This window comes from Python bivittatus, unplaced genomic scaffold, assembly GCF_059951505.1.
Source record: "Python bivittatus isolate LINGU-HERP-01145 unplaced genomic scaffold, Pbiv_v1 ctg000410_np1212, whole genome shotgun sequence".
Lineage (NCBI taxonomy): Eukaryota > Metazoa > Chordata > Lepidosauria > Squamata > Pythonidae > Python > Python bivittatus.
The window spans coordinates 1-64,241 of NW_028277067.1; the positions used below are offsets into that span (position 1 = coordinate 1).

The 64,241-nt window shown below is 39.2% G+C and overlaps 3 protein-coding genes across 5 annotated transcripts; 1 reads left to right on the top strand and 2 right to left on the bottom strand.

Annotated features, from left to right (window-relative positions):
* Window positions 1-576: 576 nt before the first annotated feature.
* Window positions 577-13,783, bottom strand: RETREG3 (reticulophagy regulator family member 3). Its single transcript, XM_007431986.4, has 9 exons — window positions 13,356-13,783; window positions 9,013-9,119; window positions 7,292-7,322; window positions 6,301-6,427; window positions 5,694-5,778; window positions 5,308-5,445; window positions 4,903-4,985; window positions 2,122-2,254; window positions 577-1,493 (listed from the first exon to the last, which is right to left on the bottom strand). The coding sequence occupies exons 1-9, from the start codon at window positions 13,640-13,642 to the stop codon at window positions 1,042-1,044; spliced, it is 1,443 nt and encodes a 480-aa protein (XP_007432048.3). The 5' UTR covers window positions 13,643-13,783; the 3' UTR covers window positions 577-1,041.
* Window positions 13,784-13,913: 130 nt separating this feature from the next.
* TUBG1 (tubulin gamma 1) lies at window positions 13,914-41,851 on the top strand. Its single transcript, XM_007431987.4, has 11 exons — window positions 13,914-14,110; window positions 14,529-14,641; window positions 18,667-18,834; window positions 18,973-19,041; window positions 23,240-23,319; window positions 31,956-32,082; window positions 33,934-34,020; window positions 34,811-34,960; window positions 36,288-36,440; window positions 36,771-36,932; window positions 40,042-41,851. The coding sequence occupies exons 1-11, from the start codon at window positions 14,062-14,064 to the stop codon at window positions 40,237-40,239; spliced, it is 1,356 nt and encodes a 451-aa protein (XP_007432049.1). The 5' UTR covers window positions 13,914-14,061; the 3' UTR covers window positions 40,240-41,851.
* A 470-nt stretch (window positions 41,852-42,321) lies between these two features.
* PLEKHH3 (pleckstrin homology, MyTH4 and FERM domain containing H3) lies at window positions 42,322-60,177 on the bottom strand. 3 transcript variants are annotated; one of them, XM_007431989.4, is made up of 10 exons: window positions 59,546-60,176; window positions 51,531-51,589; window positions 49,324-49,412; window positions 48,712-48,906; window positions 48,197-48,354; window positions 47,319-47,427; window positions 46,593-46,890; window positions 45,805-46,012; window positions 43,848-44,085; window positions 42,322-42,610 (listed from the first exon to the last, which is right to left on the bottom strand). In XM_007431989.4, the coding sequence occupies exons 1-10, from the start codon at window positions 59,693-59,695 to the stop codon at window positions 42,543-42,545; spliced, it is 1,572 nt and encodes a 523-aa protein (XP_007432051.1). In that variant the 5' UTR covers window positions 59,696-60,176; the 3' UTR covers window positions 42,322-42,542. The 3 variants fall into 3 exon arrangements, with proteins under 3 accessions (XP_007432051.1, XP_025024795.1, XP_087999438.1); XM_025169027.2 differs by having other exon boundaries at window positions 42,322-44,085; window positions 59,546-60,177; XM_088143312.1 differs by lacking the exons at window positions 42,322-42,610; window positions 43,848-44,085 and adding an exon at window positions 45,488-45,513 and having other exon boundaries at window positions 59,546-60,173.
* Between the last annotated feature and the right edge of the window lie 4,064 nt (window positions 60,178-64,241).

The following is a 64,241-nucleotide window of genomic DNA, read 5'->3' on the forward strand; positions in this document are numbered from 1 at the left end:
GGGTACCCCACTTTTATGTTTTAAAAACTGCACACAAAGCTTGGAGCAGTTGTCCTTGGGATTCTAGCCTTATCATCTTTCAGTGGAAATCAATTAGCTTCCTTAACAGCAGTATATTTTTCTTCAGAACAGGTGATTCATCTGGGAGCTAAACAGTTACAGATAACATGAATCAGGGGCATGTCAACAATAGAGGGACAGGTCAGAATGACAGGTTGCTTGCTAGGTATCTATAAGTAATACAGATCCCATATTCCAATTTGGAAATCAATATACTCAGATCAGAGAGACTTGATGACTTCTAGAGTGAAACAGGTTAATTCTTTCATGGAACTGTGATGGAGAGAAGGTATTCTTTCAATATAGAAATCTTCATTCAAAAGGTTATAGAGGTGTGTGTGTCTGTATTATTGCCATTACTTTGTGCAAGAACAGCCCAACAAGAGTTCAAGGGTTTAAAAAATTATGGATTTGGAATCATTACATGCAAATACTTACTAGAGGTAGAAGTAGTTTCTAATACCTCTGGGGTGTCAGGGACTTATATATATGTATATGTGTGTGTATGTGTGTGTGTATACACAGATGCAAACACATACCCAGTATATATATTTCTAGTAGTTCTGAAAATTTAAATTCTAAATCAGAAGCTGGGAAAAAAAAATCACCTGCGTTGCTCAAGAACTTGGTTTGTGTCTTAAATGCAAGACAATTTCTGATGCTTGACTTCTTTGTTTCTCAAGATCTGAAGCCTGTCACTGGGGCCCATTTAATAAAACAGAAACAGCAAGATTTTTTCATTTTGAACTAAGAGCACAACACATGGCAAACTAGGAAGGTGTAGGTCATAGCAAATCCAACAGTCAAATTGTTCTGATTCTGCCATAGCAGTCTTTTGTTCTAAAATTTATACAATTTTCCAAATTTGCCAAGCCAGATTATACACCAAAAATTGTAGGATACTATCTTATTCCTGCACTGGGCTCTTCTAACTCTGCTCCATGAGAAAAAGGAGCCAGAAAACAAACGACAGACAACTGTTTATTGACCACGGGAATTGGAAGGATCCATCTGATTCAGCTCTGATTGATCCAACAGTTCAAAATCATCCCCTTCAGCGTCTGTATCCAGCTCTGAGCTGGAGGTCCGAAGGAAGGCCTTGGCACTTTGCTGCTGTCTGTTGCTATGCATAGAACCTGACTGGGAAGTTCCTGACAAGGCCAGCTGGATCATTCCCCTGGTCACAAAGCCAGCTAAGTCATCTGTCAGGTTGTGCATTAATGGCAGCTCACTCAGGAGGAACTCTGAAGTCACTGCTTCCTGGTTATAAGACAGTTGGCTCTCTTCCTGGGCCTGGTTACGGGAGGCAAGGCTTGGAATGCCAATGCTGGTGTCATCCTCATCATCTATGCCTGTCATCTCAGGGTTGATAGAAGGGAAATCTGGAAGATCTCGAGCAAAAGATTCCTCTGGATCACTGTGGCCATCAAAGTCTAAAGAGAAATTTGACAGGCAGTTAAAATTCATATCTCTGAGAGTGTCTGAACAAATTTTCATGTCTTTTAAGCTGTATCGTCTTTTCCAGGCAACTGTGTTTTGGGCTACAAATACTGGTATTATGAAAATGAGTTTTATGAAACCTAACTTATAATAGAAGTAAGTTCCCTACATGAGGAACAGAAAAATCAAACACAGCTGAACTACAGCATACAGTCAATATCAGAGGGACCAAATACTCATCTATCTGAGCTCTGGCAACCTTAGCTGACAAATGGATCTTAAACCCATCCTGATGCAGATACCTTTCCCAGTCTTATCCCAGAAAGCTCTCAACAGGAGATACTGAGCTCTGAAAGGTTCAATAAGTAAAAAGGTCATATAATTCAGCTGACCTCAGCATTCATCTTCGCACACCAGAGCTACTTCTCAACATACAATGTAAATGCAAACATTTTAGAGCAAATCTATCTCACTTTCATACTGGACAGTAGCCAGCTAATTTTTTTTTTTTTTGCACTTTTATCCCAATGGACCTCCAAAACGACAAACCAATAAAATGATGATTTAAGTGATATTTAGTGTCAAATGCATTTTGTCTTCTTTCTCAACTATTCTACTTACCTTCAGAACCTTCTGTCAATGGTGTTTGGCCCCGTGATAAATTGAAAGTCCCATTTTCAGTATAAGATACTTCTGCATCAGAGTGCTCAGAGTCAGAGATAGTCAGCTGCTTGGCAACCACTGCATCATCCAACTTGGAAAAGAAAAGGTGTTAATACTCTTGGCAAAGTATGCAAATGCACATCTGGTCTGTCATTCTGAAATGTTGTAATAGTAAGCCGGGCGCCAAGCGCCTGGATCACAATCACATGACTGCGAGGATGCTGCAATGGCCATAAGTATGAGCACCAGTCATAAGTATCACTTGTTCAGTGCCATTGTAAGTTCAAACGGTTGCTGAATGAGTGGTTGTTAAACGAGAACCATCTGTATAAAAAGAAATCCCAATGCACACATTCAAAATCTGCCAGAATCAAAGTGGTCAGCAGCTACCGTAATTCTCTTTGGTTACATGAAGTTAGAAAACTGCTTATAACTGGAATCCAGTTAATTTGATTCACTTAAAATTAATAATGGACCAAATATTTCTGATTTACTTAAAACTGAATGGGCTAGATATGGTTCCTCTTTGCAAACAGGGAAGATTCTCAATTGCTTTGAAGAGCAGTAATAATTTCAGTTACATTTCTAGAGTGAGAGTTGGTTATGCTTAATGATTTGTAGAGGTGGCAGAAACATTTTGTTTTCCAGAAATATTTGTCTTTGTCCCAAAGAACACAGCTTTGCTTGTGGCGCTATAAATAGTTGTTAAATGAAGAGGAACCCTAAGCAACCATGCATAGCTGAGCAATGTAAACCCAGCCAAGCTGACCTTCAGCTATTTACCTTAATCATCCTCCATCCTAGGAGCTTTCTTCGTTTCACGTTTACCCCAATAAATGGGCAATGTTGGGTGTGTTGCGGTACATGCATATGTCACCACTGCTTTGCAAGCTGTACTGGCTGAAAGCTTACAGGTGCAATTCAAGATGCTGGTTATCACCTATAAAGCCCTTCATGATATAGGGCCTGGCTTCTTGAGGGACCTCCAGTCTCTGTATGTTTCTGCCCATCTGGTGAGGTCAGCTAGACAGGGCATGCTCCAGATTCTATTGATTAAGCAATATTATCTTGTGAAACCAAAGAAGTGTGCTGTCAGTCCTACCAGGTAGACCAAACCACAAATCAACTCCACAGGAAGGCTAAAGCTACTTTTATTAACATTAGCTATAGTAATAGAATCTTGCAAATCTGATTGTACTGTACAGTACGTTCTCCTCTTCTTATACTCATGTGAATTAGGGAGGTATCTGCCTGAACTACTTCCACACACTTTCTACTTGTTTTAGATATGTTTTTCTTCTTGTCACTTTGGCAATGGATCTCACCTATCTCCATCAAAGTTATCTTTCTTACTCTCTACACAAGCCTTCTTGGTGATAGCTCCTGCCCTCTTGAATGATATCTCCCTGGAGATTCATATAGATCCCACCTTTTTTCAAACTGTTAAAAACCTGGTTGTTCTCCCAGGCCTTGGGTTAGGATGGTGATGGAGGCCCTGCCCCTTTTTTTGTATTCTTTTGGTCTGTCTGTGTTATGAGGTCAGTCTTCCAATAGGTTTCTTTGATATATGTTGTTTTCTTTTTAATTATTTTTCATTGTAAACCACCCAGAGTCATTGTGAAGATGGGTGGCCTCAAAATTGAAATATCAAATTAAATTAAACTGGAATAGAATCTATATCATCAACTGCATGAAGTATTATATTTAGTTAGCAGGTATACCATGGTCTTTTCTCTATGCATATTTGCTACCCAAAATATTATCTCAAATAATATTTCAATTTAAAATGCACCAAAATAGTAAAGAACCCATCATAAAATGATTTCTAAGTTATTTTTTTCAGTGTTACAGCTAAACTGTCTCTTTGGCATAATTAAATATTACTGCAAAAAAGTACACTAGTGTTTTGCTATACTCTGAAGTATTAATCTACAAGAGTAAATCTTGGTTTTGTTTGTACTAATTCCAACACTGGTCAAGTTATCAAAAATAACATACTTAACAAATAGTACAGGTGGCTAAAATACAACAATGGTTCCATTATATTGATTTTTATGTGCATTTTCAAATAAAAATTCTATTTTTAGACTTTTACAGAACTTTAAATAATTCTATTTCTCTCCAATAGTTCACTTGAAGAATATAGAGTATCAAAAATAATTATATTGTTTAAAAATACATTACTCACAATGAGATTTAAATATAATGTACTAACAGTTGGGTTTATATACATTAATCATCGATACAAATATGGTCAAGAAGTGTTTAGTTGCTTTTATTATATTAAGGGAATCATACCACAGAATCCAGTTATGTGCAAGTTTTAAAAAATCTTGAAAGCAAGCAACAACTATAGTGGCCATTGCACACTTTGATTTTTGTTGATTTGGGGTATGTTTATTGAACCACTTCAGTAAGTATAAAAGGTCATACATGTTTAGTCTGATTTCTTTGTATTCTGTTGAAATGTGGCCTTCCAGATATAAGAACAGAAGTGTTGGCAATGGTGAAAATCTAACTACTCTAAGGAGGAAGAGTCTGCCTCTGAGACATAATTTTTACAAAGTAAATCCAATAGCATCATTGAAAAAAATCACCTGTGTAATAAAGAATAACTTACAGATACGTCATTCTTCAAATCATGAAAACACAAGCTAAAATTCATACCTCTCCCCATTGTACTTTCCCCCCAAATTCCAACAGTATGCTAATCTTTACCAAAGTTTGTGCTACATTTACCTTAGGACAAAAAGCAGCAAGCTCTTCTTCACTGTCACTCTCATCAGCACCAGCAGGATGCTCCCTCCGCATATGGTGACGTGCTACGATGAAATTAAAGTCCAGAATAGCCATTATAAGAAATCTATCTACACAGAACTAAGCAGAAGAAAGAAGGACCAAGACAAGATTATTTACAGTTAAGATTCTAGAATTTGAACATCTGCAAGAAATGGTCATTTGCCCAATAAATGTGTTTAGGATAGGAAAAGATTTGTGAATATTCCATAAGTATATTTAATAATTTCATCCAAGCCACAAAGATGCCAAGTCTTTCATGTCACCAAAAAGAAGGTACAGTGGACAAAATGTAAAAAAAGTGAGTCTTGCACTCAAAGAATTGGTACAAGTTAGTATCAGACTCACACTGTCTCTCCTTATGTTTGGACATCATATAGCCACGAACACTGAAGTCCAACCGTTGCAGAGCTGGCTGTAGTCTGGTGTACAGACGTTGACCCAGGTGGTGGTATACAGCAAGTGGCCACAATAAGAGAGAAAGCACTGGAGAAAGAGAGTGATTAGAAGACTACTATTCCATAAATACCTCCAAGAAGCATTCTGAAACAGTTGGTTAAAACCTGATGTTGCTATAATGAGCATTTTACAATGCACCACAGGAAATTCAAACTGGGTTTGGTTAACTCACCTTTTGGCCCTACCATTTAAATGTTTATAAATAGTTTCCCTTTTACAAGAAGAGTGTTCTAATGTCCAATGTTCTAGTGTCCAATCCTCCCCTTGATACTCACTTGTAAGATAGGCAAGACAGACGCCCGGAATGTACTGTCCTAACACAGCCAAAAATGTAAGGACACCACAGGCTAGAAGGCAGAACTACAAAAACAAAACAAAACCCCGAAATCAGTTTCTGTTAGGCAAACTGGTTATGATTCAAGACAATTGTAGGTGGTATTTTGACTGCTGTCAACAAGTTGCTTTCTTGAGAAGTGAGATCAAACTGAAATTATGCATGGAGTCTTGTGTAACTGGGGTAGGAGCATGGCAGGAGTTGTACCAATTTCAGTTGCCTTTAAGTTATGGGCAGTGGTGGCAGAACCAGGGCAATTCTAGAATGTTGGTTGAAAGTTCCATCAAGTGGAAAGGGTCTTATACCCCATTATTTTTTCAATTTCCCTTTTGTTATAAAAGTTCTGTACTTGCTTCTCAATCCCTCAATGCTTACTTCTGCAAGGAAATTCACCTGTATATAAATTATATAAACACAGAAGCAGATATATTATGCACTCTCCTCTTGTACAGAAAACATCTGCGTTTCTCAGGTTTTTGCTTTGGTGCAGCTTTCTCCCCACCCATAAAATTATCAGATGGTTGCTACCACTTGGGATTGTTTTTCACCTTGCCAGGATTTTGCTTTTTGAAACTCAGCAGGCTCCTCATGAAGCTGTCTCCTGTGATCCATCCTTCTGCCAAATAGTGGCATAGTTCAGGCACACTCAGAAGTCGAGGATGGACATAGCCCCAACTGGAGGAATAAGTAAATTATGTTTTACCTCATTAATCAAATATCAATACATTGATCACTTTTTCAAATAGCTGCATTCTCATTTGTTCCCATTTTACTTTCAGAGGTCATTAATTTGTCATGTACATTTTACAGATGAAAGCTGAAGTGCTATTTGTCCTGGTCAAATCCATAGCAAAAATGGAACTCAAAACCAGGCTCTTTACTATAGTATATTAACTGCTAGTTATTATGGATGAAATGCCATCTCCCTTTTCATTAAAATGCATAGATGCTCAAACTGAGAAAATCTTCTTTGTGTTAGAATCTGTTACAGCACTAATAGATTTTAACAAACAGCACTTTTGCAAACAAATCCACAGAAGTTAATTAGATTTCTCTTAATTCATTTAAATTGGACATGAGCCAAATAATTCATCTTTTGGTTCTAGTTCAGACAAAGTACCCTTATGCATTTGAAGGAGGTAATTCATTTCCATTAAACCATCTTGACTATGTACTCAGAGCAATTAAAAAGCAGCAAAAAAGCAGACTTTTTTCAGACCTTCAATACTTCATTTTGGAAGCTTTACTTGCATGCTCATACAGATTTATAAGATTTTATATTTACTGTATATGGCTTACAATCCAATCCAACTGATATTTTACTTTGGGACTTGGAGTAGTTTTTCTGTGCAAGCACAGGACTGCAGTCTTAATACAAATGAGAAGAGGCAATGAATGATGATTTTTAGAAATAAGATGTCTATCCTTAAACCAGTCTTTGAATGGCTTTTGCTGCTAATTAATTACAGAAACTATTACAGCTACGCAAATCATAAAGACAACAAGAAATATGCAATTAAGTGACTTAATTTTTCATACCTTTCATTGTCTAGTTCATCAGGTCTTATTGCTAAAATATTAAAAATACAATCAGGATTAGTTGTGAAGATAATGCCTGGAAATATACTAAGCTGAATAATTAAAACATGCAGTTGACATGGCATTTTACTACTGACAGCCATGAATAGAAAACAGAATGGACATTGTGCTTTGTAAAATGTTTTAGAAACTCAGTTACAATCTGATATTCCTTCCTTCCTTCATATAGGTTCCAGTAATTTGGAAAAATAATGCAAATTCTTTTACTGTCATTATATTGGACTGATATAGAAAAGACAATACCGCCTTACAGAAATGCAGCCAATTAGCATGAGAAAAATGAGCCCTTTCTTCCTAGAGGTTTCAGTAAAGTTCCATGCCCACCTGCTATCTTTCAGTCAACATAGTACCATGCTGACTGAGTATTCTGGTCTTTATCAGTTGACAATACTGGGAAGAAACAAAGGCCTTTTATAGTTGGGGGGAAAATCTCTCTCTCTCTCTCTCTCTCTCTCTCTGTCTCCTTTGAAGCATATCCTAGGCCTACAATAAATGTAAACAACTGTTGTAGGAAGAAGCTATCTAATCATCTGTTAGATTTCTATCCTTCTAAGGAACCTAGAGAAGCTGTTTATCCTTAGAAAAACCTTGTGGGAGATTAGGTTGAAAGTGTATGGCTGGGTTTATACAACACACTGACTAAATCATAATGCAATGTTTTGGCTTTGACTTAGCATATTCTGTGAACCTGGCTACTGTGGTTTGTAGCCAATGGCTTATGAACATTCAACTAAGTATGGTTTATTGAATAAATGGTTAAAAAACCATGAGTTAGTATGATGCAAGAACCCAGGCAGGGACCTCAACAAATTCTCTTATTGGGTTCCCTGGAGGGCAAGAATTCCGATCTTGATTTCCTAAATCCAGATTAATCTATATCTTTTTCTCCAACTGGTGCCCTTCAGATGTATTATAATATATATATATCTAGCATGCTCTATCAGGGGTGTATAACTTTTTCTGGGCTGAAGGTTGCACATGGCCTTTGAATGGCATGTTAGGGTTGCCATTTGACTTGATTAACAATGTTTATTTTAATTAAATCTAAATCTGATAACTCTCCACTCGTGATTACAACATTCTTTTTCTTTTTGTCACACTAAAATTACAACCGTATAACAAGTTTTGGATCCAGGTTTTTGGGGGAAGTGTATGCATAAAAGCCTCTTCTATATCATGTCACTTGGATATTTTTTTAAATTTACAGTTCCATAATGCAAGAGAAAAACCCATTTGATCCCTGGCTGGCCTACACTATGTATTTTCTTCAACTTTGAACTCCATATGGCAAACTATCTTCTATGTACTCAGACATTTAAAAATCAATGCTACTATTTCTTGCATCCAACATTAGTATATTTTTTGGATACTATAACCATTTTCTACTAACAGTTGGTTTACTGCAGCTGTAAACATTATACTATTATTTTTCTCATTTGACTTTGTTGTGTACAGACTAGACTACAATCACTTAAGTAATTCTCTCTTGAACACCTAACAGAGACATACAAATATAATTTCTGGAATCAGAGAACCTTGAGGAATTCTAAAGTTCTCATTTACCTTCAATCACAAATGTAGTACCTTTGGTTGACCCCAGTAATCATAGCAGATGAAAAACTATAAATGAGATGTAGCTATCAAAAGGAAAATGTACATACCTTTTATTTCAGGCCAGATTCTATTCTTCCACTGATCTAAACATATTATTAGTATTAGGGTGAATGCAACTAAGAATATCAGATGAAGAGACGTCAGGGCAAAAAACCTAAAGGAAAATACATCCAATTAGTGCAACATTTTTTTTTTTGCAACTGTCATATGAAAAGCAGAAGACAACTTACTTGGGCCGCAAACAGAAATCAGGATAAACAATGCTGCATTATCACTCCAGATTGCCAGAGTGCAAAGGATATTGAATAGAAATTACCCAAAGAGCTTTTAAAATTTCCCCTGCCCTTTCCATAATTTTCACTAAATCAAAACTCCAAACAAAGGTTTAATCCAGTTTAAGAGCTTTGAATGTTATGACATGAAACTCCATTCCTTGCTAAAATATCTCCTTTAGAATAAATTAGTTAAGAGTACACATTTGCTAAATTGGGAGGAGGTTGGTTTGCATTATTTTTGTTCAGTATCTTTTTTGACTTCCTTAAGATATTTTTCATCCTGTGTTTTGGCTTATCAGAGACCCTGGTAATGATTTCAGATGAACCTGAAAGCACATTCACTTTTTAATGATTTTTATATGGTCTATAATGATTTTTTTTCTTTTGATCAACATGGATACATTCACTTTTGGCTTAAATAGATAAGCAGTATCTCCCATTGTCCAAGGGGCCACTAATAAAGCCACACTTCCTAAACCAAATTGAAATATAGTTCAATAGGCATTCATTTCTGAATTCTGTGGAAAAAAAAATAAAACTACTTGCAAAATGTGTATATGAAGGGAAAAATCGCAACAAACATTAGCATAAATAACAAATAATTAGGAAAACTAGTTGTAAAATATATAAACAGGGTGCACCAAAAATCAGGCCCCATAGACAATTTATTATATAAATTACATTAAAATTTTGAATTGGTTGCCATTTTCATCTAAAAATTTCCTTACTTATTTGATGCATGAATCCTAAATACAGTTAATAAATACAATTAATAAAACATATTGTGATTGGCCTATGGGGCCTGACTTTTGGTATGTGCTCTATATTAGGCAGAATTGCATACAAAATAAATTATGAAAATAAGCATGAAAATACGTATCAATATTATTGTGGCTTGAAACAAAATACTAATGTAAATATAACACAAGAATTTGACAGGAAAAAATGAGACACTAAGAAAAATGAGAAGTGACAAGATTTGCCTATATCTACACAATCAGGTCTTCCATGCTCTTTACATTTATTTACTGTTCTTTTCTATATTCACTGGAACACAGATAATTAAAACACAATATTTTGTTTAATTTTTGGTTTCTCCTACCCTTTACAGAAATTGTAAGTACAATTAGGAAAAGTGAAAGATGAGATTTCATTGTGCAAGCAGTAGATCCCAGGAGACAATTTATTTTGAGGAATATACTTTCATATTACACTTCCTAGACGATCACTTTGGATTTTCATTCTGCTAGTTAATTAGAAAACCTGTATTTGTAGAGGTTTGTAGCTTATTTATAACCATGACATCTAACTCAAACCTCTTTCTCATTTGATCTCAGGAACCTGGACTGCAACACCAATTTACACACAGCCATTTGCACGGCAGCATTTAAGAAGCAAAGGTCAAGGAGAGTACTTAGTACTTCAGTGTCAACAGCTTGTAGTAAAGGTAGAGAAACAGAGTTTCTGTATGTTTATAAAAACAGATTCTAGCCTGCTCTTGATCATATTTGATCAATATACTTTACTACCATATTCAAAGAGTCATAGAGTAGGAAGGGGGCATTTATACCTCTGAGTGCAACCCCCTGCTCAGTACAGGAATATAATTGATGAGGAACCATCAATAACTAATCTTTGAGTATGATTTTTCAGTGAACTATGTATCCATTTAATTATCATTCTATCTAGCCACACTTAATTAGCTTGGTAATTGGGATGTCATGGGGTAATTTGTCAACTGCTTTGCTAAAGCCAAAATATATATTATGCCTACAATTCAAGGAATTTATCTAATTAAAAACATAGGTAAGATTAGTCTGGCAAGATTTAACAAATCCATGTTGATTTATGGTAATTACTGAAAAGGTTTCAAAATGTTTTCAGATAACTGTCTTTATGATCTGTTTTAAAATCAGTTTACCTCAAAAAAAAAAAAACACCAAAAAACTGACAGGTCTGTAATTTGCTGGACTTTACTATTTATAATATAAGTGTTAAAACTCATTATAAAGTAATGGTTATCCAGACTTTTATTAGTGGTTTCCATACTGTTTAAGTCAGTGGTTGCATTCTATTCTTTTATAGCCAAAAACTTTGCAGTGGATAAACCATGTCTTTCTTTCTTTCTTTCTTTCTTTCTTTCTTTCTTTCTTTCTTTCTTTCTTTCTTTCTTTCTTTCTTTCTTTCTTTCTTATCCTTCACTTTTTCTTTTACCCTTTTGCAATTTATTTCTTTTTTATTTCTTCTATGTTTCGGTAATTTTTTAAAGAAGATCTTTGTAAAATCTTTTTTTAATAACTATTTTTTAAAATGTAAATTAAGAGTACTTAGAGTTATCAATTGTTTTATATTATATTTCATTATGAAAGAACATTGTATAATCAATGTACAATGTTGCATTAAGGATGATTACATAATAAAAACAAGAAATTAACAGAAGCTCATTGTTGGAATCAGTATTACTGACAATGGATTTTAAAGCATTAATTATTTTAAAGCCAAATCTAAACTGAGCATTACTATTAAATCCATGAGAGGCAGTATCATTCAACAGTGGCCATCAAATAACACATCAGCACATGTTTTATGAAAAAAAAATTAAAACATGCTTGTTCCTCAGTTAATAGGAACTAAATCTTCAATTACTAGCCAAATATAATTAGTATTGTTGTGATTACTACTAAAGCCATTAACTGCATTCATCTTACAATTATTTAACAACAACAACAAAAAATTCACACAAAGAAGACCTCAGATTCCTATCTGTAACAATGGCAATTTGTCTTCTATCCTATTTGCAGAATGAACACACTCTGGGCTGTTTTCTTTCTCAATAAATACAGAAGATAACACAATGTCACAAATAAAATACAATCCAATTACACATTTTTAGAAAAGCAATCTTTCTGCTGCACAGTGACAAGATTGAACATCAAAAACTTCCTAAAGCCCTCAGCCTCAACCATATGATAAATATTCCCCTATTTGGAGCAAGAGCTTTCCTGACCTCATCCTCTATTCCATTTATATCAGCTGATATTTTTGTTTCACAACTCAATTGTTCAGGAGGTAAAAGGGGCAGCTCATTTGAGGGCAGCAGGTGGGTTGAAGAAGAACATATGACTTTCTAGGAAGTGGGAAAGAAGCCAGCAAGCTGACTCCTCTAGAATAATTCATCTGGAAGCACAGACAGTGACAGCATGGAATCAGATCTGCCTGGGCAAGTACATGGGTTTGTCATGGGTGGTGATGAGAATCAGCCTAAGAAACTGAAGGGGAATCTATAAAAGTACCTGAACTTCAAAGGATACTGCTAAAAAGAATTGAAAACCCCTGCATTGCCCTAGGTTACTGACCTTGGTGCACTGGGAACCTTATGACAAGCTCTTCCTAAAACAGCATCCTAACAGCTCCATTAAGTCCATATAGAATTCATAATTTAAGTTTAGCCAACACTCCCTTCATCCTGTACACATTTTCAGCAAACAACAAAACTTGACAAACTCAATATGGTCCTACTTGCCTAGCAGGCCATCTAACTAGGCAATGGCTTTTACAGGCTTCTCTTGGTAACAGTGCACTAAAACAGTGACCATTACACAAATGCTTTTATTCACTTGTGATAAGGATTCCCCGCACCCCCACCATCTCCAAATAATAGGCATAAACAAGATAGCGAGAGCTTTTTACACAATCAGGACAAGTTTTTCTGTGGTGGTGATTTTCCCCTTCCCTTTCAATCATATACAACAATGGCAATCAGAGGATTAATCTTTTGCACTCCTAATTGTGTGGGGATCTTGAATCAGAGCTGTTGCGAACAAAAGAACCCATGTGCACGAAATCCAACGTCCTCTCTACAACATCAACATTGCTTGGCCTGCTTTTCTAGAACGGATAAGAATCGCCATTATCTTTTTTCCACATTTCCCATCTCTTCCGTTGGTACTAAGCTTAGCGCAAGATAGATAAATAGACGATAGACCGATATTCCACTCCGGCAAACCCTTATCCAGAGATCTTCACCCTCAGCCCCCAAGCTGTTGTTCCCCTTCCTCCACGTCTAGAGACCCCTGCATCTTCATCCCCGAACCCTTCTTTGTAAGGCTGCGCACCCGAAAACTGCATGCGCGCCAACCCAGCCAAGAGCGCCCCTTGCCGGCCTCTCCCAGGTGAGCGTGGCCTGCAGAGCTGTCAGCGCCGGTTCGTAAGGCCCGAGGTGGCTCCTCAGGAAGGCGCTCAAGGCGCGCACTCGCCGCTCCCGCTCCGAGGACGGGGCCTGAGCATCACTACGGAGGCCACTGCCGCCGCCGCCGCCGCCGCCGCCGTGGTTAGCGCCGCTACTACTGCCGGCGGCCCATCCTGCTACTTCCGCCGCTGCCATTCTTCCTTCGCCCAGCATCACCGGGAGACCGGTGGAGTAAAGGGTAGGATCACCATTCTTCGTCACCAACGGCCGCTGCCGCCACCTCAGTAGCTTGAACGCGGCCGCTACCCTACCACTTCACGCACAGTCCCATGGCCGCCCCCGTGCCGACTGAAACCACAGGAAGTGACAGTGTTGGAGGCGCCATCTTGTTGTACGGAAAAATTAAATGCGCACGTACCCGCCCCCATGCTTTTGTTTTAATTACTTCAGCGCATGCGCGCTGCCAAAATAAAGCTAGCGTATAGGTGAAAAGGCGGCGGGAAGAGGCAAAGACGCATAATACGGTTAGCAACGGCTTTTATTTCTAGGAGGACTGGAACAGCTGAGGGAAGGAACCGTGTTCGAGCTACGGAGGAAGAGGATTCGGATTTGGATTTTGACCCACGCTCACTATGCCACGAGAGATCATCACTCTGCAGCTGGGGCAGTGTGGTAACCAAAGTAAGGCCAAGAGAAGGGGCCTATGGGACACGCGTGTGTGCGCGCGCGCGCGCGTGGGAAGCAGTGGGACCAAAACTTGTGTTGTGGGTAGAAATGTTTGAAAAGAGAGGGGTTGTCCTTCGAAGGAGAAGAAGAAGAAAGTCGCTTGCTCTCTGCGCCGTGCAATATTTTTTTAAAAATAGAATCATATTAAATTCTGTTTTGCCTGGGCTGCTAATCCATAGGTAATTGAGGCAATTCCAGGTTTGTAAAGCCTAGGGGATGGCATAAGAACCGTATCAAAGATAATACTGTCGTATCAAAATACTGTGATGTGGAATTCATAATAAAACCCATCTCTCCCCATTGCCTCTTGAAGACCATTTCTCTCTGGTGGGGTACAGGAAAATATCTATTTTTGTGCTTCCTGTTTTTACAGTTGGGTTTGAATTTTGGAAACAGCTCTGTGCCGAACATGGTATTAGCCCTGAGGGTATCGTAGAGGAGTTTGCCACTGAAGGCACTGACCGTAAGGATGTCTTTTTCTATCAGGTAGAATATTTTTCTTTCTTCTGTTCCTATCATGGGGTCTTTCGATTGTGTGCAAGGGATTGAGTGAGCATTGATTGTCAAAACATAATCCACAACTGATTTCAATTTATGCACTTTTAATGCTCATCTACTTGGGCTTTGCTTTCAATAGTTTTAGGAAAGTTGTCCACGTTTTGTGAAAATAAACCTTTAGATGAAAAAGCGTTCAGATTTAAAAAGACCAGTTACAACTGATAAATTCATTTATGCACCAGAAAGTTTGGAAACTATTGTTTCTGCACCATGTAAACAATGTTTATCTTTTATATATCCTGCTGCAATGTCATTTAAAATATTTGAGGGTGATTGCACAAGCCAGAGGCTCACAACACTGCGCCTGTGGGTACTAGAGTACATGTGAGTTCCTCCTATTAAATAAAATAATTTAAAAAATGGCCTAATTTCAGGAGGCTATCAAGTTTCATAAAATTCTGGTGTTTGTTCCTGAAAACCTGTGAGATTTGGGACAAAAATAACAAAATTAGGCAAGATACAGAGTGGTGATATCAAAATCTCAGAAGATTTGATGGCCTTATGAAGTTTTAGTCATTTAATATATATGTGCATATGCTTTAGCCCTAGTACCAGGGACGAGAACATCATTGGATTTTTTGCTGTTCATATGTTCCTGTTTTTCTTTGGGTATTCAGCCCCACTTCTCCTCTAGGGTGATGGCAATACTGACACTGGTGTTAGTATAATAGAAGTACTTAGCAATAACTTTGGGGCATGTTAAAATTAATGGCATAAATGCAGAGTATTTTGGAATTGCACGTTATCATCGTCAGCTGTAAGGGAGTCCAATAGCCCAACATTTTTAGGAAGAGGAAGATCAAGTGTAGTAAGGAAGGTAGGTAAAGGAAGAAAAGTAAAAGGATTGGATATAATAGCAAAAGGAAGGAAGGAGTAAATGGTGACTGGCAGATGAAGTGGATTAGAAGAGGTATCAGCAATCTTTTTTGATGTTGGATATTCTAGCATTTTTAAAAATCTGGGATTGTGTTTATCTTCTCAAGATCTTGCAATATCTTAATGGGAGAATGCTAAAACATTTTTTGACTTTTACTTTTGGGGCTTTATGGGCTTAATTGACTTTAGGAGTGTTATGGACTTTATATTATTAGCCCCTGGGCTTAATTGAGTGGAGAATTAGGACATTATAAATTATCATTTCCATAGCTGGTTTCCTATTGCTCATACCCTGATAGATCTTTGTTCCAAAGCTACATCTCTGAAAATTCTTTGCTGTTTGAGACTGAAGAATAGATTGAAAAATCTCTTAATCAGAAAAAAAAATTAATTCATTTATCTTTTTTGTTGTTGTTTTTCATTGGTGAGATTTAGGACACAGTACTCTTGAACATTTCTATTAATAACTTGAGATGAGCTGTTTATCAGTTCTGCAGGTTACAAAAAAAGTATATGCTTTAGGATAATTGTACTCAGACTGATGCCCTGCAAGAGTACTGGGATTATATTTCCCAGATAGTGTTGCCTATAAGCACACTGACTGGAAATTCTGAAAGTTGTAGTTCCGACATATCTGGAGGCAGCAGATTAGGAAGGCCTAAACCCTAGAAGGTAGGGGCAGGAACAGAAATCAAGGCTTAAGGTGAGCAAAACCAGTCAGTTTCAAGTACAAAATTATAAGAACAAGCTATTGTTCCCAGTGTTTTACTGGCTTCTGAGAAGGTTTCATATCAGAAATGGCTGGAACCCAGCAAGCATATCTGATGGCTGTTAGTAATGGAGGACTGGTTTTTTTGGGAGGAATCACTAACTTCTGTGGAGGTTGTTACTCCTGAGAGGCATGGTTGGAAGCTTCTGTTTCATTCCATAAGCTGGTCTCAGTACAACAGTGGAATCTATTTCTAGACTTTGAGGTTGCTAGTTTAATTCAGGCTTAGAGACCTGAATTTAAAGGTCTGAAGTGTTAGAATACTGACACCATTTCTGACTTCATGCTGTGAATGATCATCTTAAACTAAGGTAAACAGATTTCTGTTGAATGTTAGGAAAACATATCTAATACTTTGGAGGTAGAATCAGATTTCTAGTAAAATGGGGAATCCTTCTAAATACAGTAATATTTTTTCTGGAAAAAAAAAACATGTAATGATCGGCCTATGGGGCCTGACTTTTGGTACACCCTGTATATTAAGTGCTTAGGGAAAATTATAATTTAAAAATGAAATTAAAATTAGGAAAAAAAAGGAGTGCAGTGTTGGAATCTGGTGGCAACATCCTGGGATTTCAGCTAGCAGAGATAGCATTCAGCAGCTTATTCTCTGCATATGCAGATTCCAATTTCATGCTTCCAGAAATCTTTTTGTAAGACACTTACAGATTATTTAATGTTTCTTTTGTATACATTCCCTGGGTATTGAATCTGTGGAATACAGTGGAAAGCATATATAAACCCAAAGGTTGGTGGTATTATGCCTTAAATATTGTGTATGAGAAAACATAATGTTATAGTACCACACTAAATAACTTGAACATTTTGTAAATACAAATCCATTATGGTTTGTGGAACCTTGATCACCAAAGTATACAACCGTACTTCTTCAGTGCCATAAAACAATGCTTTCTATCCCTGCTTGTCCCTCACCCCTGCTCCCAGCATTACCCCCATACACACTTTATCCAGATTTTTTTTTTTTTGTGGAAAATCTCTAAGCACTAATCTTCATGATCCCGCTGTCTCTTCCTCCAGTGCTTAGCCACCCCTAGTCTAATTTCCCTTTTCATGTCCTCCATCTGTCAACTTTATATGACAGCTCCTTCATACCAAAAAGAAGCATTTAAGGAAAGTAGGAAATTTCACAGATGCGTGTCCACTAAATACTGCATTCCTCAGTTTCACTGTTATATTAAACATGAAGAAGAAGAGGCCAAAAGCTGAAAGGTCAAGGCAAGAGATAGCTGTATAAAGCTAGTCTATAAGAGCACAATGTGAAATAGTACAGAACTATTTATTTGACAGGAGTCATAACTTAACAATTTCCATGCTGTTTGCAATCTGACTAGATTTGTACAAGCAGTACTTCTGATATCCTATAACTGGGCAGTGTTTTCAGCTTTGAGGGTTGTATCTGGTGTTAGGCCAAGTACCACATGTGTGCAGTCTCATCCATAATAAAGCTTGATATTGGTGGGGGCAGCAGGTCTTTAAGAAAAACAGTTAGTCATGTCTAGCCTGTGGACTGCCATCCATGATTTAGAACAATGAAGTGTTTTGGACTGTAGAATTGTCATGTGTTTTATTTAAGTATTGAATCATTAGACCTCTAATATAAATCTTTACATGTGGATTTTACATTAAATAAGTACTTGTAATAATTCTTCCCCATTCCTATAGATGATAAATAAGTTAAAATTGCTATCATTTCTTTTCTTCTGCTATGGTAGCCTTTTGTAAAACCCTCTAGATATTCACAGTGGCACTCAGTTAATATGCCATTCTCTGATTGTCTCCCAGTTTATCTGTCTGTACCAGTTCCAGAGGTTTGATTGTGATTCTTATGATATGATAGCAAAATGGAGGTAGGAAGAAAGAGGGGCAAAGCCTTTATTTTCCCTCCCCACGTCTTCTACATCTACTGTCTTTAGACAGTTGAACATATTTCTGTAACTTCTTGTACATGAAAAAAAAAAGACAGGGAGAACTTGATGTCTGCCATTGTTGAATTACCAGCTACTCTGGCATCAATATTGGTTTCATTACCATTATTGAAGAAACCAGAGACTGGCTGCCTTCAATAGTTTAAATGTGTGTTTAAAGTTCAAGTGAGTAAAGAAAGGGAGCACAAGATGAAGAGTACTAACTGTGCCCTCTAGTGGCAGCTGTTTCTTTCGTGTAGATCAGCCTTCCCGCTTGTCACCCATATCCCGTGCCTATATTGGCTGAAGGATTATGGGAGTTGAATTTCAACAAAGTATAATTCTGCAAGTTGTTTATGGTATTTTCTTTCCTGTTTATATAGGCAGATGATGAGCACTATATCCCACGAGCTGTTCTTTTGGACCTGGAGCCACGAGTGATCCATTCCATTCTGAATTCCCCATATGCCAACCTTTATAACCCTGAGAACATATACCTATCTGAGCATGGTGGTGGGGCTGGAAATAATTGGGCTAGCGGCTTTTCACAGGTAAAGGAGCCAAGAAGCTGGGAGCAAGTATACTTTGATTCCTCCCTCAAACATAATTTTGTTAAGTTTATAAAAAAGAACCTGGATTTACAACTGAATTTGGAATAACATTTTAGTCTTGTCTCATGTGATTTATAGGGAGAAAAGATCCATGAAGATATTTTTGATATTATAGACAGAGAAGCTGATGGCAGTGACAGTTTAGAGGTAAGAAAGACATCTGGATTACCTATAGATTTCTGGACCTGGAGAATGCTAGTCCTAGATTGCAGTGGTCATCTGTCTAGTTTTAGAATTAACATTAGTTGGTTAATCTGAATATTACAAATGTTGATAGCACTAAATAGCAATATCATGCTTTTGTATAATATAAAGGCTATCTTCTGAATGCTCACTGCAAAATAATCTAGTAGAATTTTCTGTAATAATGGTGTTTAATTCTTCAGGAAGAAACTGCTGCTGACATAGTAAAGATAAATGTTGATATACTTAAGTTATGTGACAAAATGATGAGCTATTTTTTAAAAAACTAAATACTTGCCTTAGCAATCCTGTGGCATAGGTTAGGTGGGTCTAGAAGTAGTGACTGTTCTAGGGTTATTAAGTAAGCAACCTTACTGTATTTGTTACTTAGGGATTTGAATTTTGGCTTTCCTTGCCTAAAGGCCAAGGTAAGTATCTCCCACTTTGGATATTGGAATGACTGAATTCCAACCTGGCTTTGAAAAAGAAATTTTTAATATATATCACTCTCCTGCCACTGGGTTAGATTTTCCTATTCTAAAATGCAGTTTCCCTGAGCTGAAAATTTATAGACCTGAAATGCTATAAAAGCACATACAGTGGCAGTTGTATAGTATAGAAAGTGATTCATATCAGGTAAACAATACAGGAAAAGCATAGCATAACAAACTTTATTTCAATCATATCAGCATAAGGTAATGTAAAACAACAGAGTTACAGGTAGTCCTTGGTTTATGACCACTCGTTCAGCTCAAGCCACATTTTTCATTTCAAAGTTACAATGGTGTTGAACAAGGGGGACTTACTACTGATCCTCGAAGTTGTGGCCGTCGCGGTATCCCTGCAGTCACATGATTGCGATTTGGGTGCTTGGTGACTGGCTTGCAATTATGACAGTTGCAGTGTCCTGCAGTCACATGATCACCATTTGCAACCTTCTCTGCTGTTTTCCCACAAGCTAAGTCAATGGGGAGTCCAGCAAGAGGTTACAAGTTGCTCCCGCGAGTTGCTCCCGCCACTTTTTTGCCTGCCAGCCAATATCCATAGCGCCTGCCCTTTTGACCACAGAAGCATATTCTCCCTCAACTTAACATACCTCACAGAGTTGTTGGGGGGAAAATAGGCTGAGAGAGTTCTGTGTTCATCACTGAGCTTCTGAAGAAAAGGTGAGGTAAAAAGGTCACAAATAAATCAGTGAAGGCTTTATACAATGATCTGATCAAACTGAATATTCCTGATTTATAGTAGAATGTCCCTGCCTGAAAGCTGCCTGTTCCTCCCCTAGAAGTCCAGTCCCATAGTTTCCATTATATATGCCTAGTGAAAAGTTTGCTAATGATGATTAATAGCTTAATGGCTTATAGTTAGCAGGATCATCAGTTTTTCCTTTTTTAAAGATAGAGGATAATGATTGCAAGCCCCTAATCTTAGGAATACAACTGTATTTATCAATAAAATAGCACTGTCAAAGTTTTCCATTGCTCTACATAGTTTTTTATTAGTTCAAGTGGAATTAAATAATTTCTTGGACCTTCCTTAGTATCAGTTAGACAATTGAATTCTTTTTTTTGTCATTTTAAATACATTTTACTTAAAACAAAGTTGTATTTTCAAAAAAGATACTATCTATGAATAAACAGATAATTATTGAGGTTATGTAATTATTACTCCGTATGATACTACTAAAGGTTCTAAGCAGAGTATCCTCTTATTTTTATAATATCAAAAAGAAATACAATTTTTTGAGTAGTGCCAAAATCTCCACTATATTATTGCTTATAAATGTAAAAAAGAAAAAGAAAAAGCCTGTTAAAATACTATATTGTAAATATTTAATTTTTGGCTTCCTCCTCCTTTGTACTCCAATTGATTTGCAGTGCCTGTTGGCATAAGTTTTCAAAACCATATTCTAAATATTTGTATTTACCTTGCTGCATAATATTCTTGTTTAAATTTACTTAAACTTCTGATCTATCTATATATAAATATGCAGGTAGTTCTCAATTTATGACCATTTGTTTAGCAACCGTCCGAAGTTATGATGCTGCTGAAAAAGATTACTTATGACCGGTCCTCACACTTACGACTGTCACATTGTCCCCACGGTCACATGATCAAATCTTGAGTTTTTGGCAACTGGCATATATTTACGATGGTTGCAGCATCCTGGGGTCACTTGATTGCCATTTGTGACCTTCCCAGCTGGCTTTTGACAAGTAAAATCAGTGGGGAACCGCATGTTTCACTTAACGACTGCGTGATTTGCTTAACGATCACATGATTCACTTGACCATGGTGATTTGCTTAACAACTGCTGCAAAAAATGTCGTAAAATTGGGTTCAGTCACATGACGCCTCACCTAATGACTGCACCCCTTAACGATGAATTTTCTGGTCCCTATTGTGGTTGTAAGTTGAGAACTACCTGTACGTATGTACACACACACACACGCTCTGTTAGTTTTGACAATTCAGTTCTTGATCCCAGCCACTATTACTGGTGGCCACTCCAGAAAGTCCTTGCTAGAGAGCAGATATGTATTTTGTCCTGTGATTGCACCTTTATACTTCATAATACTTCTCCCAGGCTTCAGTAGATGTATAGCTAGCTGTATAAGAAGGAACATTTGTAGGATGCTCTGCTGTAATGTGCTAAAAAAGGGTAAAATCCTTATATCTTACTGCTTGAGTAAACTGTGCCCAACTTTATTTCACAGAGGCGTATTTTTTCTACTTGAGTAATAATTTGTAATTCTGCTTCTAACTGACAATTTTTGTAATATCAATTTTGTGTAAGTTTTGACACTTACACAATTCAGCAAATCGCCTAGAAGTTCCATCCTTTTGTTGCTATCCACACTGCAATTTAGTATAGCCCTAGTGTGCTGAGTAGGTGGCCAATTTAATTGTTTTTTTTTCCCCCAGTGGAACTTTAGTCATAGCCTCAGATATTTTTTATCTTGCAACTGTTTGCCACCTTCTTGTACTTTCAAAGAGAGTTTAGTATTATCTGTATTGTCGAAGGCTTTCACGGCCAGAATACGATGGCTGGTGTTCTGGGCTGTGTGGCCATGTTCTGGAAGTTTTGTTTCCTAACGTTTCGCCAGCATCTGTGACTGGCATCTTCAGAGGGCAGGAGCACAGACAGGAGCAGCTGGGCACAGAGAGAACTGCTCCTGTCTGTGCTCCTGCCCTCTGAAGATGCCGGTCACAGATGCTGGCGAAACGTTAGGAAACAAAACTTCCAGAACACGGCCACACAGCCCGGAAGACCCACTCCAGCCATCTTTAGTATTATCTGTTTGTATCTCTCTATTGGCCTAAATTGTGATGTTTCTCCTCTGAGGGAATTGGAAAAAGATTTAAATACTTTAAAATCATATAATGTGTTCAATTATTCACAAGTAATTAATGATATATTGGAAAACTGTAACCTCCATGACATTTTTAGATCTTAAGGCACATATTAATTACTTGTGAATGTGGTATGTTGGGAAGCTGTATGCATAGCTATCTAGGGGCTCTGCCATTGATTGACTGATGGATTATGTGCCATCAGGTTGTTTTCAACTCCTAGAGACTAAAACTATCCATTTGGACCACTGCCATGAGAGGTTTCTAGAAGGAAGAGAAAAGAAAAGAAAAGCCCCAGAACCCATTGTCATACTTGATCCTTTAAGCACTGCACTGAGAGAAGACTTTAGGAGGAAGATGAAAAAATAAAGAAGACCCTTTTTATTCTTTTTCCTCATTTCTACAAACCCCGAATATTATTGAAGGATCTTCTGACTAAAGTCATACACAGTACAACATGTAGTTGATAATTTTTACTTTGGTCAGTTTTAACTTTTATGTTCTGACACTAAAACAGATTTTTGAATGTCTTTCCTGTTTTTCCTGGTGGACTTGCATTGCGGATTTATGTAATCCTTTATATTTTGGACAGTGCTGAGTAGCATGGATATTATTTGGCTGCAGAACAGGAGAATAGCCAATATTTAAGACTTCGGTGTCCAGAAAGGAAGTTGCCTTATGTAGATTATGATTATATAGCTTTAGTATCCTTTAGTCTCTCCTTTGATGCATTTATGTGCACTGAGTATTTCTTCCATAGGAAGATAATATGTATCTATTTTCTATGACGTGATGTTCTTTCTTTCAGGGTTTTGTGCTGTGTCATTCCATCGCTGGTGGGACTGGCTCTGGTTTGGGCTCTTACCTTCTGGAGAGGTTAAATGACAGGTGAGTGATGACACCAGATGTGTTTGTGCTTATATCCACACTCCTTTTGGGTAGGAAAATGATGAAACAGTCAGGTTACTTCTGGGGAGTCTGCTAACTGGCAGATATGCAAGATACACAGCTGACTCAGTAAGGTCTGCCCCACCTAAACACCAGCTTGGACAAGCCTTGTAGTTCATACAGTTGTAACTTGAAACAGGAAAAAGATTGAAATAATCAGTTTTGATCCCTCAGGCAAGAAATGTTCCTCAGACTTGGCTAAAGAAAATCACATTTATTTTTGTTGGATAACATAGTGGTTTGAGAATCATAACCCTACAGAACTTCCAGAAATTGTGAGGAAGGATAAACAGACACTTGATGAAAATTAAATTAGGCTGAGTAATAACATGCCAAATATCCCTTAAATGTAGCCAGTTTTAACTATGAGGTTATTTTAGAGGAGCAACATTTCTTTTCTTCCCTGAGGTCCACAGAATGTTATGAATCTTATCCCTAACCACTATATGTAGTTGCCATTTGTACTGTTCACTCCCTCATATCCTCTAAGGGTGCTAGAGAACTTGGAGGCAGTCTTATGTTGGACTGAACTTGAAAAAAATATTTTTTTCATCTTGTTGACCTTGAACAACAACCATTTTGTTGAGCGGACTGACAAATAGTAGGTAGGCATCAGAGATGGGTGAATCATCTGATTTATCAGAGGGGGCAGGACTTGTAGAAGTTATAATTCTCAGTGGAGGAATTATCCCATTAGAGTAGTTATGAGATGCTCTTGAATGGATTGCTTGTAATGTTTCTAACTGATCCAGTGATTTAATCTACAGTCAGAATTACAGATGGTTTTCCACGTTATTGTGGGTATTGTACTTGTGATCTTTTTAATCTAGTGGGTAAAATATAGCTGCTGTGTGTTTGAAAGTTTTAAAATCTTCCTAGCACTATTTTAATAAATTTTAATAGTGGTTTTTAAATATGTTTTTGATGGCAAGTGCTTTTTTGTAGCTAAGAGCAATTGTCTGATTGTTACCTATAAAAATGCACACTCTCAAAAGTGTTCAGTATGATATTTCAGCAAAAACATACCTCTGATCCAAAAATTATCAATGAAGCAGGGTGTTTTTTTAAAGTAAAACTTACTTTGCATTATATTTCTCAATTAAGCTCTATTTTAAATATATTATCCATATGGTTATGATGCCATTCAGCTATCACAGGATTGCCAGGTAATCAACATCTCTGTTTCATTTGCATTTGACTACATCAAATTAAATTTTACAAATACCTAACCTGCAAAATGCCATGGTGAAACTAATAGAGCATTTGGGACCAGGCTTGCCTTAATCAGCAGTGGCAGAGCAGCTGGTAGACTAATTGATGTTACTATACTCTTCTGGGAGCTTGCCAGAGAAGGTTGGAGGACCTGAATTAATTCCTGACTTTCAGTACTCAGTGTGAATTGTTTATGGTGGGTTTGCTGATGGGATTTCATACAGATCACACTGAGATGACTATTCTGAGTTTGCTGAAAGAAGGGGCAGCAAAATGTGCTGTACCCATCACTGAAAGCAGTGGCCCAGTACAGGACAATTACCAAAATTTCATGCAGAGATTTAGAGCTGCATCTGATGATTTTGTAAGAAGAATAAGTGTAAATTGAGAGATTCACAAGTTAGAAGAGGTCATTGTAGAGTTTATGCATACATATTGGATTTTCAATTATTTGCCAGAGATGTGGGGTAGAATAATTTGGCTCAGATTGGCCAATTTTGAGAACGACTTACTGACAAACTAAGAGATGAATTGGTGAGACAAGGCATCCCAGAGAATTTGGAAGAGTTGAGGCACTGAAGAAATGGCAGTGGAAGAGGGTTTTATAGCCTCTCTTCATTTTTAGCCCCTCTCCCTGTGACCTCCTCAGAATCCAGCACAGAGAAGCCATATAATAAGAACAGTGAAGCAATCCCTGCCCCAGCAGAGAAACAGAAAAGATCTTGTTTTGTTTTTTGGGTTTTTTTGTAATAATTTTATTAAAGTTTACAAGTACGAAGTTAAAAGACTAATACAAACTAAGAAAAATATAAAATGTGAAGAAAAGAGAAAGAAAAGTGCAAAGAGAAAGAAAAAAGAAAAGGGAAAAGGGAAAACAAAGAAAAAGAGATGTTTATTTATTAAATTTATATGCCACCCATCTCCTCCAGAGGGTGACTCTGGGTGGCTCACAATTAAAGTAAAACCCGAAAACAGTTAAAAATATAAATATCCCCATTAATTTAGTTAAAAAGTCAAACTATATAAAAAGAACACATATATAAAAAGACTAAAAACATTCAAGATGATTGGGGGGGGTAGAATCAATTACCCCCAGTTCCAATAGTGCGAGCCCCCGTCTGCCCCCCAGGCCATCAGGCATAGCCAAGATTTCACTCTCTATATGAAAGAATGACTCCCCCCGCCCTCCAGACAACAAAACAACTTCAGTAACTTAACAACTTCTCTAGTGTTTCAATTAAAAAAAAAAAATCTCTTCTTCCCATAGCTCATCTCTTATCAATAAACAAATTGTAAAAAAATCATCTTTCAGTCCTATTTAGCAAAAGTCCATTAAGAGCTACCAGAAATAATAATATATATATTTTAACATTAATCAAATAAATCCATTTTGTATTCCAACTTATCACTTTCTTTGAGGAATAAAGCAAATGAAATCTCTCCCTATTTATAAACAAATCTTTAAAGCCTTGTCATTCAGTCCTGGTCAAAAAGAAATTCCATTAATAGCTACCAGAAACCACAACATCTATATTTTAACCCTGGTCAAATCAATTCACTTTGTATTCCTTCCATTTACTTTCAAAAAGCTTGATAGAAACAGAGAAGATCTTGGTTCATGTTTCTACTGTGGTGCTCTTGGATGTTTAGCTAGAACTTATACCATTAAAGTTCATGCCTCTGAATCAGTTGTGAAATACTGCACCTATGGATTTATGGGCCATGTAACAAGCAAATGCCTGACTTACTCCAGGGAAGTAAAACTCCTCTCCCAAGGGTTTGGCAAGGGGCCCCTCAAACAGTTAAGGAGAGCTCAGACAACAGACAAATATATATTACTATTTCTGTTACTCGTTTAACCTCAGGCTGGGAAATACAACTCTCAGCCCTAATAAACCTGAGAAGCCATAGACAATTTCATAGATGAGACTACAGTGCAAAAATCTGATTTATCTACTCAGACACTGGAAAAACAAAAGCTGGTAGAAATAATTGATGGGCAAGTGCTGCAAGCTGTTTGTGTATTACAACGTATACACCTTTGCAACTGACAATAAAGGATCCTATAGAATTCTTACTGCTTTATGTTACTGCTTTTTTGTTTGTTTCCATTGTGCTGGGAATTGATTGGCTGCAAATAATCCAGATGTACACTGGGAGCAAAGAACAGTTTCTTTTCTGTTCCCAAAATACGAATAGTGCTATTTGCAGGCTTTCCGCTCTCATGCTTCATCCTTGCCTGCTCAGTTCACAGACTCTGCTGCCTTGCCAAAAAAAAATACTTTGATTTTGTGGATGTGTTTGAGGAGGAAGAAACAACTGTGTTGCTTTCTTATTGGGCTTGTGACTGTGCCGTCAACTTGAAATCAGAAGCCCAAATTTCAGCTAAAAGGCAATATTCATGTCTACTCTACCTTGAAGGAATTTCTGGGTGACAATTTGAAGAAAGGTTTTGGCCTTCTAAATCTCCAGCACCTGCACCTACATTGTTCATCCTTAAAGGAGATGGCTCTGTTAGAACTGTGCATGACCATAGACTCCTAAACTATATGACCATTAGGATCACTTCCCATTGCCTCCTAGATTACCTACAGAAGACATGTATTTTCACCAAGTTGGACTCGAGAGGCAACTACCATTTGATCAAAATGAAAGAAGGATATGATAGCTAACTGCATTAAATACCAAATATGGCAAGTTTGAATAAACAGTAATACTTTTTGGCTTGGTGAATTGCAGGTGGTCTTCTCCAGATTCATGAATTAAGTATTTTCTGATATTTTGGACAAATATGTAGTTGTAAACTTGGATGACATACTGAACTTTTCAGAAGATCCTTGTTTGCATGAGATCCACATCAGAAGGCAGCAGAAATATTTTAAAGAGACTCTAAACACAAACCTTTTGCTAAATTGGAAAAAAGTGCATTTGATCTACTCCAACTGGGTTACTAGATTTCTACAGAAGGAATATAAATGGTCCTGCAAAAGTACAGTCCATACTTTCATGTCAAAAACCTAAAAATGTGAAAGATGTACAGCATTTTTCACGCTTTGCTAATTTGTATAAAGGATTTATCCTTAATTTTGCAACTATATAAGACTGCTGTCTCAATTCCTAAAGAAAAGATGTAAGTTTATGTGGACTACTCAGAAGAAAGCAACATTTCAGGAATCAACATCCTTTTTACAGTTGCTCTTCAAGCATCCAGACTCCTCTCACCAGTTTGTGGTGCAAACAGATGCATCAGATGTTGCATTTGGAGCCATTCTCTTCCTGGCAGAGAAATGGGGAGGAGGAGAGGATGGATCTCCTGCCATGTGCATTTTGTTCCAGTTGCTTCTACCAGCTGAATGGAACTGTGACATTTTTAGTCAAGAGTTGCTTGCAGTGAAGACAGCATTCCAGCAATGGAGGCACTTCCTAAAAGGCACAGTCCATCTAGTACAGGCGCACACAGATCACATGAATTTGGAAATTCTGCAGAAAACAGTCTTTCACACCTTGACAAATCAGGTGGGCACCAATTTTTTCCAGTTTCAATTTTTATACCACCTATATCTTTGGCTCACCAAACAAGCTGCCAGATACCCTATCACGTAAATCTGAATGTGACCTTCCCTACTCATCTGTCCCTACCATAATACTGCAGCTGAGCAACTTTGCTTCTCCCCAGAAGTTAAACCCTCCTGAAAGATTGGGGGCAGAGAGTCAAATGGTAAATCTACTAGATTGGATTAGAGTGCCACAACAATAGGATGCATATGCCAGAGCTCAGATGAATGAGCTCCAGGGAAACCCACAGCATGATTCTTCATCCTTTTCTTCAGATGACAGGCAAATATTTCACAATGGCCATTTGTATGTTCTGTGGTGCCCTTGGAGTTCTCTGAGCTTGGCTGTTTTCTTGCAAACGTTTCATTACCTGGCTAGGTAACATCTTCAGTGCTAGAATGGAATTGGGTTTGTTCTCTGTTTATATACAGTGGCATGCCCTGCCAGTGTTATTTAACCGTAGTTTCAACTGGGAAACTGTCAGCATCTTAGACCAAGCTAAATCCAAAAATCCGAGGGAATTCATGGAAGCTTGCTATTCAGACAAGGCAGCCATCAACAGGCACATAGAGATAAACATCTGTACACTATTCAAAAGAGACAACGAAAAGGAAAATGAAAGACCAGAATATCTCCTCACCAGCAGTCATCACTCAGATAAGCAGTGATTAACACCAAGATTATCACCATCCATACAATCAGCAGTAAACAATACACTAATCAAGGAACTACCAGAGGAAAAAACAAAACAAAACCTCCACCCCCACCAACACTGGCAGGACATGCCACTGTATATAAACAGAGAGCAAACCCCATTCCATTCTAGCACTGAAGATGTTACCTAGCCGGGTAATGAAATGTTTGCAAAAAAACAGCCAAGCTCTGAGAACTCCAAGGACTCCGCAGTTCAACCCTGAGCTACACATATTCTCTTCTATTTGTATGTTCTCCTTCCTTTAAGGGAAGAAGTATTGCAACTCTGCCGCAGCAATGGAACTGCTAGACATGGGAGCATGTTTAAAACTCTGCACCAGGTATTCAAAAAGCTCTGCTAGCTGAAGGTGAAAGCAGATGCCAAGTTTGCATCCATTCCCTGTTTTAGTAATTATCAATTACCATTCCCTTTTACCAGTGTGATAAATAATTCTTACCACTACCAAAAAATGTCTATCCCACATTCAGAACTGATCATTATCCTTGTATTGTTCACTAATTCTTGCAGTCTTTTATTTTTCATCATAAACAGTCAAATCACTCATGCTTTTAGATTTCTATTCACTCCTTGTACATATGAATAGGCTTATATTTAAAATATTTGAAAGAGTCCTTTCTCTAAGCAAATACTCCCCAGTTATCATTCTCTCATTCATTGGGGTATAATGTGCAATTATCACCAAACTATGGATTCCTACATTTCCTCCATCTGCAACAGCCTAGATGGCAGCAATGCATACTTTCTATTTTAGCCCTTTCATTCATAATTACATATACACCTTCACTTATCAGCATACATTCATCAATTCTATTCTACAAGATTAGATCAGTTTCATTAGTTCTCTTCTATTCCTCTTTCCCACCCAACACATCTTTCATTTCATTTATTTTATGCTGTTTACCATTTGCTTTTTTTACATTCCAAGTTGTTCTTTTCCATATGCCTTTGCTACCCATTATAGCTTTGGTCAACCAAGTCTTTCACCTAACACTTCTAGTAAAACAGAGAAGATATAAGTTGGGTTATCAGCCTTAGTCATACATGTGCCACACACAGTACTAGTCAGTTTTGGCACATTTTGGCCAGCATGCCTCAAGCACAACCAAAGCCCATCTTTATCACAAACATGTTCATGCTATTCAGTGCAAGCTAGGATCTCTAATCTTGAGACTACTTTGCAAGCTAATATATTGTTGCCCATATCCCACCAACTAGGAGCTATATGCAGTGTACTGACACTCAGGATACAGTCCCCTACTTTAACAAGGGAGAGTAAGAAGAGTAATATTATTTATCAGTATATTTATTTATCAGGCTGGTTTTATTTTTAGCTTGGTCAATTTCATGTTTTTCTTTATATTTTTTATTTTAAAATAACATTAATTATTAGGTAGACTAAGCACAATTGCAGGGCTTTTTACCATTCATGCTATGTTATATACTGGATTTTTCTTCTTTAGTCTGGCTGTGATCTATAATAAAATTTGATTAATTGATTGATTAGTGTATAAATATTGTAAAAAAAATTAAAAACTCATTTCAGCTGTGTTCTAAAGAACTTTATAAAGTGGCAGTTTTCATGGCTACATTTCCTACTCCACTGATAAGCTTTTGTTGAATTGCCATTTGGAATTTTTTTAACCTCTTATTATGTTTCTTCAATAAGTATATTGTGTAATGGAGGAAATGCAGTCCAGGCTAACCTCGGTCAATTAGGTTACTGCAGTTGCATATCTCAGTACTGGATGTTCTTTTCTGATGAAATGAAAATGGAATGTTGAACGTTACCATAAAAATTCAGTGCCTGGTGACATTTGGATTTACTCTGACTGATACGTGCATCTTAAGATGAATTCTTGATAGTTTGTTCTCTTAGATTAATTAAAAACTTGGAGATGGCTTCCTGTTCCTTGATGTTTCTTTTTTATGTTGTATCAAAAAACTTTGGAACATCTGGTTTGAAGCTGGCTTATATTTTTAGTATTTCTAAACTGTGAACATGCCACTTACTCTGGTAAAAAATTTAAGCCCTTGCCACTTCTGCTGGGTCAGAGAAATCACTCATGAAGTCTGTCATCCTATCTGAGTTGACAGGAATGTTGACACTAATACACTTTTACAGTAAGTCCAGTGTTCTATCTTGTTTGTTTCAAAACTCGGTGTTTATTTATACATCACATTTATATAGCTGCCCATCTCACAAAGTGACTCTGGGCAATTTACAACAATTAAAATAAGATAACAAGTAAATAAAAACAAGTATTACAAAAAGATAAAGTTATTATCAGAATAAAAACATGATCACAAATTAAAAAAAAAGATTTTTAAAAGATTTTTAAAATATACAAACCCCATGGAGAGAGCAGAATATCAATTACAGTGGAACCATCTAAGAATGTATCTGGTTCCCAAAGACCCCCAGGCCTGATGTCACAACCAGGTCTTGAGGGACTTCCTAAACGAGAGCAGGGAAGGGGCAAGCCTGACTTCAGGGGAGAGAATGTTCCACAAGGAGGGAGCCACGGCAGAGAAGGCCCGCTCCTGGGACCCACCAAATGTAAGTCCCTGGCCATTGGAACATGTAGTATACCTTCCCTGCCAGATCTGATGGGATGGGCTGATGTAATTGGGGACTTGTGTTATGAGAAAGAGGGACTGGAGGGTTTCATGGCATTTTTGAGATAGTCCTTATGAATAATTGTGTGAAAGCTGCCCATCTTGTCATCTGTCTCAGAAGACAAAGGATAGTGTTTTCTCTCTCATCACCCATGCAGACGTCTTATTTAATACCTGTGGACATGCACAAATGACTTTTATTTTTAATAAAAATTCAGGGCTACTTTTAATTGACTAATGCTGTATTCCATCATCTAGCTACTAGCTATTCTGCCAAAGGTCAAGTTTCTTACAATACTCATACACCAGCATCTGGTTTTCTGTATCTGTTTGGATCTCCCAAAGTGGTTACCAGGCAACAAGGGCATCCCTTATTTTTTATTTATGATACTGTGATATAGTGAATCCCTTAGTAAAGCATATGGTACATGTATTCCCTTTACTGTAATACTGAACAGATAACCATTTTTTTTAACAGGTACCCCAAGAAGCTGGTGCAGACATACTCTGTCTTCCCCAACCAGGATGAGATGAGTGATGTAGTGGTGCAGCCATATAACTCTCTCTTGACACTCAAACGGCTGACACAAAATGCTGATTGTGTGGTAAGGAATATTGATAGGGAAATGCCGATACTTCCCTCTGATGAAAAAAGAAAATTCCTTCTATCTGGTCAGAGTGCTGAGAGCATATCACCCTATGCCTAAACATAGGTATATTACAGTGGAAAGATTTTGTTGCTAAGCAAGTAGTGTTTACATAGGCTTCTCTAGTTCTGTGGCTAATATGTTTAGTTGGCATGCTATGAGGTGCTTACTATCTAAGATCTCATTGCAAGTTCCTGTTCTGTTTCCTATCTATTTCCGCTTGGTAAAGTAAACTCTTTTGTGAGTCAAGCTTGGTGGAATGTCTATGTCCATGTAGTTTTCTTGGCAACAACATGGAAGTGGTTGGAAATCAGCCAAGGTCAGTTAGATGCAGCAGTCTTGCTAAATATTTGATTATTAATTTAGCATACAGGAAATAATGTAGCTACAAAAGAAATTGGGATACAGGTAGTCCTCAGCTTAGGACCACAATTGGGATCAGAATTTCTATCGCTAAGTGATGCGGTCGTAAAACGAGATGTCACGTGACCACGTTGCTTAGTGACAGCAGTCCCAGTTGCTGTTGTTAACTGGGAATCATGTGTCATTAAGCGAGTACCCACCCCAATCCAAGCCATTCTAGGCTTGGTCCCTCCCAGCCCCAAGCCTAGTAAGGTAAAGGACTGCCTCCAACTCCTCCCACTTGCCTATCTTCCCCCCCCCCATCTCTGCCCTTTTGGCCATCCTGCACTCTGCCTTGCGGGGTGGCAAGCAGCCCTGGAACATGCGGCTCTTGAGCTGCTTGCCATGCCCTGGGAAGCTGCAGCAGCCCCAGGTCAGTCCCAGCCGCCCTCGCCACCCTGCACTCTGAGATCCCCGCCGCCCTATGCTCCACCGCCCCAGTTGACCTTCGCTGTCGTCTTGTTCCTGCTGCTGATGAGGCATGGTGAGCCGGGCTGGGGCTGGGCTTCACGCTGCGGAAAAAAAAGCAAAAAGTGGTCCCAGAGCTGCTGCACACCAAAAAGCCCCTTTGCACTACGCTCCTGGGCTGAGCTGGGGCTGGGCTTCGCACTGCAAAAAAAAAAAAGTAAAAAGCGGCTCCTGAGCTGCAGTGCACCAAAAAGCTGTCTTGGCTGCACCTGTGTATCAGAACTGCCAAGGAACTGAAAGGAAAGGATCCTGCAGAACTGAGCCAAACTGAGGTCGGACTTTGCCACCCCACTCCTCCCAGCGCCTCCTCATCCTTCTTCCCAATCCTCATTCACCCGTTGAGTTTTTCTAGAATAAAAGCAGCAGCAACCCCCCAAACCCTATTGTTAGTCTGTCAGCAGGCAATGGCTTCCCCCCTTAAAAAACGTCTGCCGCCAAAGGAAGACCCAAAGGAATGAGGCAAACCTCAATGGGAGTCTGAGCTCCATGCTTCCTCCCCCACATCCAACCCTCCAATTTGGAAGAAAGACCTGGAAGAAGGTTCGGGCTTCGGGTTCCTTCGCAGCCAATGAGCGTGTTAGCAGAGCAAATGCAGCCTCCCCCGTGGGGCTCCATTCCTGCAAGGACTGCCGCTGCCTGCTTTGTGTCCCAGTCTAAGGGGAGAGTGCCTGTCCCTAAAAGGCCATGCTTGGGTTGGGTTCAACTCTTGCAAGATGCTTCCCAGGACAAACTGTTTGTTCAGTGGGGAAAAAGATAGATAGATAGATAGATAGATAGATAGATAGATAGATAGATAGATAGATAGATAGATAGATAGATAGATAGATAGATAAAAGTGGATGAAGCCTGAGTCCTACAAATATATTTAGCAGAGAGAAGTATGCTCTGTTTTTCCTCTTTTTTGCCTAAACTGCTTAAACCAATTTACTTTTTTATCAGGTGGTTCTAGACAATACAGCTCTGAATCGTATTGCTACTGACAGGTTGCACATCCAAAATCCCACCTTTTCCCAGATCAATCAGCTGGTAAGTGCATGGGGAGGCTTCCTGAGGCTTCTGAAAAAGGAAGGTTGGGATCTGAGTCATGTACAAGGCTATGTTTTCATAAGAGATGGTCAGAGCTCAACAGATATGAAGATGTTAGGTAGAAATTCAGAGGTGGACATTATTTAATTCTGCAGGTATTGATGCCTTGGTTATCTTTATATTTTGAAACTGAAACATTAATACCACTCTGAAGAAGATAGTACATACATTTAAAACTAAGAAGGTGAGCTTTGAAGTATAGAATAGGTGTTGAATTCTTTTTCTCTGCTTCTGTCTTAAAATTAGGTGAAGGTCACTTTTTGTCAACATTAAGGTATTCTAGGATGGTTTTCTAGGCTCTTGGTTTTCCCAATTTCTTGAAGATAACTGTTAGGCCATTTATAGATAGAGTGCTATTCATGACAGTTTTCAGTGTTTTTTAGTGTTCCTGTCCATACAACAAGCCTGTGAGGCATTATATGACTTGCCTGTGTAGCTAAGAAATACTGTATGTGATCAGATAATTAATTGGTTCCCCTCTGTACAATCCCAGCTCATTATCCATCATAATTTGTAGAAAGCTAGCAAATACTATATAGTGCTTATATCCATTTCCCATTTTGAAAATTCTCAGCATTTGATATATTTGAACTAAATGTACAGCTCCTGAATATATTCCTCTGAGTAGCTTTGGAGACTTTTTGGCCAAATTTCTTAGGATGTTAGAAACTACACTTCTCTCCTTGATTTCTTGGGAGGATGTGCTATAACTTCTGCCTTTTCTTTCTAGGTCTCTACTATAATGTCTGCCAGTACCACCACATTGCGCTATCCTGGTTATATGAACAATGATTTGATTGGGCTGATTGCCTCCCTTATTCCCACTCCTAGGTTGCACTTCCTCATTACAGGATATACACCTCTTACCACTGACCAGGCTGTAAGTGCTTTTTCTCTTTTGACTTTAAATCAAGATCTGGGAGTCTTTGTGCTCCATTACTGATTTTCACATTGTATTTTCCATGGTATACTCAAATGATCTGAGAATGGATAGCAATGACCTATGGACAATTGCCATGTCAAAAGGGTGGTCAGAGACTGGATTCATATGTTACATTGACGGTGCTTTGCTTAACAGCAGTTATTGAATAAGACACACTTTTTGCCATGAATCAGGGATCGTGAACCCATGGGTACCTACATCCCAACAGCACCATGTTTGCATCCCCACCACCCAAATAAGCAGGGCTAATATGTTAGGGTGTACTTTTTTTCTGTTATTTTCAGATTTTGATGGGCTTATGAAACAGAATGGATACCTTAAATATTGTAGAAGAGTGAGGTACCTATAGCTCCCTGAAAGTTCCTCAAATCAAATCTTGCCTACTCAGTGACATCCCAGTGTGATGATGCTCACCCATTGCAGTTTTCAGGATGGACACAAAGGTTGGCCCTTGGTAAAAAACAAAAACAAAAAAACCATGATTTACAAAATACAGTGGCTAGTTTTACACAGCAAGTTAAGCCCTCAAGCAAGGCACTTTATTTTGGATGATAATATGTGAAACAGCTATACTGCCCTACCTACAGTTGCCATGAAATTATTGAAGATGTTGTAGTGCTAGAAACAAAAGCATGGGCTCTCCTGAGACAAATTCATGCAGCCATATTTCCAGAATGCTAAATAGCTGTCTTCATTTTTCATTCTTTTCAACAAGCAGCAGGACAAGATGCTGAGGGGCAGATCACAAAGGCTGATGATTCAGAGGGTATCAGTTGCATGGAGTGTGTGGATGTGGGTGGGTGCACAAGATTTTTGCTGTGCATTTGTCTTTCCGCCTCCTTCCCTTAGGAGATGGGATGCCTCTTACATAGTTTATCTGCTTCTCTGAATGTATATATATGCTCTATCAAAATAGCTAATCTGCATTTCTCTTCTTTCCACTCCTGTCACTATTTAAAGCAACTGAAATGGTTCATGGAAAGAATCCTAATTTTCCAGATTTAGGAAAAGACATCTTGTATAAGTGGTGTTTGTATCTGTCATTTAGCCTGGCTTAGGATGCTGCAACTCTAATCTTTGAATTAGAACCAGTGTTGTTTCATAGCTTTAATGCATCAGACTAGCCCATGGTCCTCTGCAGAAACTTTCTTTAAATGAAGAATCTCCTCAAGCTCTATATATGATCCTTTTTCTTTTGAGTGCAAGACAGCCTTCAATCCTTCCACCAAATAAATGCTATACTGCTGTCTTACTTTGCCCACAGGTGGCCAGCGTGAGGAAAACCACTGTCCTTGATGTCATGCGTCGCCTGTTGCAGCCTAAAAATGTGATGGTATCCATGGGGCGTGACAGGCAGACAAACCATTGCTACATTGCCATCCTTAACATCATCCAGGGGGAAGTGGATCCAACCCAGGTAAGCAGTTTGAGAAAGACTGGCCAAATGGAGCCAGCTATATAGAACCTATTATTAGGGCTTAGTCACATTTTTATATGTATCAAATCTGTGGATTGCTACAAGCGTTAATTTGAGGCAGGGGCAGCCTGTGACCTTCTGTGTTGATGAATTACAAATCCAAGTGCATTACTCTTGATCACACTCACTCAAATTAATAGTACCTTGAGTCTGCATCTTTTCAAGGTTATTTTTTTCAAGAAGCTCTTCTATTATTGTTATTCCCCACCACAGTTGAATAACTGTACTTTCTCACATACTCATACTTACAAACCATTTGCCCCTCATCAGGTTCATAAGAGTTTACAGCGGATCCGAGAGAGGAAACTGGCCAACTTCATTCCTTGGGGCCCTGCCAGCATCCAAGTGGCACTTTCTAGGAAATCTCCATACTTACCATCAGCACACAGGGTCAGTGGTCTCATGATGGCTAATCACACCAACATTTCCTCGGTAAGTTTGGATGGACCATTAATGTTGCAATTTTTAATTTTTATTTAGGGCCCTAGTGTTCTCATATCTGAGATAATAACGTGGAGATGTACAGCACTTCAAATTTGATTTCCAAAAGGTGCTTTGGAATCACAGGAGTGGGAATATAGGAACTATTTGCACTATTGTAAAACAGCCATGCCTTTTTCCAAGATCTGCATTCTTGGAAAGATATAGTCACTGTAAGGTATTGCAGACAGGTGGAATGCTCATGCTCCCATACAGACCAAAGCAATTCTTGAAGATTGACTTGAATGTTCTGCACAGCTCTTATCTGTTTGTTCCCATTATTCTGCCACTCCAGCCACTTCCCATTTATATGCCATTGCTAGAGACTCTGAGTTGTTTACAACAAACCAATAGAGAGTAGGATTGAAACAGTAGAAATAACTAGAACAATTAAACAACTGACAACAACCATACCAGTGTACCTCCATTGTTCTGACATTTTCACCTATTTCCCGAGAGACTACATAACAATTGTTCTATGCCCCGTTTAAAATTACATCAGAATTTAGGAAATGATTTCTTACTTTCTCTCACTAATAGCTTTCAGCTAATATATCCATTTCCTAAGTATGGAGTTTCTGATTCAGAATAGTTTACATTGATTCCTTGAGGAAGCAGAAATACAAATTCAAAAAATGTGATTGTACTTGAAAGAATATTTTTATGTCATGAGGTTTCTGGTGAATGACTATGGGGGAAATATAGGACGCTTCTGTTTTTGTATGAATTGAGAGGAGCTATAATATAGGATGGGGAAAGTGTTTTTGATGACTGAATGTTATTCAGTCTCATCCTTCTCTGGATTCCCTCCCTGCATATCAGCAGTTTATTTGATCTACAAGAGTTGTTCTTTAAAACCAAGACAATAAGAGTAAATATCAACCATCTGGGACTTGATCCTAGATGTGTTTGCTGATCTGGTACATGCTTCAGAAATATGACTGAGCAAATAGAGCTAATCATCTTCAGAATACAGCAGTGGCTTTGGGTTGGAAAACGGTTTTGCCTTGGCCATCATAATTTTATCTCCCTTCCCAAATGCCCTGTTCAGTAATCCATCCACACTAAATATCTGAATCTTATTTTGGAATCTGATACTAGGATTATGTTTCTGATAGTGCTTAATTTTCCATGCCTGAGAGATGGATTTCAGCTGTTTGTTTGAAATACTTACACTTTACTGTCTTGGAGAACATGCTGAGACAATCTCACCTGGTACAGCTTAGGAGGCTATGATAACAATAGTTATGACTCATATACATTCTGTAGGACACACATCAGATCTGTAGGGCACAAATCTGATCTGGTGATATCTTTGAGAAAAAGATACTATAGATAAGAAGCTTAAAATCATTATGTAGTCAGGATTGGACTGTCAGTAATGTTTTCTCTACGGAGTCGAGATCAACTGTTGGGACGACCCTGTTCTGGACAGTGAAGATTTCTAACTGTCTAATAGCCTTTTTTGTGCTGTTGTGATTGGTGATCTTATTTGTACTCTGGCTGAACTCTGGAATAGAGAAGCACACATTTCTCTCAAAATCCTATTCTGAATTGCAGAACTAATTTCTATAGTTATCTAAGGAACTGAGAATATTAATATGGTTGGAGATTATTGTCCATCATAGTTTCCTTTGGGATTGGTTTAGTGGTTACAACATTTCCTTGGAGATCAGTCAAAGAAAACTGCTGATGTAGTTTATAACCTTTCAACTGCATTATACCATAGGTTCCATCTTATCTCCTGAGCATTTTAGCCTCTTTCTGAAATTGCTGGGTGAGTCTATTTGAAGGCTTGAGCTGAAGTGTCATCAATATGGAGATGGCATTTGGCTGTACTTCCCATTTTCAATTATATACCAGTGTTCTACATCATAGGGAGGGATGAACAAATGAAATACCATCTTGATAAGATCAAGATGCTGATAGTCAGCATTTATAGCAGTTTGAGAGAGGTTGTACATCTCATTCTTGATGGATTGTATTTTTTTTTTTTGAGAATCATGAGTACAGATTGGTAGCAGATACCTGTTATAACTTTTGATTTGCCAATTTGCAGTCACTTTCAGAAAACACAGATCTGGCCATAGTTACCCATATCACAAACTACATTATTCCAAAGCTTTGGGTGGACTGTCTTGATATATTTGGAAACTCTCATTAGTTAAAAATTGTTGCTAGAATACTATCTGAGCTGAGTGAACAGTCTAATTTTCCATCACTTATTTTCACTTCTGTTTATTTCTAAACTCTATCTAAAACATTCTTTGAAGTTAAATAGCTTAAGTGGTTTGCCTGAGAGTCTGTTTGCACATGACCTGGTAGTTAAAATTGACATCTGAAGTTCTGACCTCGAGCTCATTCAAAATTAGATAGGTTGATATCTAAGAAAGGGCCTTTTCTGTGGTGGTACCAAGATAGTAGAACTCTTACAGGTATTCCACTAGGCCCTTCTCAATTTTTTCTAAATAGTGTATAAGGAATAGAACAAAGAAGATAAAATAAACCATAAGAAAACAATTGCAAAGAGACCTAGTTTTTTGAACTAGTAGAAATGTTTGAGCTTTGTTGAAGGGAGCTGTTTTTTCTTTCAGTATGTTATTTTTAAATGTTTTAAAATTTACTAATGAGTATTTTGCTGCTTAATATATTAGTCCTGTAAGCATCTCTAGCATTTACAACAAAATACAGTACAGCAGAATAAAAGTTTTTTTAAAAACCCTAATCTCTCAAAATAAAACCCCTGTTGGTCTTCCAGGGTATGATTGTATGGCCTGGCTCTGGGTCCATCAAGCCCTAGATTGTAGTAATTTCTGCTGGATGGCATCATTTTACCAACTGCATCTTCCTTTCCCCTTTTAGGCAAAATGACAGCAGCCATAGCCAGAAATCCTCTTGCTCTTATAGTACTTAGTCTGAAAAGAGCAATCCAATACTTTCCGTATTTTATTGTTCCAGTGAAGGATGCTTGGCATTGTTAGAGGCTTACATGATCACTCTGCTCCCTTTCTATAAAATCCTTCCCCATGCCTTTTCTGACCTACTCTTCTTTTTTGTTTAGCTCTTTGAGCGTACCTGCCATCAGTATGATAAACTGCGCAAACGTGAAGCCTTCCTGGAACAGTTCCGAAAAGAAGACATGTTCAAAGAGAACTTCGATGAACTTGATGACTCCCGAAAGATTGTCCAGGAGCTGATCGATGAATACCATGCTGCCACTCGGCCTGACTATATCTCTTGGGGCACTCAGGAGCAATGAATGAGTTTGTAGTGTGCTTTTTTCCTGTCTGGAGTATTTTCTTCTTGAAACAGTGGATTCTGTTAAATCCATCAGTCCTCCTCTTTCTGTGACCTGTGTCTGGAAATAAGGGAAGTAGTTGCAGATCTCTCTCCAAGAGAAGAGATTCTCTCTATACTGTCTGGTTCTGATGTTGGGAATTCCTTATTACTTGGTGAGCTCCTATTATTAAGCCCAGCTGCCTCCTGTCTCCTAATATTTGGATAGATTAATATCAAGCAGTATACTGATATCTTTTGTTTCTTTTTAATGTTCTTAAGTTGGTTTTTTCTGTCCTAAGCTATGTTCATTTGCACTTGTATTTATTTAAACATATTTCTGCTGAGGAAGTATCAGAGTGGATAATGAAGAGAAATATCTACAGGCATTTTAAAATAACCCAAACCTGTATTTCTGCATAAGATTCTGGCAATTTTGTATTGCTCAGCATTTAATCTGCAGCTCTATTAACATATAATGGGTGAAGACAGATTAAAACAGGAAGGGTAAACAAGGCAATGAAGGCCTGACTATCTGTGTGGTGATCTATGCATTTTTTTCAGCTCACTAAAGGAAATGGATGGTGTGGGTGGAGTACAGACTGAAATGCCAGGATTAGGGAAGCCAGCAATGAAGAAGTTTTAAAGTTCTTGAGCAAATACTGCTCCTTTTTGTCACTGATGGAACATTTTTAATACTTGTTTTACTCTCTTTCTAGAGTCCTACTTAATTTCTTCCCCACCATCTTTTCTCCTCCTAGAAAATGGCTAGTAAATGCCCTCATTTCATGCTTCCAAACATCCTGTCCTAAAAAGGAAAAAGAGTTTTACACCAATTCCATATTTCTCCCAGAACTAATTAAAGTACAGGCTTGTCTTGCTTAAAAGAGCCAGAATACCAAAAGTTAATTGACAGAAAAACCTACAGTAGACTGGGTTGGTAGAGGGACAGTGTGTTCACACTCCTTTTTATTCTTTCCAGCCCAATGGAATGTCAGAAAGAAAGTATGTAAAGGAGCTTGGGACTCTGTCTGCCTATCAGCAGGATAATTTTCCAAAAACAGAACAGAATGGGACCAGATTTGCTGTGAGGGGAGAATCTGGCAAGAGAAAGATTAGAAAATAGGCCAAAGTGATCCAGGGTGATCTGGAGAAAAGCAATCCAGCATAACTTCACCCAGTGCATCCCTGTGCGAGAGGCTATTGGGCAGTGGTTTGGAATGTTGCTGACTTTGCTATTCTTAAGGCCCCTCCCTCTTCTCTCCTGGTCATGTGACTTAAAATGGAGCAGTTATTAAGGGGCTGGAAAGAATTTCAGAAACCAAATTGCTATTAGTCTGTGTTCTGAATTTTGGGAAATGTAAAGAACAAAGGTGATGTGGTACTGTGTGTGTATGTTGGGGGATTTTAATTGTGAAAAGCCAAGTACCTTGCTATTTGGGAAAGAGTTTGTATCTTCTGGTTTATGTTGTGCATAGACCAGGAAAGCAGAACAGTGCTTAATTTTTAGAATGTTATTCAGGTTTTTAAGAATATTGTATCTATTGTATAAGACATTCTCTTTATTTTTATGTGGAAAAGACAAGTTGCAAGTGCTTAGAAGCATTTTTTTTTTCTTTTTGAGCTTTAAAACAGTCACAATTTCTGGATTCCTATGGAAACAGAATATAATCTAGATTATAGTACTCACTGTTTTTTAACGTTGGAAGAGCAGGGTGCTTGGAAAAACTTGCATATATTCTTTGGCTTTAATGTATAGGGGTTTGCACTCATCTTTTTAATAACTCATACCTTTGCTTGGCTCCCCTTTTAATGAACACCCCACAATAAGGCTGAACAATTACTTTCTCTTTATCCCTTATTATACATTCTTATGAGACAAGCATAGGAGAGAAAGTTATGGTTCTGGCCAGTTTCTAACAACCTTTGTTTAATAGGGTGTGTCAGTGGGAATAGTGTGCCAGATACCATCCAGGTGATTTGAAGTAAAGGCACAGCACAAATTTCTTGGGAACAAAAGTTGATTTTTTTTTTTTTTTTAACAGGAGAATAGGACAAGGACACAGTTTGTATAAAAAGTATTTAATCAGAATAGGTGTGGGAATAGGGAATCCCTCTGTACAGACAACATAGTTTATTAGCTCCTTAGGAGCAAAAAATATCACTATTATTCCTTTCAATGACCAGAATATATGCTGATCCAAAACTACAAGGCTCCTGCCAGGACACAGAGGAATCAACTTAATCAGAATTCCATCACTGGCATTTTGGGAAACATGTCCCTGTTCATGTGATTACTGGGAGTTCTTGATGCTGAACATGCTTGTCTGTTGATGCTGCAGAATTCTCTTCATCTGAAAAAAGAAAGCAACAGGTCTCTGATGGCAGCTAAACACTAGTATCCTCCCAGCATACAACTGCCATTCCAAGTATCATCTGTCTCTTGACAAACCCAAAACAAAAAGAAAAAAGGATTTGGTATATGTCCTTTCAATCAGAAAAGCTGGAGAAATGTTAAGCACGGAGAACATATAGTTGGAAATACCCTGTTGCAGCTGTTTTGAGTGTGAAAAATCGAGTTAAGTTGAACAAGTGGAACTTTCTGTGGAACTTCATTTGCTTCTAGTCAACTAGCCTGTGTGGCTAATTACCAGCCCAGTAAGAATATGATTTTTGTTCAAATTTGCCAAAGTTGGGTAAAACCAGCTTGCCATTTTAAACAAACCACATACAGGACTTATACATATATACACTGAGTTCAAGCATACACATCCTTACACCATTCTATGTTAAGTATTTAACATACTATCACACATTGTACTGGAGCTGGACTCAGTAGTACAGAAGGGGAGAAGAGCTTTCTGTCTTCAACACCCCTACATTTGCTACTGGTCCCTTCTCTCATACTGAACAGACATTCATCTTCTTGGACAAGATGTACACAAAAGTCCAGATTGTTAAAAGAAAGAAATACCTTAAAAAAAAAAAGTAGACTAGGAAAGATTATGTGTATTACCTACATTTATTCAGCTGATACTGTACCTGATTCTCAATATACAGGAAGGGCACATGATTCAACTACTTACCAAGAGCAGTACTTCAGTTCTAGATTGGCATTATTTCAAAGTCAAATAACCTTTTCCAACTCTCCCTGCTGGGTTACTAAGTGTGGATGACAGGAATTTCATCACTTAAGCAGCGTGGCCCAATTATATTAAAGAACATTATGCAGCTGCACCTGAAAGTCCTCAAGGTTAGCATTCCCCTGGGTGTAGAACAAGGCAACCTTCGGGTTGGGAACTAGATACATTGGATAACTACAAAGGTGGAGGAACAGTGGGGTGTTTCCAGTAATACGTTAATTAAAGTAAAACTCACCCATCAAGAGAGGTTAAAATGATATCACGCTATCTCAGGTGCCTCTGGACAATTCTCATGTATCAACTCTTTTTAATAGAGAGAAAATAATCTTTTTCTCGTCCAGGAGGGCCCTAACGAAGCTCCTAGAATATTTCTGCATGCCCTTCTCATATAACTTGTTTTCTCCAGATGTATCATCTGTTTTCATATTCTCTAGATGGAGTAACTTACCTAACAATGCACCAGGAAGGGCAGAGCCAAAGCTAATCACTTTCCAACCTGGTCCAGGGAGGCTTTTGTGATCTTCAGCTGTCCCATACTCTATTTCTTCTGTTTGTTCATGATGGCCCATATCACAGAAGTGGCCTTCAGAATACTGCTGTGTAGATGTTCTTGCTTCTCTACTTGTTGCTTGACCAAAGAAGAGCGGATCCACAGTCCAACAGACAATGTCCCAATAAAAAAGGCCCTGGAGGCAGGTAACATTGTAACAAAGCCATTCAAAACATGATTTTGAAGGTAGAAGAACACAGCAAGATTAAAACAGGTTAGTATAAAACAGCTGAAGCAGGGACATAATAGATGCATAGCAAAGTCACCCTTCAAATTCTGAGTGTTTCCTTAAAGGTAGGCAAACTGCTACCAGTGGTCAGCTGGTATGGTGAAACAACAGTGGCAGTAAATGCATGTTAATTTTGAAATAATATTCTCCTCCACTTTGGGCTTGACTTCTCACACAGTATGACCCTTACCTGCAGCACTAAACAGTGTACACTGCTGGCTGTTGCAGATTTAGTCCACATTGAGACACCCATATAGCTGAACCATAGTTTCACAGGTCCCCAGTATGATTCTTGCCCACCATAGCTAGAATAGATAGGTAAGTAAAGTCAGACCATTGGGGCAGGGACAGACATCCCCCTGCCTTGAATGAGTATTTCCTACCATTTCAAAGTTAATAACTTTGGGCTTTTCTGACTTACAGATTGCACTGTTTACAAATTGTACCTTTAAAAGTCTTGCAAATTTGATTTTTTATTTTGCTTAATTCTGCCCCACCAGACACAGGGAGGCTCCTCCACTGCAACAGCCTGCTACAGTACCCTTATTTATATATTCATTCACTCATTTTATATAGCTGCCCATCTCAAATACATGATTTAATTGTTGGCTTACAACAATTAAAAACAAAGTGCAATATAAAATCATATGCAAAACCCATACAACACAATCTGCAAAGTATAAAAAACCACCAACAGTAATCAACATAACTACTGTACAGGCTCTGCCACACACCTGGATCCCCAAGCCCAGTGCAAAACTACATCTTAACGTTCTTAAGAAGAGCCAGGAGGGTTGGGGACAATCTGACCCCCCGGGGGATGATATTCCAAAGGGTGGGTGCAATGACAGAAAAGGCTCTCTTCCTGCACCCTGCCAAATGGCATTCCCTAATAGATGGGACCCAAAGCATGCCTCTTCTGAAGAGTCTAATGGGATTGGTAGATGTAATCAGGGAGAGGCAGTCCCTCAAATAATCTGGTCTGATGCCACCATGGTTGCTGCAGCCAGACAGACTCAGGATCTTGGTTTTTTACAATCAAGATTCTAAACATACGGTCAACTCTTGGACCCTTTTTTTAGTTTAGCTGTAACGTGTCTTTATGGGAAATGCTTTTCATACCTGGTAAAACTATCTAGTATATTCTTTGAACTGGGGTGCTTATGCTGCCAGCTCTCCATGTGGAAGACAAATGAGTTGGGGCTACAGGCCATGCCCAAATGCAAGATCAGTTCTTGGGTCACCTGGGATGAGGTGATAAAGGGGATGACAGGAGGTCTGGCCATGTCCAGCAGGAAGGTACTCAGTGCTGCAAAGGTCACAGTGTCAAACATGCTGAGGAAAGGTAAATGGGGTGAGGGGAGGAAGAGAGTGATTTAACTGAACATTTGCGGAGAATAAAAAGGCAATAATCCAATTGTTCCATCAAACTACAGAGTTAAGAAATGATACTACATAAGACCAATTCCTGGCATTGGTAAGAAACCAGAGTTGTAGAAGTTGCTGTTTCTAAGAAGAGATGGAAGGACTATTGCTAGCATTAGTGACACCCTATGTGCAGCCTTTTTTGCATCCTATCAATTAAGCAATCTTGTGCCCTTCCCAATAACACATGGTCTTGCTCACCTCCTGGACTGTAGCATTAGATGTGACGGTGACATAGCAGGTGGTAGTACCAGGACAATGCGTGGATTGTGTTATTTCTTGGCTTCCTATCAGTGCTGCAATCTCATCCAAGGAGGGCACACACTCCCGCCCCTTGCTTTTGCTCAGGGCTTGTGTGATTAAATGTCCATAGTGGGTCACTGGTGATCTTGGGAACCGTTTCTCCATCCTATTGGGTCAGGGAAGAGATGCTATTAGGCAACTGATTCCATAAACTCTCATTAATAAGAATACTGCACCCACAAAAAGATTCCTTCTAAAGGCCTGCCTTGCACCTTGTTCAAATGTGTCAAATGAATTATCATTCTAATCCACTTCCTGCTTACTAGACCATAAGCAGACTTAATGGAAATTTATTGGCAGCTGGAATTATGTTGTCTCTGAACACATTAAAAAGGGAGGGCATCTTTGTTCACACCCTTGTGAATAAGAGCTACTGGGGACAGAACAAAGAAGGATGTTGTACATAGGCACTCCCTCCCTTTCACTTCCCTCAGATTGGGTGAAATATTTTTTGCCAGTAGTTCTGCGTTCACTGCTGGTAAATTTGTGACCAAAATATTACACTAAGAATGGGAACTTGTGGCCATCCAACTATTGCTGAATTACGACTAGCAGCAGCACCAACTAACATAGCTAATGGTGAAGGATGCTGCTAGGAGTTGTAGTTCCTCAACAGCTGGAACTCCCCAAGTTTCCCACTTCTGCATTAGACATGTTTCACACTGTTTCCCATTTCCCTTGCTCACCGCTGCAGATGCAGGTGCAAGTAGCAGAGTATTGGCACAGAAGGTATAAATGTGTAGCTCATGCACACAAGCAGTTGCCAATAGCGCAAATCTGTGGGTGCCCCTGGAATAGGTGGCTCTGTTGTCTGTTTCACCAGTTGGCAGTATATTTCATCCACCAGGGCTGGAAGGTCATGGCAGGTTTGCAGCACCCCCTGCATGAGGAGGATTGGATCTCGCACTTCTTCAAGCTGCTGTAGTGAATGGAACAGCTTGACAGCTTCATCACGAAGCCCTGCATAACCTTGGCCACCCGGAGCTGCAAAGTTGGGTGGGGTGGGGTGGGAGGAAGAAGATAAGAAGAAAACAATTACATTTAGATCTGCCCAAGCCCTTGCTCTCATTTTCTCTTCTGTAGGCAGAGAACTGCCTAGGCCTTTTACAGGCTGGGACATTATGTGGGCACACAGTCTGTATGTAGGTCAAGGGTTGCGTTTGGTCTTTAAATATTGGGTGGTGAGGGATTTATTTTAATCTAATTTAAATTCAATACAGGTGATATAATTTTTCAAATATTTAATAATGTTTCCTTTCTGTCTTCTTAAATTTTAATGGGGTGGTGAGTTTTGGAGGGCGCCTGAGGGCCACACCTCTGAAAGACCACAAGCAGCACAACTTTAGCATAGAACAAATAATGAAGTCAGCAAGTTAAGGAAGTTGATTACTAGCCAAGAAAAGGCTACTCACCTGCATAAGGGAACGGCAGGAGAGGTGCATAGATTGGGCCAGCTGTATAACGTAGGATGGGATTATTGTGATAAATTTGATCCAAGATTTCTGGGCTGTTGCAGTTCTCCTGGAATAGTGTGAGGAAAAGCAGGGAGAGAAAGATCTAGGCTATATATATATATATAGTTATATACTCAATAACATCAGGTACATGTATTTCATGCAAATTAACATCAGGTACATGTATTTCATGCAAAATTCTTAGAACTAGTGTTCCAATCTCTGGAATTGCCATTTGTCCAAAATAACACCCCTCTAAACAGAATGTGCTAAGATGGCTGTTGTCATTGTAGAGGGCATGGCCCTTCACTAGTTACTGTTGTCTGTGACTGACCCAGTGTGTGTGAGCTTCAGGAACCTTCCAATTTCCATCTGTATTTTATAATGGAAACCCTTAGGAGGACTGGACAACTTATTTATACAATAGTGCAGCTATGGAGATGAATTGATATTAAATAACAGAAACTATCTCTACGCTTCCAAGTAAGTTACTGAAATTTAATTTAATGAACATTCATAGCACCTTTCTGAACAAGATCTGCTCATCATCACGTAGTCTTAAAAACTAAATCTCAAAATATTTTGATGCACTTAAAAAACAATTTTAGGAATTAAAACTGACATTGAAATCAGAGATATCAATATAACTGTAAAAGACTGAGTTCCTAGCCCATGAAGAAATGCTGCATGTGATTATCTCATTTTCTGCCCCCACCTCAGGGAAAAGCCACTACTCAAATGTGTCCATTCCCTCTTCCTGCAAAAACTCTCTCCAAAGATGCACGCCCCCATTCCTAGTCCCAATAGCATGTCCTTGTGCTCATTTGGTTTCTCACCTCAATGTCACGCATGAGGAGCTGTGTAGGGGTCTGCACAGGGGCCTTGCTGATGATAACCTTCTGTAAAGCACAAACCCAGTGCACGGCTTCATTTAAGTGTTCTGTATAGAGCCGGTAGCAATGCTTTCTGCCAAAAACTGTCACTGCCCAGTAGCCTGCAGGAGTGGGAGAAAGAAGTACCAATATGTAATTAACATGAAGACACATAATCATAGACAAATACAAGGAAATCTGACCTACTTCCTTACATTTTAAAAATGCACGGATTATATTTTCACTGCATGAAAAGAGGCAAAAAATTTAAAATGCTTGTTAAATAAATCTATGCATTATGGATATCTTAGTAGCAGAGCGTAGCATGGTAAGAAAAAAAATCAAGCATTTTCTGAAGTCATTCATTCCCTGTGCAGGAAGAGTCTTCAGGATTCCCTCCTGCTGTCACGTAGAAACCACAGCAGGATTAAAAAGTGAGCATGAACCTCTTTAACCATGCAAGAGTAGACAATCTTTACCTGTTTCCTTATAGGTTTGCTTGTCGGGCCATAGCACAGAGCAGAGGCTGGTGAGAACAAGGGACCCAAGGCGTTGGGCGCTCACCTCACACCCACTGTAGTAATCTAGGGAATCCTCTGTCAACACAAACCAGTATTTGCGAGGACGCAACCAGGGGGTTTTAATACCTCCTCGGACCTCTCGCTGCAGCCAACCTGGAAGATGAGAAAAATAAAATTAAACTGAGTCCCTTCAGCCTTAATATCCTTTAATTTTTTTTATTTTCAAAAAATTAAAGATGCAGGTTTCTGCAGTTTGAGCTCTATTTCACAGCATGAACAGAGAGTATCCTAACTGCAAACTGGAACAAAATAATGATTAAACTGGAAACAGTACTACTCAATAGAGTCAAGGTCTCTTGGATTCAATACAAGTTCTGACTCTGGCACTCATTTTGGTGCAAGTTCCCAGACCAGAAACTGTGTCCTTTCAAGATGGAAGTTGCCATTCCTCTAAGTTACAGGATAATCCCACTTGTAAAAATTAAATGACATCAGAGGGCCCTGCCACCCTTCTTAGAGATAGGGGAGAGAGAGAGAAGGAAACAAACAAACCTGAGTCAAAGTTCCCACCTTTCACAATAGCATCAGATTCATGTTGCATCCTTCCACACTTCTTCTCTGTAATAAGACTGTGTGTCTCTTCAGTCACTGGTGAAGACCTGAGGGTAGCAGACCGAGAAGAAGAGAGAGGCATCAATCTGAACTACATCAATACAAATGAAAGGAGATTGATCTTTCCTTAAGATTAGACCCAGATGTCTTTCAGTCTTGCCCCCAAAAGAAAGAAAACTGCTGGGATCCTGATGTTATCTATCCCAAAATACTGATTTTCATTTGATGGATCAGGAGCCGCTACTGGTTGCAGCCAGATTTTAAGTAGGTCACAATAGCAGTACTGTATTACCAGCACACATGGTTTGGCCAAAGGTGAGCCTGGAGTGTGAAAAAGTTTTGGAAAACCTTCAGGTGCCCTCTCAGAGGGTTCTATCTTCTATACATTTCTATTCTCATATTTGCTCCCCTTTTTTTGAAGAAAAGAAGGGGAATACTGCCCCCCAATCCCCTTCCTTCCACAGTTATGGGAAACTGGTCTGAGATTTTGCACTGTTAACCTCAGACTAAAAATAAGCTGTTTATATAGAAGGGCTGCCAAGAATTTGGGAAATGAAGGAGCTCAGTTGAGGAGAGGATGCTAGCTGGATTGCCTGAGATGAGGGAAGAGGGGGGAAGAGATACAGAAAGAGAGAGGTTCTTGGCATTTGTGCACTGATGGAGAAAGGAGGGAGGGAGAGGAAAGGAAGGAAAGAGTGTTTCCTCCTCCCTATTCGTGATTCCTTATAGCACATCGCAGATAGTCTAATCCCACAGATAACTGCTTTCAGAAATACCCTAAAAGATTTATCTGGTAAATCAAGGCTCTCAAAAATGAAAAATTCATAAGCTCATCTTCAAATCATACATTCCAGGTGCTAGATTAACTGATAAGAAAATTCACCTCTGCAGATGCTCAGGGCATTATCTACTACTCTTCTATTTCTACTTGATTTGTCCTAGTACTGAGATTAGGCTTTGGGGCTCAAGTACAAATTAGTTGTAGTTGTTGACTTATAACCATTCATTTAACAACTATTTGAAGTTATGATGGCACTGAAAAAAAGTGACTTATGACCGATCCTTACACTTACGACCGTCACAGCGTCCCTGTGGTCAAATGATCAAAATCTGGGTGCTTGGCAACTGGCATGTATTTATGACATTTGCAGCATCCTGGGGTCACGTGATTGCCATTTGCAACTTTCCCAAGGTGCTTCCGACAAGCAAAGTCAATGAGGGAAGCTGGATTCACTTAACAATGGCATGATTTGCTTAATGATCATGGCAGAAAGACTGTAAAATCAGGTGCGACTCACTTAACCACATTGCTTAGCAATGGAAGTTCCAGTCCCAATTGTGGTCGTAAGTCAAGGACTACCTGTACATTCTCAGACCCTTCTTATGTCCTCTGCTCTCCCATCTCCCTGTTTCCAACTAAGCTGCTGTCTCATTCATCTTGTCCCTTTTTCTCAGCTACCTCCTGGAGCAGAATCCCAGAGATGTCAGCCTCACAAAAGAAACTTCTCCTTCCTTCTGCCTTTTCCCAGGCCCGCTCTGGCAACAGATAAGTTGCAGGAGTCACTTGCCCAAAGAGTCACTTCCTCCTTGGCTATGACTGGTCCCAGCTGGGAACTATTAGCTTGGAAGCAGAGTGGGAGATGTGTGGGTCACCAGACAGAATTCTTCCCATGGATTTTTCTGCTTTCCAGCTGAGAACAAACTGAAAACATCAGGATCGAAGAGAGCAGATACACTTGGAAGGCATTAATTTGGTCTTAGGGGAGACTTGGGAATTATACCCAAAATCAGGGTCAAACTCTAAAATGTGAAGTAATAATGAAGATTATAATGTTTTCCATTTCTTTCTCCTCTTTTTGCTTCTCAGTTTAACAAATTGCCAGCTTGAAGCCTGAAGATGGATCTCTTCTCAAAGGAGAAACCAAGATGATAGTACTGAATAGGGAAGGGAGGGATGGAAAGTTTCTGGTCTGGAACAGAGGAGGTTCTAGAGGTCAAATGAATATCAAGTACCTGCATTTCTTTTACGCAAGCAATAGCCAGAATTGTGACTCTGCCTAACATGCAGCAATTCCATTCTCCCATGCACACACAAATTTATTCCCACTGCAGTGCTGGTCCCCCTCTACTCCCTCCTCCCTCATCTACCACCCTTCACTGCTCACCTTTCAGAACAACTGCTAGCACGACTGGGTTGCGTGAGGTTCACCTGCAAGGTAGAGTCCTGGGAAAAAAGGGGTGAGGGGAGAGAAAAAAGGGATGAGGGGAGAGAGAAAGAGAAGAAAGAGGAACATCATCAGGATTCACTCAGAACTGAAGATAAAAGGGGTGAGAGTTAAATTTAAGAAGAATGAGGGCAGAAGACACACTGGCAGGGTTAGAAATTAGAATTTCAAGATAGACAATATTTCCTGCCCTGCAATTTCATCATGTATATATTCAAAAGCAAGAGGCTGTTAAAACAGAGAATGGGAATGCATAATATTCATACATGCAGGACACCTCCCAACCCCACAAGGAAGTAAATTATTAATTTGCAGCTTTCCCAGGCTGCCTAGTCTGCACTATTGCCCCTCCCAGGCCAGAGTCTGGCTAGCCAACCCTCTCACATCCCACAAGCTGCAGCAGCTGAACAAGTTCCTGTATCCTCAGCCGACCTCGGTGTTGGGCTCCAGTCTGTTCAGAATTGCACAAGCACACTGCTGAGTAAGATACAGCCAAAAAAAGTCCTATTGTAGCCAAGGCTTCCTTCCCCTGCAAGGGGAGAAGGGGAAGGAACAGGCAAGTCCTGGCAGAAGACAGGAAACTATAGTCTCAGGCACCTAATTCATGTGAATGCCCTAACGTTGGCAAAAATGGTAAGCAGATCTGAGATGCAGTAGGGAGAATTTGGTGAAACTGTAGGATACAAAGCTTTGTACAATCTAGGCACAGCCCCCACACAGATCCCCCAAATAAAAGATGATGCCGGATTTGTTCTGAGCTGCAGGGAGGAGAGAGAGAGACTAAATATAAAGTCAAACTGAATGGGAGAAAGCAGGGAGCTACTGCAACAGGTACTAAGTAATGGACAGGACACCAACTGTCCTGCTGGCATTTTAACACTTCTTGTAACTCGGCCCAAGTTGGCATAGATCATCACGATCTGTAGGGCGGGTAGACTAGCAACAGCCATCAACAGAGCATGGAAGGATTAAGCAACATCAGAACTGGAAAAAATTAAAATGTCTAGGAAACGGTTGCAAAAATTAGAATTTGTTTTTCCTCATAATTCACTTTTAAAAATTGTATTCTGAATTGCAGATATGGCTGGATTCTAGGTTCTAAAATATGGTTTAAATTATGGCTGAGGCACTTAGAAAGCATGAGGGCTATAAAACATTTTATACTCTCACATGATGTTCTTGCTAGCAACTTAGCTTTTTTGCAGTTATATAGTGCTTCCCACATCTCTCAGCCACAACTTTCATGCTCCAGAGTCCTAGAACACTGAAACTAGCAAAGAGACAATGGAGGTTGTAGCTGCTAAACTACATATTAACTGATTTCCATTATTTTCAATCTGGATGAAAAAGAATGGTATGCATTACCATTGACAATTGTACATGCGGGGAGGGAAAGCAAAAAAAAAAAAAAGGTTGAGAATGTACAGAAAGATGCACTTCTGAAAACAGTTGTGATGTAAATGTCTTAATTATCATGAAGGGAAAAGACACTGAAAAAGACAAATCTGAAAAGTGCATGGGATTAGCTTCTCAACAGGCTAGCTTTGTCTGAAATTAATTACTGAATTTGGAATTTATAAGTGGACCAGAGCAAATCAGACATTTCAGTAATGCTGAGTATGTACAACTTTACAATTCTTCAGCTCTATTACAGAGCGAATCAAAATCAAGAGTTTAGCGTTATATCTTATTAAAATTTGGTCACGTGCTGACTCCTCAACAACAGTGTTCTTACAACTGTAGAATATGAGGATTGAGGTATAAGAGCAAATTTGTATAAGCCTTAAAATTCCTTTGGTTTAAGAGAATTGCTCTGGAATTGCCTTATTTGTGAAGGAAATTCGATGACTAAATAAAGGAGATACAAGAGAACAGAACTGAACGTTGTTGCACCACTATAATAGCATTTATACTATTTATAAAAATGTTGACACACACTCACACACAGCAGCAATTTTCTGTCTCACAAATACACCCAGCAATGACATATATTCCTCTCTTTTGGGAAATTGCTCCCTTCAACTACCCACTGCCCTTCCTGCTGCAGCCAGTTGACAGCCATTTTACTTTTAGGAAGCCGACGCTTCTAAAAAAAAAGCTTCAGTCAGACATGCAACTTGTCTTGAATTCAATTCTCAGCAACTACAAAGAGAATTCCAAAACTTCAAATCTTTAGAATACACTACTGATTTTCATTAAAACAGTGAATAGGTGCATCATACACATTATACTTCTGATATATACAAAACTACCAAGAAGACAATGTTTGGCATGAGAGGAGTTGATGAGGGAAAGTCTGACAAATTGTACTGTACAGCGGCTCCCCCATTCTTGCCATTGCTGTCTCCCCATTTTTTTACTTCCAACTCTTTCTCTATGTGGGGTTCCCTCAACAGCACTGAAAGTAAGCAGAGAACCTTCATGCCCAGTAAAACACCTGTTGCCCAGTTCTTACCCAAATGAAGATACCTGTCTGACAAAAATATATTTATTGTTTGGGACTGTAGCCTGAACAAGCTGCCAGCTCAGACATACAATACACATTTTCACAGGCTCTGACATACAATCCACCTTCCAAGGCATGGCTCTTGGTTGCATACAGATTATAAATAAAATAAATATCATCATGTCCAGCCTGACATGGGCAAACGGCTGATGTTACACATTCAGTTTCCTTATTTGTACTGGGAACATTAGGCTTGAAATAACAAAAAATAGCAGGAAAAGGGGAGAATGTGCAATTTGTAACAACCCAGTGCCATCTTATGATCTACTTGGGAGCACTTTCTTTTCTTTTGTAAGTTTTAAGTTGGTGGCCATATCACTGGGATCTGAACAGCTGTCATTTATCTTTACTAACACTGAATATTTGCATTTTTATATTTAAGGTTGAAAAGAATGTGTATGTTTTATTTCTTCTTTTTTTAAAAAAGGTTAAGTTTGATTTTGTTTATATTTGATGAGATTGGTCTCAAAGAAGGAAGAAGGGTTGAAACATATTCTAGACACAATCCTCTAGGCTACATGGCCAGGAGGTTGTGCTATGAAATTATGTTGCTTTCTTGTATTTTTATCTTTCATTCACCATAAAGGCAGCACAGATTGTGAGAGCCTTACTTCTCTCACACAGCACAGTTAGCGGGAAACATGGCAGGTGAAGTCATGTTTCCCGCTAAGAGGTGCTGGCAGCAGGAACTACCAAGCTGCTACCCCAAAGTAGGAGAAGTGGAGACCAAAGGGCTTAGTGGGGGAGTTGTAAAGCCTCCAGTCTTCCCCTTACAGGCTTAGCCATTCTATCACATTCTATTACATTCCATCGGCCTCCTGGATTTTTCCTCTTCCTTTATTCTGTGTAAATGTGTTTCTTATAAATTTTAACTATATATTTATTTATTGTTTTAATCTGTTGTAAGCCGCCCAGAGTCCCCCATTGGGGGGAGATGGGCGGGGATACGTTTGATAAATAAATAAATTACAATTATGAGTTCTGATTTATAAAATTCAGAGTAGCTTACCCAACCCCCCATGGCAGTGTGTTTTAATGATGCAGTGTAGAAAATTGTTTGAAAAATAGACTGTAGTAAAGACTTATGCTACAAAAAAACTTGTTAATTTTTAAAGTGCCATAGGACTTCTCTTGGAAAAACAGTCATTCTTAATTTTTTTTAAAAATGAGCAGGAAATTAACGTCGACATCATTCAGCCTCAAATCAATGTTCCCTTTATTTGGAATTTTGCACTGGAAAAGTGGAATAAAATATTGTATGATGTTTGTACTGAAAAAAAAAGTCTATATATGGAGTATTGAGAACAGTCTTTTAAAAAAATCAATAGTGAAGAAAAATTGTCAATAAATATAGAACAAGAGGTTAAAGGGGGAAAGTTGCTCCTGAACCTAGATAAAGGCTAAGTTTACATAATTGTATCTGATCAAATATTTCTATTAATAAATGCATATGGTAGTACTGCACAGTTTGGTAGAACTGGCTGTAAAAATCCAAGAACTTCCATTCCTCACTGAAAAAAACTCAGATTAAATCACATGGCTTGAACATAAAACTTAAGTAAAAACTATTGAACAGGGAATGCTTGACTAAAACCTCAAATGCTGCCTCTGTCAAAGATTTATAGTACTGCCATTCTACAAAGAAAACAATGGCAGGAAGAAGTTTTTCAAGGGTACAATAGCCTGCAAACTACAAAAAATAAAAGCTGCCCTTTCAAGCAATTTATATTTGTTGAAATGGCATCTACACTTAGATATATTTCCATGTTTCTGCCTTTCTGATTAAAATAGAGAGTCTATGTTTCTATTTGCTCCATCCTTCAGCTCTGCCTCCAGGCAGAAAATTTTGTGGGGGTGAGCCGATGATCTATCCTCTCTCAATCATGGCAGATACCCTCTGAATAGGGGGGCAATCTCAGCTGATGCTTCAGCATGCCTAGATGATAAACATTACACAACTGACTTCAGTTTCTGATCTCTCCAACTTGACAAGCAGTTTCTGATCTCTCCACATCTGCCAGAAGATTCTGGTAGCTTTATACAAAAGTCCACAGACAGCAACATTATGAGCATATAATTTAGAGGGCAAAAAAGACAAGAGGAGTAGTCATAGAGGTTTGTATGATGTGCATGATATGGAGAGAGAAACAAACATTGAGAATCTCTTTATTAAGCCAGCAGAAGGTTCAGAAGTAGCGCAAAAGAGATTTTTCAATTATTCCAACTGTAACTAAGAATTATAGACCAATTTCCTTGCTAAATTATGACTATAAACCCGTTACATCAATACTAGCAGAGAGATTGAAGAAGATTTTATTGGACTTTATACATGAAGATCAATGGGATTTCTTACCTAAAAGACAATTGAGAGATGATAATGTAAGAATTGGATTGGATATAAGAATACTTACAACAGCACAATGAAAAGCAAGCAGCTTTGATTTTCCTAGATGCGAAAAAAGCCTTCGATAATTTAAATTATTGCATAATTAATGCAGCACATTAGCTTCCAGAAGATGCAGCAACCATGGGTTTAGATCAGCTTTCTCCAGCTTGGCATTTACCATATACACTGGGCTACTATTCCTGTAATCCTCAGCCAGCCATTGTTTTAAAACAAACCATTAAGGGAAGAAGCGGGTCTTAGCAATCAGAGCTAAACGAAAACGGTAGGTACAAAGGCACTCTTTTCCTTTGAATATCAGGGAAGAGCAAAGGAGGACGGTTGATTCCTAGAACCTTCCATTTTATCACTTGGAAACAGGAGGATGGATTTTGGGGCTTATCCAGAATTATTCCTCATCTTAACAATGATATGGGCCCATCAAAGCCCTCAACTCTCAGAATAATGCCATTGTTGGGGGGGGGGGGCTACCATGTAGATTTGGCACATTTATTATCCCTTCCTTACTTTTAGTTGATCACACATGCTTCCAATGTTCTTGCTCAGGAGGATTAAGCAGCAAGTGCTCCTCAGCCACTACCAGGCAAAGCGGGGGTGAGGAAATGCTCCAAAAGTAACATGCATTCAAATACCCCACCTCCCACTTGGCACTTCTGTACTCATACAGTATTGAGAACAGTCTTTTTAAAAAATCAGGTACTGTTCACCACCTGTACTCATACCTCTAGCAAAGGACATCTATGTCCCCCCCACCCCCAACTTGCCATCAAAAAATAATTTCATAATTTCTCCTTAGCCAGTAGTTGGGGAGGAGTGGGAAGGTTAAAGGGCACAAATTTATTATGCAGCCAGAGATAGGGATAGTCAAGGTTACTGCCCAACTGGACAGATGCTCCTCTAAAAAAGAGTTAGCACTTTCTCGCCTGTGGAGTTCTAATAGCGGATTTGTAGAAAACAAAGGAACTCCAGGCCAGTTTCTTCTAGCACCGATACTGAACTGCCTCAACATGTTATGTCTCGTTCATCTTGACAGGGCCTACCTTCTACCTAGGAAAGCCTGAAAGGGAAACTCCTGAGAAGAAAATGTATTCAGCACATCTGAGCTCTCAGTTAAGCTGAACTTTTTAAGATCCTTTGGGGTTTTAAAGCCAGCCAGCCAGCCACCCACACCTCAATTTAGTTCTGTCCGAGAGGACAGTCTGGCCTTTTCCCTGTGCCAAGAAGTGACGCCATGAAAAAGATTATCCAGACAAAGGAAAGATTTCCTTGGGGGCTGAAATCTGTCTATCCTAGTATAGGCATCTTCGTGCTTTAAACTGTGGCTTCATATGAACTAAAGCTCAGCAATTTGAACCTGATTGGAATGAGAAAGATTTTAGATATGTGATAAAGGCAATATTAAGTTCAGTAGGTACAAAGTTCACTGCCTCCACGGAAATCTAACCATCCCTCACAGCAGCCAAGAGAACCTGAATCTACTTTCTGAAAATACATAGAGCTGTTAAGTGCTTCATATATGTTTCCCAAAACCTGGTTTGGAGCAGGTGGGAGTAGCACCTGTCTGTAACTCTGCAAAATCATGAAGAACTCCAGAAAAAGATGTGACAGCTTTAAAGAGTTGCAAATAGTGCTTGTCTGCATACCCATGCACCTTTGGACAATTGCTAAACAGGGATGGAAGAAATAGTTCATCTTTGGCTACTTTTTCTGAAGCTTCAAATGGGGGTGGAAGAGGAACCTCTTTTCTGCTTCCTAGGGAAAAGAATGGCAAAGCAAAATATCGGGTGGAAATCCTGAAGGTCTTACTATGAACTCTTTGGTAACATTTTGATGGGCTCTACATGTCAGCTGTTCATGCCAATCAACACTCAGCCTTGCTCTCCATCACTTTGAAGCTGAGCTTCCAGTTCTTTGACTCTCTGCCATAATTAAAAGGAAACAAACTGGGAGGAAGAAATTCCAAACATCTAAGACAACAGCTTGTCCTATATAATTCATGGCAGTGGCATTACATAAATATGAGGAAACACTAATTTTTCTGCTCACCTGGCCAGCAAACCACTCCTGCTCACCTGGCCAGCAAACCACTCCTCCTCCTTCACCTCTGGATTAATTCAGAGGTGAAGAACATGTGCCCTCCAGATTTTGCTGCTCTAACAGCTTCAGCCAGCGTAGTCCATGTTGATAGACAATTTTACCACACAGCAACACTTAGAGGCTCACAGGTTCCCCATTTAGGGGTTAATTTGATTTATCTAAGGAAGATGGATTCACAGATAAATGGAGAATGTACTGTATATACTCACAGATAAGCCCATCCAAGGATAAGCTAAACCCATTTTTTGGGGTGTATTTTGGAACCTAAAATTCTCAACTTATCTGTGAGTATATACAACAGAAGAAAGGCAATTAGCTACTGAGATATAATAATTCCTTGTGGATTAACACTGAGAAAATCAAACAGATTAGAAGGGGGGAAAAGTAGGTTGAGAATTAAGCTATCAAAAAAGATAGAACCCCTCCATCAGAATAACAAAATATCTTCCAAAAATGAATCCGAACAAATGAAGCTATATTATCAATGAGAACTATACTGTAATGCCACAGACTTTCAAAGGACATCAGGCTGGGAAGGCAACATCAAGGCATGCTCCTTTACAACTCTTAAAAAAAAAGTAGTAGCAGAAGAATGTTGGCCCACATTTAATCTGACTGAAGACTCCAGTTTGAATGCCACTGAGCACCTTCCAAGTTGATACTTAGCCGTGGTGAAGCTACACAGATGGGAAGACCTTCCAAGTCAGAAGAATTTCCAACTACTGCTCTCTTTCTTTTTATTAGTTAACCTATGGGAAATCGCATCCCCAGAATTTACATAAGACCTTTTGAGTCCGGAGCAGAGGGGAGTGAATAACGAATCGAGGCACGCGTATTCCTCCAAGACCACAAAAATGACAGATTATCTTCCTTCTAGCCCTGCGTAAGGTAGACTCCCGAAAGAGTGGAACGAAGCTCTGAGGTTGCTCCTTCCCGCGCACGGCTCACCTCATCGCCTTGGCTGCGTAATTCAAAGGATTCTTCAACTTCTTCTTCTTCACCGGTCACCCCCTTGCTTGCCTCACAATAGTCACGTCGCAGCAAGGTGAAGCCTTGCCTGCAGCACAGCAGCCACCATAAGCCGCCGGGGAACGGCATCCGGAGCTTCGATCCGCGCAGTGAAGGCAGGGAAGGAAGGAAGGAAGGAAGGAAGGAAGGAAGGGAAGGGCTGGGCTGGGCTGGGCTGGGCTGGGTTGAGGCGCCCAGGGCGCGCTCACAGAAAGCAAAGGGAACCTTCTGGCGCCTTGACCTGGCCGTCTGCTCCGCTTGCTTAACCGAGCTCTTGCCCCGCCACAACTCTCCCCGCCCCCGTCCAGGAGCGGGGGACGGGCGCGTCACGGCAAGGCCCTGCCGGTTGCCCAAGAAAGTGCCACCCTTTCCGGGGGGCCGGCGGTGTATTTCATCACGTGGGCTGGCTTGGCCGGGAAGGGACGACCGGTCAGTCGGGAGCGTTCTCGCTCTTTCCCCGCTCCCTTGGCTGGAAGTGGGGCTGCAGTTGGTTGCCAGAATTGAAATGCTTAGAAGCAAGAAGAGGTCTGTACCCAAAGCGTCACTGGAACAGGATGGTGTGGTATTTCTTTCCCGAAGAATGGAGAGCGGGGGCGGGAATGGGAACGGGTACCAGGAGGTCCGAAACTTTGGAAGGGCGGCAGGGAACGTCGGACGATACGAAGCAACGGTTCTAGATCATTGGGGCGGTTCGCATCATCTACCGAAACTCAGACTGGCCAACTGTATTTTCGACTAGCGTTTGTGCGAATCAGTGCAGACCAAGTACGGGTAGCGATGGCTCAATATCGTGCAATTCCAAGAAAGTGGGTTAGGTGATCTTAGTTACGATACCACAAGAACACTGCTAGTAAGTTGAAGCGACGTGCAGTACCTCCCGATAGGAATCAGTAGAGAACGCCTTGACTTCCAGGCGACCTTGAAGCCAAAGCATCAGGCATCATAACCCAATATATGTGAAAAACAATAGCAATAATTATTATGAGGAAGCAAAACGTTTTTCTTTCTTCCCGCCGAAGAATCAAAGCAAGCACATTCAGAAGTTCTGGACTGCTAGGCCAGTAGCCGATAATTGGTAGGCAGGCTAAAGACCTTTCAATTTAAAAAAAATAGGCACTGCTTGAATCCAGGTATTCTTTCATTGAAGAGCTGAAGGTCTGCATTTCCAGTTGCCAGCTTTTTGACAGTGGTGGCAGAGAAGCTGGAGATCCATTTGGGCTGAAGGACAAATGTATCAATTCGTTTAGCCAGTAAGGCTATCTGGAGTCGCTAAGCAGTATTCATATGACGCATTTGGCTACAAACCTATACTGTAAGGCCCTATGCATTCACCCTCATGTGATCCCCCTGCCTCAGTTAATGTGCATCTGTTTTATCAATGTTTATAGTTTGCCATCTGGACCTGAAATAGCCATCTTGGAAATTGGATTTAGTAACTCAACAACACGTCTAGGTTAGCTCTCAATAATCAAAGGTTGAGTATCATGTGCACTGAGCCTGCAGATTCATAGTCAGTATATTATTAAGTAACAAGGAGTGTGTGTGTGCGTGCGTGTGTGTTTCATGCCCTGACTTGGAGCTTCCCTTCTGGTTAGTCATTGTGGGAAACAGGATGTGGACTGGATGGGTTTCTGGCCTTTTTCAGAAGAATATGCTTATGCTGTTAACTCTTGTTTCTCCTTAGCTATTTTGTGACCAGTAAGATCTGCAGTTGCTGAACAGTGACATCCCATCCAGCTTATCTCATTATTGATTTTGTATTTGGATATGGATGGCTCTGTAGAGCTCTCTTCTGCAGGTCTTTTTTCCCTGCCGTATAATAAGCAACCATTTTTGCACTGAAAAACATTAAAATTGTTCAACTTCTTTCTTTCCATTTGTATCACAGACAAATGCTGTGTGGTTGAAAGTGGAACAGTGCAGTTTTAAAACGGAATGTACATTCTTCATTTAGGCTTACGCTCTAGACTGATCTAAAATATCTTAAAATATTTGAAGATGTCTTCTTTTTTGTAAAGCAGCTGTGGGGGATTTACTCAAGCTGTGGAGTCGCAAGGGAGTGATTAACTCTCCCTATGGTTTCCCCAGCTAATGTGCTCTTCCAGAAGCTGCCATGAGCCTTGCAGCCGACAAAATTGAGATAGCTTTAAAGAAAGGATGACTTCAGCCCAGAAAATATGGGAGAAGATACCTCCACTCACATAGTTGCTTTTAAGGGAGGCGAGGAGGAAAAAACCTCTTGCTTCTTATTTGCTTACTTGAATGTCTGTCTGTCTGTCTGTCTATCTATCTATCATATCTACTGTATCTACCTACCTACCTCTCTCGCAGTTTTTTCATGCATATGTGGGAGGTTATTAAATTATGGGAAGAGATAACAGTCCAGATTAAGTAGTCATAGCCAGGTTACTACACAGTGGATTCCTGAAACTGGGTCTGTAGGCTAGGGAGGTTAATCTAAAGCACCTGATTCTAAAGGCACTGTAGGAGTAGTTATGCTTCAGAAAAATTCTTTAGTTTGATCAGTATTTAGCTTTACAGTTACCATATCTCTCTACTTCTTGGAAACATCCACTGAAGTTGGTTTCTTATCTAATATCATTATTCTGGACTAGAGATGAGATGCTAAAGTATTTCCATAATTGAAACATTCACTTTTACCATTACATTTAGTGTAGCATTGCATGGTTGCTTCTGCTTTTAAGTGGACAATTTGTACTGTGCAATTATGTTCTGTCCTCAGTCCTTTGTTTAATGCTCCTTGTCTCTTTAGAAGTTGAAAAATGGTGGCTTCCCTGTCAACACTTTTAGATGGTCTATGTATTTCCGCAGAAATAAATACTGTACACAAATTTGAGTCAAAACATCAGTTATAATCTTCACATTTCTAATTTTTACAATCGATTTTGAATCTTTAAATAAAAACAGGGAAGACTCTCAGAGCACAACAAATTGAGAAATAATGTTGAGTATTAGTTTGCCATATTCATACTAGACACCTCGCATTATTCAAACTTCTGAATCTAGCCGTTTCCACCATTAAAGTTTAGCAGGGGCTAAACATGCTTGAGCTTGTCTTGGCACACAAGCTGGGTCAAGCAGCATCTCAGTGCAACTGGGTGTGTTTAGGCTGAGCTGTGGACACAGGAAATAAAGGCATGCCACATTTGCTTCCATTTGTAGGCTTGCCAGTTTTTTTTCCTAATGGTGTTCAGTGAATCTATTTTCAAGATAGGAATTTGTGTTTGTTTACAGAAAAATGAAAAAGGATTTACAGTTTTAAGAGTGATGCATCTTTTCATGTGGATGCTATTTTATAAGCACGCATAAAAACATGCAGATTCAGACTCAAACAGAAATTTTTTTGAATAGCATCTGTGACTATCCAAATGTACTTGAAGGTAAGGGTTTACATAATATCCTGTATAAAATGTACATTTCTTTGCACACGTGCTAACTCCTAACGTCTTCTATGGTTAGTTTATAGTCATATATTTATTGCAAATTACATATTCCACTTTTCTATGCTAAGAAATATTCAAGACAGTTAATACTGTATTTGATAAAAACAGTCATAAAAAGCAACTTGCACTTTTGATTTATGCTTAGACTGTGTTAGTCAAGAGGATGGTGGACTGAGCGTTTTGCTCAAACTCCCTTGTGATTATCAGCTTGCTGAGATTTGACCCTGAAGAAGAAGCATTGGGTGAGGGAAACAAAAGGCCAGGATCAGGTATATATCCTTCCCCACACATGAGAGGTAGGGTGGATGGTGGACCCTACCTGGGAGGGTGAGAGGGCACATGGGTAGGAACTGCAAGAGTTGGAGGGTATGACACCTATCTCCAGGAGTGTGGCCTTGGGGAGTCTGGTTGAGAGAGGTTAGCCCACTCTTCTCTATTGGAGTAGCCCTAGCTAGGTAGTAGTTTTATTATTTTTCGAATTTATATAGCCCCCCATCTCACAAAACAAGTGACTCAGGCAGCGTACAACAAAGCTAAAAACAATAATTAATAAATAACAATTATTAGTAAAAAGTGTTAAAAACTATAAAACACAGTTAAAAAGAAATAATGGAGCCACCTCATTAGTTCTCCAGTTCCCTAGGGTCCCCAGGCCTGATGGCACAACCAGGTCTTGTGGGACCTTGGGAAAGTCAAAAGCAATGGTGCCAGCCTCACCTCAGGGGGGAGGATATTCTACAACTTGGGCGCCACAGTCGAGAAGGCCTGCCACCTAGGGTCCACCAAATGTAACTCCCTAAATGATGGAACCCGTAGCATGCCCTCTACTAGATCTAGTGGGACGGGCAGATGTGACTGGGGACAGGTAGTCCCTCAAATAACCCAGTCCCATGCCTTGTAGGGCTTTAAAGGTCAAAACCACCACCTTGAATTGGATCCAGAAACAGATTAGTAATCAGTGCAGCTTGCAGAGCAGAGGCGTAGTGTGTGTTCTATAAGAAATACATACAACTGCTCACGCTGCTGCATATTGCACTAGCTGAAGTTTCTGGATACTCTTCAGGGGTTGGGTTAGAGGTCACCATTGTAAGAGTGTTGCAGTTGGAGGGTGATAGCGGTCAAGGGGGTAGCTAGGCCAGTTGAAGGGGTGAAAAATAAGGGGAGAATTGTGG

What these genes read in the sequence shown, in the direction of transcription:
- RETREG3 (XM_007431986.4), bottom strand. Translation starts at nt 13,642, where the DNA reads ATGCTGGGCGAAGGAAGAATGGCAGCGGCGGAAGTAGCAGGATGGGCC. An exon ending in GGCGCGCATGCAGTTTTCGG is followed by an intron (nt 9,120 to 13,355) that starts GTGCGCAGCCTT and finishes ATTTTCCTTTAG; the next exon opens with GTTTTTTGCCCTGACGTCTC. An exon ending in AAAAGCAAAATCCTGGCAAG is followed by an intron (nt 5,779 to 6,300) that starts GTGAAAAACAAT and finishes TTGTTTTTGTAG; the next exon opens with TTCTGCCTTCTAGCCTGTGG.
- TUBG1 (XM_007431987.4), top strand. Translation starts at nt 14,062, where the DNA reads ATGCCACGAGAGATCATCACTCTGCAGCTGGGGCAGTGTGGTAACCAA. An exon ending in ATGGCAGTGACAGTTTAGAG is followed by an intron (nt 19,042 to 23,239) that starts GTAAGAAAGACA and finishes TCTTTCTTTCAG; the next exon opens with GGTTTTGTGCTGTGTCATTC. An exon ending in CACAAAATGCTGATTGTGTG is followed by an intron (nt 32,083 to 33,933) that starts GTAAGGAATATT and finishes CTTTTTTATCAG; the next exon opens with GTGGTTCTAGACAATACAGC.
- PLEKHH3 (XM_025169027.2), bottom strand. Translation starts at nt 59,695, where the DNA reads ATGCCGTTCCCCGGCGGCTTATGGTGGCTGCTGTGCTGCAGGCAAGGC. An exon ending in ATCTGATGCTATTGTGAAAG is followed by an intron (nt 48,907 to 49,323) that starts GTGGGAACTTTG and finishes CTCATCTTCCAG; the next exon opens with GTTGGCTGCAGCGAGAGGTC. An exon ending in CCTGCCGTTCCCTTATGCAG is followed by an intron (nt 46,891 to 47,318) that starts GTGAGTAGCCTT and finishes CCAACTTTGCAG; the next exon opens with CTCCGGGTGGCCAAGGTTAT.